The 60948-nt window shown below is 43.1% G+C and overlaps 4 protein-coding genes across 10 annotated transcripts in view; all 4 read right to left on the bottom strand.

The window, feature by feature from the left end:
* Positions 1 to 430: 430 nt before the first annotated feature.
* mtss1la (MTSS I-BAR domain containing 2a) lies at positions 431 to 28251 on the bottom strand. Of its 4 annotated transcripts, XM_061676754.1 has the most exons (15): positions 27586 to 28251; positions 23318 to 23379; positions 23168 to 23241; positions 9698 to 9782; positions 9434 to 9525; positions 9269 to 9343; positions 7576 to 7733; positions 7359 to 7466; positions 6119 to 6216; positions 4846 to 4978; positions 4323 to 4397; positions 3989 to 4144; positions 3480 to 3656; positions 2330 to 2495; positions 431 to 1803 (listed from the first exon to the last, which is right to left on the bottom strand). In XM_061676754.1, exons 1-15 carry the CDS (start codon positions 27652 to 27654, stop codon positions 1016 to 1018), a joined length of 2316 nt encoding a protein of 771 aa, XP_061532738.1. In that variant the 5' UTR covers positions 27655 to 28251; the 3' UTR covers positions 431 to 1015. The 4 variants fall into 4 exon arrangements, with proteins under 4 accessions (XP_061532738.1, XP_061532739.1, XP_061532740.1 ...); XM_061676755.1 differs by lacking the exon at positions 3989 to 4144; XM_061676756.1 differs by lacking the exons at positions 3989 to 4144; positions 4323 to 4397.
* A 7869-nt stretch (positions 28252 to 36120) lies between these two features.
* On the bottom strand, positions 36121 to 43980 carry mapk12a (mitogen-activated protein kinase 12a). 3 transcript variants are annotated; one of them, XM_061676749.1, is made up of 13 exons: positions 43898 to 43980; positions 41876 to 41995; positions 40274 to 40403; positions 40149 to 40207; positions 39945 to 40056; positions 39817 to 39846; positions 39616 to 39663; positions 38708 to 38822; positions 37892 to 37963; positions 37672 to 37751; positions 37411 to 37489; positions 37136 to 37309; positions 36879 to 37035 (listed from the first exon to the last, which is right to left on the bottom strand). In XM_061676749.1, exons 1-13 carry the CDS (start codon positions 43945 to 43947, stop codon positions 36968 to 36970), a joined length of 1137 nt encoding a protein of 378 aa, XP_061532733.1. In that variant the 5' UTR covers positions 43948 to 43980; the 3' UTR covers positions 36879 to 36967. The 3 variants fall into 3 exon arrangements, with proteins under 3 accessions (XP_061532732.1, XP_061532733.1, XP_061532735.1); XM_061676748.1 differs by lacking the exon at positions 43898 to 43980 and having other exon boundaries at positions 36121 to 37035; positions 37672 to 37731; positions 41876 to 42265; XM_061676751.1 differs by lacking the exon at positions 43898 to 43980 and having other exon boundaries at positions 41876 to 42022.
* On the bottom strand, positions 42513 to 54954 carry selenoo1 (selenoprotein O1). Of its 2 annotated transcripts, XM_061676747.1 has the most exons (10): positions 54276 to 54954; positions 52703 to 52906; positions 52443 to 52620; positions 50150 to 50280; positions 49717 to 49994; positions 47256 to 47424; positions 45861 to 46046; positions 45496 to 45652; positions 43898 to 44159; positions 42513 to 42808 (listed from the first exon to the last, which is right to left on the bottom strand). In XM_061676747.1, exons 1-9 carry the CDS (start codon positions 54833 to 54835, stop codon positions 43935 to 43937), a joined length of 2088 nt encoding a protein of 695 aa, XP_061532731.1. In that variant the 5' UTR covers positions 54836 to 54954; the 3' UTR covers positions 42513 to 42808; positions 43898 to 43934. The 2 variants fall into 2 exon arrangements, with proteins under 2 accessions (XP_061532731.1, XP_061532730.1); XM_061676746.1 differs by having other exon boundaries at positions 42513 to 44159; positions 54276 to 54953.
* A 3406-nt stretch (positions 54955 to 58360) lies between these two features.
* Positions 58361 to 60948, bottom strand: part of trabd (TraB domain containing) — a 10268-nt gene continuing 7680 nt past the window's right edge. The window contains exon 10 of the mRNA XM_061676632.1: positions 58361 to 59720. Coding sequence (XP_061532616.1) covers positions 59549 to 59720 — 172 coding nt within the window. The 3' untranslated portion in view covers positions 58361 to 59548. The remainder of the gene's footprint in view (positions 59721 to 60948) is intronic.

Raw genomic sequence — 60948 nt, 5'->3', positions numbered from 1 at the left:
ATTGCTGCACAGTATTATATCCTGCACATTCTATCATATTGTATAACAAATTCCTTCTCGTATAATAGTCACAATAGTATGACAACCTACAAAACAGTTTAATAAAGGGTTCCGTAGTGTTATTGTAGCACCATTGTTACTATTGTATTGGCAGAACTTTTAATTGAGCTTTTGTATGAGACACTCTGAATGTCTTTTACCTAAATCATAAAAAAAAAAGACAAGATACCGAGCTAATAAAATGTCATTACCAGTGCTATAGTTGGAAGTTTTAAATTAAGAACAAAAGAAAAAAACAATGCACAAATATTAGAATTAACCGGAGGCAATAGATTTGTTGTTGTTGTTATTAGAGGTTTTCTATGGATTTTGGATCTTGTGTTAAAGATAATCACGCAGTTAACAATACAAAGCTTGTTTAATTGCAGAATATATAGACAGTACATTACAGCAATAAGAACACTGCCATACTGCTTCTATTATAAATGAATCACCAAGCTGCTGCTGAACGTCTGATATATAACAGTAATAATGGTGTTGCACGGTAAAGATGGGAAACACGACACACGGAGAGGCTCACAGAGCTCTTCGACCATCACTTTCCAATGATAGGTGCATTGTTGACGAAGAAAATAATTGTACATTAAGAGCAAGAGGAAACAGAGACACACAGGATTCATTGCGTCACTAAAGATTTTGTGAGAACCGGAGCATGAGGATCAAAAGAGGGGGCAGAGATCAACACCCACAAGGCTAAACAAACAATATATATATATATATATATATATATATATATATATATAAAACAAATCAAACCAAAAACAAATAAAAAATTGGGGCTACATTATATGTACATAAAACATGCATGACATGAAATGATGAACGTTGTCGAAAAGTCTCTCATTGCACTGTCAAATGATCTTCATTCACATATTCCATCCTTTTTGTATTTTGTGCCTTAGTTAGCGTAGTACGTGAGCGCTGTCCTATTTCTTCTCAAAGACACTTTCGTCAGCTACCGCAGGATCCTTGGAGCCGACCTGTCATCGGTAACTGTCTTGCGGAGCTTCACGCCCCGACGTATAGTAACCAGCATGTCTATGCCTTTTTGGCCGTCAGAAGACGCACAAGGCGTAGAATCCCCGAATGAGGAGCTGGGGAAGGGGAATTGACCCTCACCGAGGGCACGGGCACTGGCCGCCAGCTCTCCTATTTTCTCCACCAGACTGTGGCGGTTGGCAGCCAGCATTGAGTCCTCCTCAGCACTGTGGGTGGCCATGCCTTGGCCCGGGCGGGTGTAAGAAGTCCTGTCTGTACGTCCACAAGCCCACGCTGTGTCGGGGAGGCTCCTTTGCGGAGGAGAAGCCTTCACGTATTCGCTAGCGTACGGATCGTCTGAGTCGAGGAAGTCTTCACTAGATGCGCGGTGCTGGGACGGGCTGGCGTACCCGGGCGAGTCAGGCACAGTGGGGGTTTTCACCGGCACAATGGGAGGTCGTATGGGAATGGGGCCGGATGTGGAAGGTGCGCGTCTCACCCCGGTCTTGGAGGACGGCGTCCGCCGAATAGTAGCCGTTCCGGAGACAACCGTTCCTCCGTTGCTGACCCCGGCACCGTTTGTAGCCCCCTGCGGGCTCTTACCTGCAGGAAGGCCCGCTGTGCTGGCAGGCCTTTTGGTTTGAATCATGCGGCGGTAGCTTTGGGCGATGTTGCTGTGGCGCGGGATGGTGGAAGACTTGTCAAACTCTGTTTGTGCTTCTGTGTCAGCGTCCCCATTAAGGGAGTAGCACTCATAATCAGAACCTAGAGATGAAAGTAACTCATGAGTTTGGAAGGGTTTTACACAATAGTGCATAATTACACGACTCTCCAAAAGATGGGGCTGTTTGGCTTTCGGGTGAAATTTCAGGATGAATCTGTCACCTTCACAGGTGAACTCAGTTTGACTTTCTCTTACCTTTTGAATGCGCATGTCCAACTGATCAATGTTTCACTTCATTTTGCACAACTCGGTTTTCCCGAACAAAGAGCCGAACGGCAAAATTCACAGCAGGTATTTAATGAAACAAATTTAAAAAATCCACCAGTGAACTTCCAAGGATGTCCGCTGATCACCGATGCCTTTCTGTGACTCCTCCAGTCTCTCGCTATCTCTATTGCAACCCGCCGATGACATTCTGACACATTTCAAACACCTGTTGTGAATTTTGTTTCCAGCCCCTTGTTAGAGAAGAGCAGGTTGTACAAAAAGGTTCACCCAAAGGCTGAGCGTCCCTAACATTTTTGCGAGTAGTGTATCTAGAGTAAGTGAGCGTAAGGGCAGTTGGACCTTGGGAGGGGATGGTGTCCTCAGAGCACGAAGGGGTGTTTGTCTGGGTGCTGTAGCCACTGGAATACTGCAGTGAGTCTCTGCTGCTTTTCTGCTGCTCCATGCTCAGGCCTCTCGTCAATACCATGGCGAGCGTACTGGCCGCCGGAGACAGAGGCTCCCCGAGCTGTCCGACAACAACACATGCCGATTGTATATCTTTATATTCGTCATCGGGGGGCCATTCACCTGTTTCTACTGACGACACGCGTTGGGCTTTTAGCGGCCATTGGACACATGGCGAAGTGAAAAGGCAGCGAGTTACTGTAAATTCTATCTTTCTTATTTCAGCACATTTATCCATTTTTAGAGATTAGCAAACATTGCTGCTTTGAGTGGAATTGCACAGAAAGAACATTTAACAGAGCTATAGGCGCAACAGTGAATCGATTAAGCCGCAACGAATCCATTATCAAATTAGTAGGCAACTATTTTGGTCGTCAATGAATTTTTTTTTTAGAGACCTCGAACTTTACTTTGGAAAACATGTTTGCCAATTTTCTGACATGTTACAGACCAAACAAGCAACTGAATCACAATCATTTTATGTTTGCGCATTTTCTGCACTGTCAATTTAAAATAATGTCCTGAAATAATGTTGAAAAAAGAATCGACAGAAATCATCAATTATTGAAATAATCGTGAGTTGCAGCCTTTAATATAACTTTATGAAACATTGGCAACAATCTATCATCTATAAACTACATTTAACATAAAACATGTGTTTTACAATTGGCTGGCGACCAGTTCAGGGCGTACACCACCTCTCGCCGGAGAATAGCTCGGATTGGCTCCAGCACGCCCGCGACCCGACTGAGGATAAGCGGCACGGAAAACGAAGGAATGAATTTGTTTTACATGTTCGGATAATCAAATATGAATACATCAACTTGTAATTTCTTACGGTCGTGTACGTAGGATTTCATCACCTTGAGTTGATTTGGATGCAGAAAATTCTGAACAAATTCGAGCTCGAGATCAAACTTGATCTCATCATCTATAAAGAGCCTAAATTCTAAGTGTTCACATCTTAATTTTTCGAGCGAACCATCGATCGTGGACGGCGCTCACGGAGTCCTCGCGTGCGTTGGTGTTCCGCAGGATTTCTTACCTTCGCTGCGATCGTTCCTGGGGCAATTCTTGCCCGGTGCGCGTCATCTCCTTGGATCCCAGAATACCCCTTCGGACTGGGCGGAGCGTCCGCGGCTCTCGTTTTATCCAGGGACTCTCTCCTGCGCTGCAAAGTGCTGGCCAATGACGCCTCACGCTGGCTTGATTTGGCCCACTCCTGGAGAAGCACATTCAACAATAAGTAAGACGCCCGCCGAGCACGTACCAGTCCGCAATCTCCGATTAAAGCTTCTGATTTGGCTCACGGTTCAGTTAGATGCCGATGTAAATATGGGCAGGCTCAAGCGAATACTTAGCCAGTGTTGTGAAACGATCGAGGCGCCTCAGTTTACCACACCTTCATGAGGCAAAAGATGGGGAAAACTGAACTTGATGAGCAACAGAAAGGTGACCGCAAGGTTCATCTAAACGTGTGCAACACAAGAAGCAAAGAAGCAACCGAGTCGAAAGAGACAGAACCCAAAAGTAAATCTGCAAATGAAAACAAACCTTCCAGCTAGGAACCTTTGATGTGGGTGAGGGGGTGTTGGATCCGGGGGAGTGGTTAAATGTGGGGGACGCAGGAAGTATGACAGACAGAGGCCTGGTGGTGCCAGTGTGAGAGAAAGCAGGGCGGAAGGTGCCGAAGGATGAGCATGAGCCAAACTGCAGAATGACACACAAGTCTGAGTCAGAGTGCTCGACATCATCCACGAACGGTCCAATTGCGCTCAGGCCACTTGTGGACCTCTTTAAGGTTAAGCTAACAATGACTCTACTGTAAATATTTGTGACTGGGTTATCAAGGAAATTGGCAGATTGGCGATTCGCATGCAGTACTGACCGCTGTGGGGGAGTTGCACCCGCTGACAGACTGGCAGGTTTCTGAAGCCTCGGAGGAGGCCGAGCTTGTTGATTTCTGGGAAGGGAGATGGAACGGAAACAGCGGGGCAGAGATGAAAATTGCGCGGGAGAGATGAAGGGAAAGGAGATGAGAGCACAATGAGGGCAAGTAGGAGGGGACTGCCCATGAGTTTCAGGAGAAGGGATGCATTGGCCTCTTTGAGAGCATCTACAGACCAAATACAGCAGCTGTAAAATCATTTATTCAAACAAGAAACCTGCATCACTTGCTATGCCGGCTCGCGACAATCTCGAGAGGGAATCGTTGAAGCCGTCCGCTGGGACACACATAACAACGTCAACATCTAAACAACAGTCTAAAAGCTCAGAGGGGTTTTGGTTCGTTTGTTTAAAATGCAAACATGATTCTTTCATCACAGATAGGCGAGACAAATTCAAAATGAGTTGTTGGAAAAACACGGAATTGCTGCTGTCCGGTTGGGTGACTACACTCGAGCTTCTACCTGGCTGGCGATGTCAGAGGGCATGGGAGAAGGAGGCTTGGAATGGGCGTTGGCATCCTGGGAGACGAATCCTGAGTCGTGAGAGGAGACGCTGCTGAGCCGATGGGCCCCTACAGAGGGCATCTGGAGAAGACTGCGGACGGGACAGCATTTAACATTCCACGGAGGTTGTGGCAACAGAGGAAATACTGTAATTTGCTGTGAAAATTAACCTTTTTTTGTTTTTCTTCTTTGCTACCTTCTCCTGAATCGCAATGTTCGACAAATGATTCTTATCTTACTTCTATAATGCGCTCGCATTGCGGCTCACATATAGGAACGGAAAATTGATGTTGACATTATGGAGTTGACCCCCCTGGCCCCTTTTTTTTGTCGCTTCATCCGAAAGGTCACAAATGTCAGTTCACAATTTCCGTTCCAGTTCACCACAAATGTGTTTGATGGGCTTGAGGTCAGAGAGCTCGTGTTCTTCGCCACCAAAACTCATCCAAGAATGCATTTAGAAACCTTGCTTTGTACACTGGTGACGGTCATGCGAGAACAGATGACCTTTTTCTTCCAAACTGTTCCCAACTATATTTTATATGCGGCAAAAAAAATAAAACAATTAACCACTGGGACGATGGAGGGGCGGATAGATTCAATAACCTTCAACGGAGCCACTCACATCCAAGTTAGCAGTATAAATGAGAAGCAGTTTTAATGGCACAAAATATCACAGTGACAATAAAACAGGGTGAGGCTGCGCGGCGATGTTGAGTCGTAGATGACGTACACTCCTCAATGGATGCTTGATTCGGTTTTATCAAGTTGAAAATCAGAGGTGGGTTACATTTCCTCAAGTAACATTTTCGATAAGCTGCACTTGTCAGAGTGCTGTAAATGCACTGTGCTTTTTTACTTCTACTTGAGCATTTATGTGAAGAAGACGATGATCGACATGCCGTTCGCTACTTTTATTTATCCATTCGTGCGTGCGCGCGTCTATTTTTAGACTCCGTCTTCGACTTCCGCATGTGACGCCCGTTGCGCCAAGCAAACGTGAACACCAATGTCATTTGACTCCAATTCACCGATCAGACGTCACAAGGCAGTCACATGACCACGCACGTAGCCTTTAACGGTACTCTTACTTGAGTGCAATATTTGGCTACTCGACCCACCTCTGTTGAAAATCAAATGTAACACAGTGAACATATTCCGCTTGCAATAACAGACTATTGGCTCAGGGGCTCTACAGTTGATTGGATCTGGGTGTGAGTTTAGATTTGACCTGCACATGCTGCTCTTTCTGGAGCTGATGCTGCTAGGAGAGGAGGGAGGTGTCTGATAGGACCAGGTGAAGTCTGAACCTTTCAGGTCCCGGATCACCTGTGGCAACACACAACAATTTGGTTATGACACTTTGAGAGAGAGAACAAAATACAGTAGCTGCATCGAAAATGCAGTCAATAAAGTACAGTGATGTAGTATTGACTGACAAAAGCAGATTATTTATTTGTTTTTTTTAATTAATTCATCAATTTTTTTACAATTTTTTGACGAGCCAAAGATTCAGGAGGAGCAGTGTGGTTTTCGTCCTGGCCGTGGAACAGTGGACCAGTTATACGCCCTCGGCGGGGTCCTCGAGGGTGCATGTGTCTTGCGGACTTGGAGAAGGCGTTCAAACGTGTCTCTCGGGGGGTCCTGTGGGTGTGCTTCGGGAGTATGGGGTACCGAACCCCCTGATACGGGCTGTCAGAGCTTGGTCCGCATTGCCGGCAGTAAATCGGACTCGTTCGCGGTGAGGGTTGGACTCCGCCAAGGCTGCCCTTTGTCACCGATTCTCTTCATAACTTTTACGGACAGAATTTCAGAATCTCGGGGTCTTGTTCATGAGTGAGGGAAGAATGGAACGGGAGATCGACAGGCGCATCGGTGCGGCGTCTGCGGTGATGCGGACTTTGTATCGGTCCGTTGTGGTAAAGAAGGAGCTGAACCGAAAGGCGAAGCTCTCCATTTACCCGATCGATCTACGTTCCTACCCTCCCCTATGAGTCATGAGCTGTGGGTCGTGACCGAAAGAACGAGATCCTGGATACAAACGGTCAAAATGAGTTTCCTCCGCAGGGTGTCCAGTCTCTCCCTTAGGGATAGGGTGAGAAGCTTGGCGATTAGGGAGGATCTCAGAGTAGCGCCGCTGCTCCTTCACATCGAGAGGAGCCAGATGAGGTGGCCGGGACATCTGATTCGGATGCCTCCCGGACGCCTCCCCGGTGAGGTGTCCCGGGCACGTCCCACCGGCTGGCCAGGGAACGCCTCGGGATCCCCCCCCGGAAGAGCTGGAGGAAGTGGCTGGGGAGAGGGAAGTCAGGGCGTCCGTGCTAAAGCTACTGCCCCTGCGATCCGACCTCGGATAAGCGGTAGAAAATGAATGGATGGATGGAGCCAAAGAACAAAGCTTCACTAGTCACCGCTATGATTTCAGATGAGCAGGCTCGGTATGGATATTTAAATGATTCAATTTCCGATACCTGCTCACTTGCTGGAGGAAGTTTGTGTGGGTCTTCAGTTAACAGCGTAAGGTCATCAACAATGGCCTGTAAGTGTGTTGTCTCTCCCAACATGGCAATCTCAACATTCTGCAACAGAAAAATAGAGCTTATTTTACACCATCCTCAAACACATCCAAACATGGCACATTCATTCTTGTTGTGCACACAAGCGAAGGGCTGCTCCATAGTTCCTCACCACAACAGGCTGCAGCAAGTTAATGAATGTACAATAGCGCCCTCTCTCTTCTAAGAGTGCTCTGCGCACGGCCTGCTTCTCCGTCTCCTCCATGAGCAGGTACAGGTCGCTGACGTCCTGCATGGCACTGTCCAGCTGCGGGCGCAGGTTGCCCCGCCCTGTGGCAGTAAGAGACGAGGCGATGAAGGATGGGGAGGTTGAGCGAAGAGGCAAGAGAGAAGGTGGAGCAGAACAAGATGGGAAGTTATGGAGAGGGAAGATAAGAGTGTCAGCAGTGCAGCAAAGACGGGGGGAGTCAAAAATGAAAGATGATTAGAAAACATCATGAGAAACTGTTGGTTTATCTAATGGGTTCACGTACATGGCAACGGGAGGACAATGAAGCATGTCAGAGATAATGACTTGATGCACAGCTACTGGTGATGACTCAAAAAGTCGTGAACGGATTCCAGTAGAAAAGTGTTAATCAAGGGCACAGTACGTTCTACTTCGACACTATGGTAGGTGAACAGAGGCAATGAAGAATGAAAGAAGGATACGACGCCGACGAGTGAGATGCCAATTGTTTTGTTTTACAACGGACATACGCGGCCAGCTTCATGCATCTGAACGCAAAGATTCCTTCCGAAATATATTCTATACCTTGATCAGTAATGATTACATTGTTATCCACAATCCTATATTTGCATGACCCAATAATTATTGATGGCCGTGTTTGACTGTATTATTTGTTAACCTCTCAGTTTGTTGTGAGGCAGATTCACCGGTGAGATTCAATTGTGCAGGTGTACGTAATGTTGTGTCCATTTAGTATACTATTGCTTAGATTGGCGGAGTCAAGTATTGTCATATAGTGGAACCTCTGAGGTCAGACACAATATGTTGCAGGGGCAACCTCCAATTTGTTGGGATTAAGAATTCATTTTTTTCCCCCATAGGAAATAATACAAAATGGCACTATCATTTATTTACCTTTATTGGCTGTACTGCGTGGGATGTGAGTCCTGCGTATGGTGTACATTCTATTCCTTGCCTTGTCATACTATTGTTGATTTAATGTCTACTTAGTCATATTGTACTGAGCAGCCTAGAGAGAAATGTTCAATTTCAGGTTCACATGAACCATGAACGTACAGGGAGGACAAATACTTTGAGTATGACATTTCGCAATGACCTTTCCCTGTGAGCATATACAAACTGGATGCAATGAGGTGAAGACGTGTGTCTTTAACCTGCAAGTTTTCTCTGACTGGCAGTGTTAAAATGAAGAACTAACACATGCATTTGTCATAAGCGAAACTGAGCAGACGTACCGAGAAGCTCTAAAGTCGGGGGGGGGGGGATATAGCCAGAAAGAAATCAAGGAAGTGGGGGGGGGGGGGGGGGGGGGGGGAGAAAAACAAGCAATGTTAGCGGCACCGAATCAGGACACAGTTTGAAAAAAGTTGTACGAATATGCAAGAAGACCTTTACAAATGACACTTTTATTACAACCATTAATTGAGAGAAGAAGAGCTTTTGTTTTGTGCTCATCAAGTAGTAGACGGCAAGGAGTCGCAAGCTTGAAAGAAGGCTGAAAGGTTTGTCCTATCCGCTCGCTCGCTTGTTGTTGCGACTCCTGTATCTCGCCCACGATGGCGCTAGTTCAACTCAATTCACTCACACGAACTGAATCAGCTCAAGGATTTCTCACCTTTTCTTGCCTTTTTCTGAAGTTTGATGGTATCTAATGACTTTCGTTTGATTTCTTGCCGAGACCGCTTGTATTCTGTTGAGCAGGAAAGTCACACTCAAAGATAACGCACGACTTTCTCGTACATTTTTTAACATTTTATTTTAGTCAAAAAAAGTCTTTCACCTTTGGCATGGTCCTTGTCCAGCTGATTGGCAGTCTTCTTCCATTCCTCTATTCTGTCCTGGAGTGGCGTGACCAGGCCTTCCATTAGAGCACTACAGCGAGAAGATGTCACACAGAAATTGAAGGACATTTTGTAAATTGCTTTATCTGTCTCGCAGCGAACACTCGTGGAAGAGACGAAGGTCAAATGAGATGGAATGGAACCTAGGAGCACGAATTCCCCACAAGGTGACAGAAGACAAACAACGTTCAGATGACACGTACTTGGTGAAGTGGCGTAGTTTTGCCTCAATGCTGCGGTGCCGCATGCACATCCTGGTCAGAGCGGAGCCAATATCCCTGGTGGCGCCTTCAAAGAAGAAGAGAGAAATCATATGGTTTAAAAAAAAAAAAAAACAAAGAAAAAGAAAAAGAAAGGCCAGCCTCGACAAGGGGTGATAAAAGTGGGGTGGGGGGGGGGGTGAATGAGAAGCAAAAGGGACTATAGAGCAAAGGTCACATACTTAGCTTCACCATACACAACGTTTAGTGTCGTTCTTCTTCTTTTCACCGTTATTTGAAAATCAATCAAACTTTCTTTGTATAGCACTTTTCATGCATAAAACGCAACCCAAAGTGCTTTATATGAATTATAATCAAAACGATCTGGTAATGACCTAAAACATACACGCTTCCACACATACTAGTTAGAAAAACATAACACCAAAATGATATAAGAGACCTGAGGCTGGGGACACAGCATCCAGGTGACAATGATGTGATGTTCATTCAAATGCTCCTCGTTAATCATGATTTCAGGACAGGGACAAACATGTTTGTTTTGATACAAACTAATTGGAGGATGACCAGCGGTCCCGCAACAGAATGTGTTTAGCCTTTGGGTTCTACTGAATGTTGTTACTTATAAAATCATGGCACTGACAAGTCGCAGATTCATCTTTATCTTTTGACAAATGTTGATGATATATAATAGTATGGCACATGAGGAATGCATTTCCAAAGATGTGATATATGACGTAAGTCGGGACTCTTTTCCCATCACAAGATGGCTTTCTCCTGCAGCCATAAGGTAGCAATTGTAAAACCAGAGACCATAAATGTCCCCTTTACAGTATGTGGTTCAAGCAAATATGGCACTGTCTGCAAAGTAAATCTACTGTATATCTCCTTCCTGATGAAACATACATTGTCCCCTGGTACACCACATTACGTTTGCAGATGTGGTCCCCACCACAGTGTAAATGACAGCTAGTGAGAATTTCTTACTGTACTTTTCCTCTCTGTTGAAGTGTAATTAAATGGAGTCTTAAGCTCCAAAGCTCAGACGGGCCAGTGTCTCACTAATGGTTCACAGGCTAGCGCAGTACGTGGCAGCATTAATCCTCTTGTAATCTGGGCCACACATTGCTAATCTTAGGGTCTCTCACTACACATACAGGCCGAGCCGAGACACGCTCGTTCTTAAATGTGTGCGCACAGGTCCTCCCCCCGTACAGATGTTCATGTTCTCTGTATGGACAAACGGTGCAATTAAACAACCCCCCCATTCATCGCAACCCGTTCAAGTTCTCAGCCCTTCCATCCCGGAGGAAAAAAGGAGGGAACCTGAAAGGGGATATCCCTCTATTCTTCCTTGATTGCTCTGCCTTTCCTGTTCTCTCTATTTCCTAAACGCCATTCGTGCAGGGCGGAGAGACTGAAACTGACTCGAAACATCCCCGCAAAAAAGTCCAAGAAGCACATTGCGCTGGAGATTGCCGTCCACTGAGGTCTGCGCTATTTCTGGTAGTTAGATCAAGAACGTGGGTTACTGGGAGACAGAGACCACCAAACTGTCAACCATTGGAGTGCAAAGATACTCTGGATTCCACTTGGTCATTATGCATCTCAGGAAGAGGGCATAAAAAGGGAAGCAAAATATGAGATAACAGAATTTGAGACATTCGATCGACTGTATATGACCTTATTGTATTGTGCTATTACTTCTATACATTTTCCCAATTGCTGACCTCTTCGTAAAAAGGAGATGAACTTCAAGGAGTGCAGACTGTGTCGTGGAGACACATCCAAGGCCTGCATCTTTCTCTTAACATTACAAGGCATGCGCAGCTGTTAAAACGCTCATCAAGGTCACACGGCACGGGAGAGCGAGACAAATGTGGACTCTTATCTCTTCACCAGACCTTCGCAAAGTCACTGCCAGGCAGCCGTGAGTCGCCAACCCCCACCTTAATGTCTCACCCACACCCGCGTATTCCCCTTCCTTTTTTCCCCCCACATTCTCCTCAACCCATCTCCTCTCTTCCTTTCCCTCCCTGAGGAGGATCAACTGACAGCTACATCCTGAGGAGGTCCAGAGGCTTCCTGTGGCCCTATCCAAGAGCTCTTCTGGCCTCTGGCCTCCACCGGATGGAACGGGACAGTATGACTCACGCCCACGGCTCCCTCGCATGTGACAAACACACACAAGCAAAGGGAGGACTGAATTTGAGAATTTTGGAAAGTCAAAATTCAAAGCCACTCAACCTCTATTTTATTTGACTTTCTTGGTCTTTAAAAGCTGTCGTGCAGAGGAGCTGGGAAAGATATTATTTAGTAGCCCTTGCCCCCAGTGGCTCAAGAGGGAGTCGGGCTAACCGCGTAGCAAACATGCACGTGTTGAATGGACAAAGTCAAAAACGGGCGAGAGTGGAGGGAAGATGTTGTGCAACGCCGCCATTTATCTTAGGGCAGCCTACATCCGGGAGTGTCTCAGCAGTTCATTAGAAGCAAACATTGGTCGATGGTTCTAAATCCAAAGGAAAGGTGATGCACCTTTCCTATGCCTCTTTAAAAATACTTGCTCTAGGGTGAAGCCCATGGTGGGAAAATTGCAAAGCTCCAGTTATGAGGTTCAGCTAAGTGTGGTCTAAACAGTCACTGAGCTCTGGCTCTGATTATCTTCCGTAATTCCTTTGGGAAAGGGGAGTCCTTTAATAGGCCTGCTATATCGCGGGCTCCCGTGCCAAGGAGCCAGGAGCTACAGCACCTTATTCCTGATGTCTTCAAGATGGGAGCTTTGCTGAACTCTCGCTCAGGTTTCATTGGACTCCTGATTTGGAGTGAGCATCAGACCAAGCATTGCAACCAGTACTACGAGCTCTGGATTGCAGTTTGGCCCAGCCCCTTGCTCCCTTGTTCTACTTCCTGTGTCATTAGAAAGTGTTTATACGGTCTAGAGTGCAAAGGCCCAAAACATGCTCCGTGGTTCACTTCGACGAAAATCCAACTGTCTTCTATTTGCACTTATACAGCTTCTGCTGATTTTAAGATATTACAACATCCACGAAAAACAGCGATTCCTCAAATTGACACCACGGTCGGCATGCTGACTGCGGCTGGAACAGACAGTTAATCCCGCTGCCTTTAGCCTCTCTCACCCTAATAAAGTGCTGCTGAACGTGAACTGGCAGACACACAGCAGAGGCCACTGAGGGATGAAAGGAGCTGGTGGGATGAGAGGGGAGCGAAGGGGAGGATGAAAGCGGGCACACGCTGACGCCGAGGTGCCGGCTGGCTCGGACTGCTTATCGGGCAGAAGAGATTTTGGTTAACTTGTGCAGGTGCAACAGACACAGCCAGGACTTCATACTTAAGGTCCTATAAATGTACATGCACCTGCCATTTTGTAAGGTCCACTACAACACAAAACAAAAACATCTTTCTTCACAAAGATAATAATGGCCTCTTTTGATTGGCATTGCGAGAGCAACACAAATCAAACAATATCTTGTTATTTTCGTTTGCAGTTGGCAAGAGGCAAAATGTGTCCTAGTATGAGTCACTGTAAACTGGGGACTCAACCGATTAGTCGACTTCACTCCTCCGCGTCGACGGTTAACACTTGAAGGCGACTAATTGCTAATGACGTGTTTTTCGTCTTCCAATCGAGCGATTTACAGAGGACTTTCGACTCACCCATCTTCTGCCATCGCTGGAAGTTGAGATGGAGTTACATTTGGCGCTCGCTGCCAGTCCCGAGATTACGCTGGTATATGATGGTGATGCACCGAAATGAAACTTCTCGAACGAAACCGAAAACCAATTTCATCGCATCGCTAGTATACAATATATCCTTTCACACTAGCAGCCATCGGAATATCGGAAGCTAGCAAGGCTAACCGCTATTTTCACCAACCGCCAGCTTAATTTCACACTCTTGGAACGTATAAAGACTGTGTCGCATTTGTAGCCAGACAGTTCGCTGCTTCGCAGATTATTAGGATTGACGAGGAGACCGCACGGTTTGTTGAGGAGAAACATGCGCAGGACTCTCACTAATTACGACAACTACGAATAGCGTAAGGGTGAGTTGTATTTTTGAATGATTTGTTCTTAATTGTTTCTATGCCTGTCCGCCGAAATATGACTTCATATGAAAGCGGTCCGCGGCACAAAAAAAATGGTTGGGCACCGCCGTAGTGCACGGAAAAAAATATCAGCAGCTGGAAGTCGTACTTTCAAATCATCCAAAACATCCTTCAAAGCACAGCTATATTATAAAGTCGTACGCTTGCTGGTTTGAGCAAGAGATCTGACTGATTTTGCGGCATAAATGAAAGATGATAGACACGGTATGAGACTTCAACAAAATAGCCTCAAATCTCTCTTATCCAAGATCTTAAGAGCTGAACTTGAAAAAATAAGATCAAATCTGTTTCACATCATTTTATACAGCATGTCAAATTGTCAAACGGGATGCTGTACATGATATTGGAAAAGCCAAGTGTGCCATCGTGTATGGTATGGAAGATCAGTCCAGCATCAAATGATCAACAGCTTTTTTGACTTATTATTATTATTATTATTATTATTATTATTATTATTTGCGTTTGTGTGACACCGAAAAGACACGTTCCCAAAGGAAATGACTCAACAGGATTTGTTAACAGAAGAACATAAGAAGCTAAAGAGCGTTACGTACACCTTAACCATACACAACCCCAATTCCAATGAAGTGGGGACGTTGTGTTGAAAATAAGAAATAAAAGAAATGAATATAGAATGCCATGATTTGCAAAGCATGTTCCACCTATATTTAATGGAATACACTACAAAGACAAGATATTTCATGTTCGAACTGATCAACTTTATTGTTTTTAGCAAATCATTTTATGGCTGCAACACGTTCTGAATGCTAAAAAAAAAAAAAAAAAAAAAAACGGCAAGTGAGATGCATCCACACAACCAGTGAACTGCAGATTATCTTCATGGCTGCATTGCAATTTAACACAGTAGCTTCTTGGGTTTTGAATGTGCAAGTATGTCAGTTATTATGTTACAATGATGTGCTATGTTTACTGTGTCTGCAGCCTGTGCGTCACTTCCTTTCATGTCTTCTCTTACAAGCGGCAACATTATTGAAAGGCATAGGAAACCACCACCGCAGCGATTGTTTTAGTCCACACGAGGAGTCGAACACACTCATCCTATTGTTGTCTGGGCCAGAGAGCACGCACAGCAATTTCCACCTCCCAAGTCACGACCTGAGGCACTCCGAGAAGCAGACAGACTTCGGCGGGCTGTTATGTGGTGTAACCATGTTCTGGAGAGTATTATGTGGAGAGGGGGGCAACGAGGGGGGAGCCATATTTTGGAGGTGGAACCTCCTGTGACGGAACAGAAACGTTTCTAAAAATAAACTCACCTCCTCGTCTAAATGTGTTTTTCATTGAGGTTGAAAAGGGGGCTACTATGCTGTGCAATAAATCTAAGGAGCCAGCCGCGTATCCACACGCAATTGTCCACACTTCATCCGCAGACATTTACACGTACACACTGGATGACCTTTTATGTTATAGAATGAACCCAGATGTACCACTATTTGGACAAAAGTATTGGGACTATGGAAAATGCCAGAGACTTTACAGATATCCAGATCCAAATAATACCGCATATCATTTAAATGCATCCATTATTCATTGAAGAGTTATGTAATACTGTAATAGTAGTCATGGTTGCGCAACAAAAACTTTGAGCGAGAGGCGTGGTATGTCCAGTCAGTCGCAAGGGTAGAAATGTGTCGTTGTTGTTGTTGTTTCCAAATACTGCTCATTAACAAACAGGTAAAAATACGGTAAAAAATGTTTCCCCTGTTTGCAGCTCCCACACTCAAGAGGCAATGCAATAGTTTGAAGTGTGTCTGTAGGAATGTTTGGCCATATCCAGAAGAATATATGTGAGGTCAGTTTGTCACTGATGTGGGACATATAGTAAGAGAGGGGCCCCTGCTCGCTCAGGATTACTCGTTTTAGTTCATTCTAAAGGTGTTTGATGAGTTTTAGGTTCGGCCTCGCCAGTTCTTCCGCACCAAACTCATCTAAGCAAGCCTATGTAGACCCGACTTTTTACCAGTGAGTTCCAGCGAGGGTGCTGTGGCACCCTAGTGTGCCGTGAGAGATCATCAGGGGCGCCGCGGGAACATTTTGTTTCCCACCGTTGCTGACCGAGTTCCTCTAACTCTGTTTACGCTTCACAGTTTCCGCTGAGCTGCTCATTTGCCAACAACGCTGAAAACAATACTAACAGGCAACCGCTGCCTCTGCTATTCATACAGCAGTAGCGCATGCCACACGTCCTGCACCTGTGGCCTCCGAGGCCACCGTTCCATTTGCAACTTTTTCAGGTCATGTGTGCAAACAAGAAGAGGCCATGTTCATACAGTTCAACTGTATAATCCAAGTAAGGAGGTCAAATTGAGATTTTTAACTGAATCGTTTTACTGCCCTAAAACCACTCCAATTCACTCCTGTTAGTGATTAAATCACAATATAAAAAAAGTACATTTACCCGTAACAGAAGAGAACTCATGGTTATAGGTAACAGTCTTTATTATCTTCAATACATTGGGCCTGGTGTTAATTATACTGATGATGGCAAATAGCTTTGAAGAGTAGGCTTTCACATTATAAAATACCACATCACATGAGACAATGAATGTTTTTTGGTTTGAATCGAATTTGAAAACACACTGTAATTCTAATGCTGGGCTTTTCAACCCAGCATTAAATGATTTTGATCTTGGTGTCTGTCCTTGTGCTTTTTATTTGATGTGTTTTTGTTGACTTTGTTCCTTACCGAATGTCATCTCTTTTCGTCTTTCTGTACAGCTGATTGATTCAAAATACCTCTCGAGTAGTGGCATAAAAGAATTAAAATGTCAATTTTTGCACACATATAGAAATGTGTACAATGGACCCCTGCTATTCACGGGGTATCGGGACCAGGCCCTACCGCAAATAGCAAATATCGGCGAATAATTGAGCCCATTCGCTATAATTGCTTTAAAAAAGAATAACAATAATTTTAACACCAGAAATGCTTCAATACATGAGGAAATTCAGCATTTTTTAAGCAACTGATTTAGAACTGATTTTGCATCTCTGAAGCCGAAAATGATATCCGTTTCACTTGTTCAGGTCAGGTTTTTATGCTAAATTGACCTTTCAACTATTTCATTTCTTACAAGGACTCATATCTCCTAGAAACACATGTAGCCGTAGGTTTAAAAAAAAAAGTTTCAAAATCAATATGATATTAGGATTCAGTACATCACAATGGTCCTAAATCAGCGAAAATAAGCTTTGACAATAAATTTGCCGTTGACCAGTATGATTCGCAGTTTTTCAATATTAGTGCTCAGGCTAAGCCCCTATCCCCAGTGAATAGCAGGGGTCCGCTGTATAGCACAGGCTGATGTCTGATTAGTGTTCATCAAGTAAGTACAGTATTACATTGATCTAAAACCTGCTGATGACAGATTAAAACTGGGGGTCACCACAATTGCTGCAATTTATCCGTAAATGTGTGGACTAGATCACCGTGGATAAGGGAGGGACCCCACTTTCATTGAGATAGAAAGGGGCTCAACCAACAATCAGCTGAACACGCAAAATGCGGTCGCAAAACAGTAAAAGAAATCATAATGATCACCATCTTAAAAAAGCAGAGCCATTTTTTACATAATCAGTGGAAGTATGCAGAATATTGTTGTCTTTTCTCGTGAAGTGTTCTCTCTTCCAGCACTCCCACACTCTTTCCACCCAGAGTTCATGTGCAAATCTTTTCTGAACAAAGTGTTCTCCTAAAGTCTCATGTTTGTCTTCTTAGCTTGGTATTCAGCCTCAGAATGAAAGCTATGCTGAGCCCAAATATGTGTTTTCTCTTCAACTATTATTATTTCCTTTAGCCTGCTCCACGCACAACTATTGCAGCCTTTTTGTATTTACTTTGCTCTCTGCGTGTAGTAATACCAGTGGACCAAGCAAGCCTCGAAGAGAGGGCAAGCGAGAAATGCAGTATTATGCTGGAAAGCTTTCCCGCATTGGCTCAGTTTGGTCCATGTTTTGTGGCCTTTCTAGTGTAAAAGCTCCCAAAATATCGGACGCCTCCATAACACTTTTCCGTACTCTTTGATTGGGATATGGGCCACAGTAGTATTGCACAGCACCCTAGTGTCGGATGGAACTGAAGGTGACCGATACCTCAGACAGAGCATTGTCACATCCGATTTCATAGTACAGACAAGTACAACGTGCATCATTACATCACGCCTATTGTCTGGTTAATTCATTGACATTCTGTCGTGCTTTTATGATGTCACACTTTAGCTGACAGCGCTATCGCCATCCTGCCAACACCACTACATGATTAGCGTTAACACATCCAAACCATACCACCACAAACCGCACTGGACTCGACCTCTTGGAAATGAATCTTAACCGTGCATTAGATTGGCAGACACGGTACAGCAGAGAAGGTTCTTTCATGTAAGCGACTGGTCTTTCAAAATCCCTCCAAATTATTGCAGTAAGTCAAAGCGACATAGGATGTAGCTATAGCTATCCAGCTGTGGCGCTTACATGGCATTACTCATCCTCATCGAGGGCTTCAACATGACATGCCGAGCTTGATGGATGTCAATCTTGGTCACATGCACACACTTTCATTATTTGACATGCACATGAAAAATAGCTACAGTGTTTAGATAGTGTGGAGAACAGTAATCCGCTGATCTCGCTCTACACTACGCCAGGGTCATAACTCGTCCATGCCAGCTTGTCCAGATGGCGGGTAGGGATATCCGTCCCATCTGCCAGCCAAGAGAGGCGCAGCGCACGAGGAGATTATTACTTCACTGACACACTGATCTACTAACATGCCTCCGCTCGATATGGACCGGGAATGGATAAAGAGTAAAAGCACCGGATTGCAGTGAACCAATGGGACATTTTGCATCCATTAGCACTCCACCATCACTGCCTGGCACACAGATGTCAAAATGAAGGCAGAACACAGACTTGCAAAGCAATCTGCCTCGAGATCCCAGTTTGTGAATTTTGGAAAAACAGGGGGGTGGCCGCTCAGGAGGGACAAGAGGCCAGTCTGAGTCTGTGTGTTATAGAGTCGGGCTAAGAGGATTAGCGAAACGCCTATGGCGAGCCTGGATACGAAGAGCTGTGGAAATCCCACTGCAACCACAACCCCCACCCTAACAAGACTCACCCCACTAACTGAAAAGATGAACCACGTATCGCCATACCCTGACGGAACGTTAGTCTTCCACGAGCTGCCCCTTGACCCCTTTCTAATTGAGCCTTGACCAAAAATGGAGGTCCAGCCCACAAAAACATCTTATCAAACTTAGCAACAGTAAAACACCAAACACAGGCAGCAGGCAGAAGTCTTACATGCACCACGCATTAGTTTAATATGGAGGGATACAAATGGTCCCCACAGAAACCAACAGTGACTAACCTAAAAATATAAGCTCCCCAAGATTGGGCCTCAGACTTAAAACCAAGGGATGATGGCTGTTGAAACACAAACCAAATTTTAGCTGTAAAAACGGCTAAATTCTCCTACGGCAACTTTCGGATGTGGTTGACGGACTTTTATCGAACGCAGCTGCGATCTGTCTTCGGATGGGGGTCTTAAGGCACAGATCCGTCGACGCGACAGCACCGAAAAGCCTGTCATCCGACTTCCTCCTGAGTCTTCGTAAAATACACATGCTGACGCCACAGCTACGACCATAAACCCTAAATGGACTCCACAGCCAAGAGGAAGCGGTGAACATGGGACACGGAGCGTGGCGTTTTGACACATCAACACGCACACACACACACACACAGACACACACATACACACGAACACATGCATGCACGCACAGTACAATGTCTATGAGGCGCTCTAAATAAGGTTATTACTGGTAGGAAAAGCTGCACAAGTCAATTGGGGGAAATCATAAAATCCTTCTTTATACACTGTCACTCCTTGGACTGCAGTAGGGAAATTCTTATTGGAGGGGAATGTTGCTTTATTTGGCAACCGTGTGTTCATTTTGCAGGGTCTGTGTGTGTGCGCGCGCACGTGCGCGTGTCTTCCTTTGTTTTTGAATGTAGGCGAGTATGTCAAAGGTGCTGTTGATGAAAGGATTCCTAAAGTCTGCAAATTGAAGCCAAAGATGTGCCTGTAAACCTGCTACGGTTCGGATATCCAACAAGGAGACACTTGTAGCTTCAAAACATCGAATTATACAGACATCCGAAAGAAAACAACTATTTCTCTCTTGGGTTTTCAAACATGTATCGTCTCGATCGCTGTGTTTAAGTCTCCTTCCATACAGCGCTGCTTGTTGTTACTCGTTAAACAAAAATATTTGATCAGAAAACATAGAAGTTAAAGTTTACATGAAGTTTAGGTTTTCTGATTTGTCGTCTGTACATTGATTTAAAGAAGCTAAAGAATCCAACTAGACAATAAAAATATTCAGATACTGTTTAATCCTTAACCTCAGCTACCATGTTGTATCGAATGTTATCCAAAACTGACAAGGTTGTAGATCTGATGAACACAGATGACCTGTCGAAGTCACAAGACGATCATCTGGGAGTTGTGACTTGTGCTGACACTGACAACAAACATAATTACAATAACAATTCATAAATGCATCCGATACAACAGAAAATGACGAGACGTACGCTTGGGCGTGGCAGCTTCCAGAATAGACTCGACTGGGATGCAAGCGTAACGGTGGTGGTGACGTTCTTGTGGCCTTGTACGTTTCTATAAAATAATGAGTGCTACAACAAGGCGCAACAAGATTTAATACTACCATTTTGACTACGCAACACAGTCAAATGTACAGTATCACAGCGCACAAAGCGGCTGCTCTCGTAACTATCGACAAACAAATTGATGGAACTAACAGAATCTCCAGGGGACCTGAACTCAAAGACTCAGCTCTTTGCTTAACTCAGTCACTAGTTAAAAGTGGATATTAGACTTCTATGGCCGTCAATGGCACTGAACGAAGAAAGAAAATATAAAAGGCACACTGTATTTGTTAACTAATGTCAATGAACTCATTCATTGCCATTGACAGACAGCTATTGTATACTGTATACCAATAGTACCAAACTGGTAGCGTTTGCAGTAGATGACTAATATGCTTATCAATTAATTTCACGCAATTAAAACAGAATAAAATTGCAATGGATTTGGAATCACTTTCATGGTTTCACAAAACAACTTCAGATCCGCTGGATGCATTTTAGTTACTAACACAACAAAATCGACTTCGGTGATTTGTACGTAGCTTGAATCGACATCAACAAATCATCATCACCGGCGCTTGTTTCATTTTTACATAGTCTCATTATACAGCATACCATTTTCTCACATTCCTCATGCGGTTTATAGTTTGGGAATAAAAGTACTAATCCTAAAGTTAATGTCCCTGAGAGGGGAGCAGCGGAGTGAGTGGGCGTTTGAGTCACACACTTAAGGGATTTTCTACGTCTATTCATTCACTCGGCTCCATCTATCATTTTGATGTGTTCTCCGATTACTGGAACTACAGTACGTTTACTCCGAAGTCTCGCCTTGCCACGGTCTAAGCCCAAAGAACCTCGTTCCATTTTGCAAAAATAATGCACTGCTGGGCTCGCTAAAGGTAATTTAATGTCTCCACAATCAACTCAGCTGTTCGTGGAGCCACAGAAAGTAAATGAGACAATACGTAAACACACAGCAGCAAGTGGACACTGTGGGACTACTAATACAGGCTGTTTAAAAGCATGTGGGCGTGTGACCTGCAAAGGTCAGGTACCCACTGACCAGCTGTTCGACTTATATACAGTATCAGCGTGTGTGCATTGATGTTACTACGGTTTCATGAATGCATGTGTGCTCATGCAAGGAGCCTTCACACGCTCATCTGTGCTCACGCAGGGGGTTTCGACCTACATATTGCTCTCAACGATCAACTCCAACGAAATCTGTGTTCATCGGCTGCGTCTGCGGCTAGTCTGCCTGCCGCTGCTGATGCTAGCTGGGTGACAAAGCAGCTCGTGTTGGAGTCTATCGCAGCTGGGTCTGGGCGAGAGGCGGGGTACACCCTGAACTGCTCGCCAGCCAATCACAGGGCGCACAGATAAACAAGCATTCGCACTCACATTCTTAACCTACCGTGCACGTTTTTGGGGCGGCGAGGTGGCCGACCGGTTAGCACATTCGCCTCACAGGAGCCGGGAGTTCAAATCCGGCCTCGCCTGTATGGAGTACCCACGTTCTCCCCGAGTTCTCCGGTTTCCTCCCACGTCCCAAAAACATGCACGGTAGGGTCATTGAAAACTCTAAATTGCCCGTAGGTGTGAATGTGAGTGCGAATGCTTGTTTGTTTCTGCGCGTGCCCTGCAATTGGCTGGCTCCTAATTACAAAACACAACTGCAACTTACTGGTATTTTCTTGTATTAAACTTTAGTTATGTCTATCAGGGTGTCTGCCGATGTAACCTTTCTCTGAGAAAGCTCATAAACGTTTCCAGTGAAAATCAGAGTGTGCATGCTATTTTGAAGATTGATAGCTCGGGCCATAAATAGTTGTGCCCCTGGTCTCGAACGTTAGTGCAGTTTTGTCTAACACTGAAACAAAAGCTTTCAGGATCATGCAATCCCACGGTCAGAGGCTCGCAGACCTCCGATCGTTTTTCTAAAAGAACATTTTTCTTGACTTCAAAGCTTAGCCTGTCACTGACTGTTTATCCCAGTCAGCAGTGTGGCAGCGAAGCACGGGTTTAGCATTGAGAGACAAGTCCAAATAGCCAAGAAAGGTTGAAAGAGCTGACACAATTTGCCGCCTCTGTGGCCTCTACTTCATGTGGTATGAATGAAACGTGACCAATAAGGGATGGGCATTGGACCACATTTCTATGATCAACTACGGTGAAAATTAACAATCAGTGAATCCATTCATTGTTGTTGTTTTTCGAATGACTATTTTTAAGGAGATGGGAGAATCCCTCGATGTATATGCGGGTGTAGGCCTTCTTCAGACTGCAAGCTGCAACTGCCTGTTGCAGCCAAGTCGTGCACTCAAATTCTTCAGGATACGATGAATCCAAAATCAGTCCTACACAACTGACAACAAATCTTAACAATCATTTCATCCAAATTACATAAAAATATAAATGATATAAATTACGAGTGCGATCATATCCCCCCCCCCCCCCCCCTTGCAGATTTTAGAGAAAAGAAATGAATCTGAAAGAAAATGATGTTGCTGATATGAATTTCAAAGTACAATTTGAAACAGCAAACTGAGATCCTTATATAGAGTATACAGTATAACTCACATTTCCATTGAGTTGATTTTAAAAATAAAACCACACACACACACACAGCCTTACTTACCCCTTGAGTTGGTTGCCATGTCCGCCACTTTCTGAAAAGCATCTAAAAACGCCACAGCTGCCAGAATTGTGGTCCTGGAAATATGTTGATATTATATGATCAAATACAGTATGAATTCACGATAAGAATTCTGATAAAAGTGCTCTTCACCTTAGTTGAGAATGCAGTTTCGTAGCCTTGGCGCTGAAGTCTTCCCACACAGGGTAAGAGCTCTGATAAGGATCCCAAAAAAAAAAAAATGAGATGAGTCAGACATAATATTCTTCAACATCATCTTATCTAGGCGGCACGGCGCGCGACTGGTTAGAGCATCTGCCTCACAGTTCTGAGGACCGGGGTTCAATCCCCAGCCCCGCCTGTGTGGCGTTTGCGTCTTCTCCCCGTCCGTGCCTGCCTGGGATTTCTCCTCCCACATCCCAAAAACATGCACGGTAGGTCAATTGAAGACTCTAAATTGACCGTAGGTGTGAATGTGAGTGCGAATGGTCGTTTGTTTCTATGTGCCCTGCGATTGGCTGGCGACCAGTTCAGGGTGTACCCAGCCTGCTGCCCGAAGATAGCCGCGACCCTTGTGGAGAAGCGGCTCAGATAACGGATGGATGGATGGATGGATGGATGGATGGATGGATCATCTTAATCTGGTTCAACTTGAAACTTGACCGTGGCTGCTCAGCTTCACGCGAGTTGAAATAGATTCGAGTAGGCTCGGAACAGTGCAAACAGTCATCGACTTCCAACCCTGAGGCAGGAAACAGGTCAGCGAAGGAACCTAAACATCATCTTCTGGCATTTGAACGGCTGTTATATACTGGAAGATCCACATGGGCGCTCCTATCGTGGTGTGCCCCCGTGCATGTCTTTAAAGAAATCTGGATTGGATTTAGCCCAGGTTAAGCAGTCACTGCCTTGAGCTAGGAGAACAGAAGCCAAACATGAAACAGATTCAAGGCCGGATCCCCCAGAGGGGAGGGGGAAGCCAAGACCGAAAGATTCCCTTTTTACTGACAGGCCACAACATCGAATGAGAGCCAAAGCATTTAATATTCTGCCTTTAAACAGGACCGGAATGACATCAGAGCAACTCCAGACCTCTTCCAAAGCTGAACTGTAAAAAGCCAACACATTTGTGGAGCGCCATGTTTGTGTTTGTTTGTCCATCGCTCTGAAGGGTTAACATGCTACTTCTCGTTTTACGGAGGATGGCGTTTTCGATTCTAGGGTGGATGAAACTTGGATCTCGATACAGAACGGAAATGTTCTTGGGTCAAATATATTGGAACATAATTCTGACGAAAATAACCAGCTCTTATGCAAGTCAAATGCCGTAAGTAATTTTAGGAGTGCCCCAATTTTTGAAGTTAAGTGCCGTTGGTGGGATCCAAAATTTGAGGTGTGACCAAGCTCGGGATGCGTCACCACTTGAGTGAAGTGAAAAAAATGAAAGTACTGTGCTGTTATTTCCTCACATATGGGCAAGAAGAAAGAAAATCCACAGTGTGACTATGATACATTTGCATGACATTACACTTCATTCTGGGTTCATTTCCATGTTTCCCATGGAAATTTCAAAAATTCCACATCTTAAATTACCATGGAAAGTTAAGGGAAACTTTATGGAAATTTACCAGAGATTTTCCACCCCTATGCAAGCCTATGAATTACTAGTGGAAAAACTCAACATTTGGACCACAATAAGAATACCTAAAGTTGTGTCCGGTGCGTGTATACTGTACATTGTCAGCATATAATCGAGAATTATTTTTTGCTTTTAATCATTCTACCGCGAGTATTCATTTTAGGGCCTGCTTTGGGTTTTTGCCCATTGGTCAGATTGCATCCTTTTGCCTTCCAAAATGATTTATGGGCTATTAAGCTAAATTGTTTGCAAGTAACCATCCTGCCGTGCACTCTGCACTTGACTCGCTAACAGGTGTCTTATTAGCTTGCAGGACCCGCGGCTGCCTTGTGAGAGAGGGATGTGCTGCCAAGGCAGCCGAAGGAGGCGACAAAAGAGGTGGGGGATGTCACATCCACAACCACCGGCTGATGAGGATACAGACGTCATCCTTCGAGGATGGTTACCGCCGGTTACCGCTCCAGGGTGTATCCCAGCTCGCCTGCAAGCTTAATAAGATCAAGCGCAATAGGATATGGATGGATGGATGGATGGATGGAAGTCTCGAAGTGTGGTGATGAGAAAAGTGGTACAAAGGTCTCTATCCTGGCTGCTCAGGACAATATGGCAATAGCGACGATATGTTACAACAACTCCAAGAACTGAATGAGAAATAATCAGTGAATAAAAACTGTATTCCTTCTTTTTCAGCTATCTTCGGGCGAGAGACGGGGTACACCCTGAGCTGGTCGCCAGCCAATCGGAGGGCACATATAAAGAAGCAACCATTCGCAATTGAGAGTCCTCAATCAACCTAAAATGCATGTTTTGGGGATGTGGGAGGAAACCAGAGTCCCCACGGGGGAGAACACGGAAACTCCACACAGGCAGGGCCGGGATTTGAACCCCGGGCCTCAGAACTGTGAGGCAGACGTTCGAACCAGTCGTCCGCCGTGTCGCCCAGTTGAAACATTACCTATGTAATTAAGGATTTGCTGATAATGACAGTTTGGAAGAAAATATTCCTAATTTATATTATTTCCTAAGGTAAAATTGTCTCCAAATTGGAAGAAATAGCAGACGTTCCATTGGATAGTTGAGTCGTCGGTGGGTTGTTTTTGGTCTCATGTAAACTTCACATGAAATCCTTTTTTCTGGTGCTTCAAATCGTCGTCGTCGTCTCTTCGCCCACGACATCTTCTCGCGCTCCTACGCTTCCACTCCTCTTAACGCTACAGTTACCCGAGTTACATACTAGAATCAGTACAATTTGCCCGCGCAGTCAGCGAATGATATTGCGTTCCAGCATTTCGCGTCCGAGCACGACACAGTCACTTGAATCGGTCGCAGGAAACCGAGGGTCCCCGCGGCCCCCGGGGGAACAAAGCTGTTCTGGCAGGCTTGTGTTGACCAGTCAGGCGGCAGGAATGAGGTCAGATCTCTGTCTCGGACAGTGGGCACGGACAGCGCTGACTCAGGGCTTCGGCCTCATTCGTCAGCTTTTCAATACAACACTTTTTTTTTTTTTTTTTTTTTACTGAGCCTCTGTCTCTCTGCTCACCCAACACAAAAGGAAATGCGTGAAACTAAAGCAACGCCTGCCAATAGCTGAGAGCTAATTTGGTTGGCGCTTGACAGAGGGTCCATAAATAGTTGGTCACAAGGCCCCCTGCCAGCCAGCGATCAATAACAATTCCGCTAGATGCTCGACATACTTGCAAACATCAAGTACAACAAGCCGCGGCGACACTTTTTGGAGAGCCGTCTCTCAGGCCTGATGAATGTGTTCGCACTTTCCATCTGTTGTCGTGAGCAACCGTGGACCACCCGGGTTCAACTTCCTTCACTTGAACCCTCCTCCCCCAGCACACAACAAACACACGCTTGAATCTGGCTCGTACAAACATTTGCTGCTGTACAAACTATTTTACTGAAGGGTTGTTGTTTTTTTTTGGGGGGGGGGGGGGGGGGGCGGGGGTTTAAAGGGCACATGTCAAATCAATTACATCAGAGAGCACATTATATAATATTCAGAGCTGCTTTTTTATGTAGAGAGTTGTTATTTGGTTAAAAGCATTTCTCCGTGCCTGAGATTTAATCCAGTAAAAATGTACAAGCTGGGATAAAAAAAAGGACCGAGGTCAACAACAAGAACATTTTCATAAGGCCATCAAATGATCTTACCAGTAATAATTGCAGGTGACGTTTTTGTTTTTGTTTTGTTTTTTTACAGAATGTATGCTAGCATTCTTATTGAACCGTGTTGTAAATGAATGGGTTCCAATCGCGAATAAGGTACCCGTGAAATAAACACACAAACGTGTTCTGTGGAGGACAATAGTGTATTTCTTCATATTCATATTCATATTCATAAGGTGCATTTGTTTACCGCAGACAGTACCAGGCATCTATTAGCTTAAGGTGCTTATGAGTTGAGTTGAGTTTTTCAATAATATTATCAAATATGATATTATTCTTTGTCATTTATAATATACAATAAACCCCCATACAAATAATGTATTCATTGTATTCATCAATATGTAACCTATCGGACATCAGTTTGAAAGTAGTTGCAGATTTGTATTTATTTTTATTTTTTTTTAAAGGTGAAACCTGCTGCACATTATGCAAATGACACAAAGGGAAACATGTTTCATTTCCAGTTCGTCCTGCAGGCTGTTTGCAGTGGCGAAGTGGAGGAGGGGGGCGAGGAAAGACACAAAGGCAGTCAAATTATTCCCGAACGGAAACTGTGCGGCAACTACTCGGTCATAAAATGGGACTACTTCATTTCGTCTCTTACCTTCATGTCGTTGACGATAGCCTGGAACAATCCACCCAGCGCCCCGCACTCCTTCTCCACGGACTCCATGCTCTCTCAAATTGAAATGGAGAAAAAAAAAAAAAGGACTAAAAACGAGGCCAAAGAGCATCAGACACTTCGGCTGCGCGCATCCGTCCTCAGTTGTCCTCTGCCGGGGCAAAGAGAGGACGCCAACCCGCAAAAAAAAAAAAAAAAAACAGCTGCCTGAGGCGCGCACAGGCAAAAACACAAGTGTTCGGTTCGATGAGAGTTCGATGGAACCCGGCTCGTGTGGAGTCGGGCAGCAGGCGCACGCACGGCACTGAACGGAGACCGAGCGGTGGAGGATGCGCGTCCTCGGCGAGGTGGGCTACAGCCGGGGAACGTGGAGGGCACATGCACGGTGGCTCCACGTGAGCTCTCTCGCGCGCGCGCGCACACAAAAAGGAGGAGAAGAAGAAGAGAGCTCGGTGGTCCTGGGAAGAGGGCAGGAGGAGCCGCAGGCGCGGGTTCGAGACGCGGGAGCGCGCACTGTTGTTCGCCGGAGCAGCAGATGTCGAGGAGCCTCCAGTAACACGATCCATGGGAATGGAAAGGGGGCGGGTCGAGGCTGGCTGTTTTGTTTTGTTTGCTCCTTCATGGACAGGAGAAGCACCCCCCAGCCCCTCTCCCCTCGCTTCCTTTCAACAAAAGTGAAGCTGCGTGTTCCTATTGGATGGCAAAGCAGGATTTACTCTGCGCGTGTGTGCACGTGTGAGAGTGCGCGCGCGTCCATTGCACGTTTGTCTTATCTTATCTATCTCTATCCTATCTATCTATCAGTCTATCGATCTATCTATAGTCGGGTCGATAACTATTGGGGCATGGACACGGCTCTCGTGTATTTGGCTGCAAAAAGCACACAATGGATTGAAATAAAACGAAGAAGATGCCGCAGACTTTCCGCTTTCGTTTGTGTGCAAGGTGTAGGAATGACCGAAGTTTGGATGCAAACCGCCCACTTTTAAGGGACCGAAAGTAACGGGACAAATTAACAAGCACAAGCTTTCCTATTTTTTAATGTTTGTTTGCAAATCGGCGGCACGGGCAGTATCGCGTGCTCGTCTTGGATGCTGAATGATGGATGATGCTGCATACTGCAAAAAGACACCGAAGAGTTGTTTCAGCACTTCCAACATATTGAATGTATTTGGAAACAGAACACCAAGATGACTTGCTTCGGTGCGACTTTAAGCCTCATTCTTTTTTTCTTTTTTTTCCCCCATTGCTAAGCAAATCAAATATCCGTGAGTTATCTGTGTTTTGCCATCTGTCTCTGTCTAATTTGGCCACACGGAGCGCTCCTCACAACAAGCACCGAGTGTATAGGGCCATATGGCGGCATGTACTATATTGTCGGGGAACAGTTGACCCGAGGAAGTCACTGATTTCGTCCAGGAAACAGTCACACCCCTCATAACATGACTACATTTCCTTTCGACAAATTGTGGTTTTCCTTTTTTGTTGTTGTTTTTGTTTTGTTTTTTTAATCAATCAAACATATACTGACAGCATGTAGTCCCTGTGACATTATCACAGAGCAGCAGTCACAAATATGAAAAATGATCATAGCAACTTTGAGTGATGTTTGAGGCAAGAGCAACCCCCCCATCCCCCCCCCCCCCCTCTCCTTTCTTTGAGGAAATTTCAACATTTTTTTTTGTGTGTGTGTTGCGGGATCTGGTAAACAGATTTTGTGTTGTCTATTCGTGATCCTGCCAAGTTAATTCGATGTTACACGTGCCTCTCCGTGACAACTTTTTCTTTCCTTTGGACATTTCGGTGAATTTTTGCTTAAAATGGATAATTATATCCTCACATCTGTTCGTAGGTCATTCATCCCTTGCGGAGAAAAACACGACTTCTGTTCAGGGTATTTATGCCAGAATCCAATCCCCAGCTAGGTGCAATTAGAGCAGGTGAAGAAACACGTGACTTCAACTGTAGCATACATAAGAAACAGCAATTTTCTCCGCTTTTTATTATCGACATGTAGGGATGAGATTTCGATCAGCAGTTTGTCTTCTTGCACTTCTTGAATCAAAGTATTGAGTCATCTGGTCTCCATACTTCAAGTAGAACCTCCGAGGTTGAACACAATCTGTTTGCTCGTTGAATTTATTCATATATAGAATATTTTTTTGGGAAACGGAACTCCATCGTCAAATGAAGATTCCCGAGCGCAGTTTGTGTACTACGACTTCAAATTCAGAGTTGACGGTGTACAGAATCTGAAACGGAAGAAACAACGACAACCGCCCCTCCCCATTATCTTCCAATCTTATCGTAGTGTCTCCAGAAGTTCTCGAGTTAATATCATTGCTCTAACGTTCATGCAAACCAAGCGTCTCGCCTGCTCCCCGAACTGAGGGACAGCTACAATCCCCTCCAAAAGTATTGGAACAGCAAGGACGATGCCTTTGTTTTTGTTGTCTCCTGAAGACATTTGGGTTCCAGATCAAAAGATGAATAGGAGACAAAAGTTCAGAATTGCAGCTTTCATTTCACGGTATTGACATCTAGATGTGTGAAACAACGCAGGACGGAGCACCTTTTTGTTTGAACCCACCCACTTTTCAAGGAAGCGTTGGAGCCATTAACTTCAAGTGAATAAGATTGAATATTTGGTGGCACAACCCTTACTTACGAGCAGCAAATGCAGTTCTCACAGGGGAAACCCAAAGCCAAAAACAAGCACGAATGGTGAAGCGATCCATCTGAAAGGCAATAGCCGAGCAACTCGAAACACCCATCGGTCACATGTTCCAATACTTTTGCTCACTTGAAAGGTGGGTGGCTTCAGCCAAAAGGTGCTCCGTCCTGCGTTGTTTCACACATCTAGATGCAAATACCATGAAATATAAGCTGCAATTCTGAACTTTTGTCTCCTATTCATCTTTTGATCTGGAACCCAAATGTCTTCAGGAGACAACAAAAACAAAGGCATCGACCTTGCCGTTCCAATACTTTGGGAGGGGACTGCTGCAGCTTAATAAAGCATAGAATTGCATGAATTGTAGTTTAGCTTCAAGGAGAACTCAGAGGCCTATCGCAACCTTCTGATTGATTCATTTTTGTAATGAAGACATTTGCGCCGATACTCGTTCATGCGATTTTGCCGTCCACGTGGAAGGACACATTACAAGTGTGGCCCACGTGCTGGCATCCGAGGGAAAAAGAGCCACGGAACGGAAAAAAGAAAATCCCCAACACAGATGCTGACATTCCTCACCACTACCATCATCACCACCCCCCCCCCCCCCCCCCTGGAAAAACAGCATGTTCGTTTCTTTGCCATACAACTAATACATGTGCCCATTTGCAAGCTTCCATAATTCAGCAAGGATGGTTTCTGTTCCGTCTCACTCTGGCAGTGCGACTGGCCAGCTGAAAGCAAGCGTGTGCCTCAAACACATCAGGCTGGTGGAAACCACAAGGTTTGCAGGGGCTTACGTAAGCGACTTTGCAGACTCTGACGTCTCGGAGCGTCATTGCGATAAGAGTTCACGTTTCACCCGATTCGAAGAAAAGCAATCTGTTCCTTCACGAGCACGTGAAGCACAAGAAGGGAAGTGCGGTGTCATCTGGGATTTGCTCCTGCTGTAGATTGTTTTTGCAAAGTTCATCGCACGGGCTGCTATATTCTACCCGAATGTTACATAAGGTTACGAGGTGGTGGTATTAAAGCCGACGCCTGTTTAGTTTTCTTGTCTCGCCAGCTGTTGCGCAATGAAAAACTTTGGAGCTCCCTCTGGATGGCATTTAAGGGTATTAAATGTTCCCAGTAACCTTGGGCCTGCCTGCAAGTGTGCGCCTTAGATGCAAGAAGAGAAACACAGACCTCCTGATATACGGTAACCTCTCCTTCTACCCACGATTCAGCGGGAGCCCTTGTCCCGTTTGGTTTCTCATCCCAAGTGAAGGATCAAATCCAACAAGCTCTGACCTCCGCCAAAGTAACTGCTGAGGTCACCAGGTCTTGCTGGCACTTGACCCTGATATCAATCAAGATTTATCCTCCTCATAGTTCACCGAGGAGCCACTAAGTGTGCTTGTGTGTGCGTGTGACCTGCAACACGAGGGCGAGCTGTTTGTTTAATGATCGAAGCTTTCTCACTGATCATCGGACAGGCATACTGCATGTTGCCTTGGCAAAGAGCTTTTGAAAATGAAATTATTGTCTGGTAGGTTTTTCATCGTTTCATTATCATTTGCCCATAGAATGGTCATACGTGACGAAATGTATTCGGTTCGCGGGGGAGGAATTACACATCGATTTGGGTCTTGAGGAAAAACATTTTTGGGGAACAGCCTGATTTACAACAAAAAGGCTAACTGGAGAGCTCTTTGAGGGTAAACGTTTGTGGAGGTTCAATCGATTCTTTCCGGATAGAAAAATGTAAAACATCAAAGTAGGTGAAAGGACACACAGCAGTCAGTGTAAAATGGATTTCACGCTTCTGAAAACCTCCACACATAATTCCCCTGCCAGTGTTGTTTGTTTGCATGTTTGTTGGGAGGAATTCAAAATGTAAATAAAATACAAAATGTAACTTTGCAGAGGTGTCAGGGTGTGAGCCAAGGAGGTGCTCATTTTTTTGCTCAAAAATTCTTCTTAGCATTTCGAGATTTGCACTTTGCGGTAATTGTGATCCAAGTTAAGATTTAAGGCAGAAACATTCAATCAAAACACATCTTGCTCTTTTGTTCTATAGGGCATCATTAGCCGAATGAATACGCCGTATATAATGATTGGTTGTACCCGTCTGATGGCTTGTCAAGGCTTTGCATTCGATTTAAAACAGAAAAGGTGTTTTTAATGAATCAGACTCTCATCCCTGTCCCATTCAGTATAGAAAATGGTGAAAATGAACAAACCACTGCGACACTCTTCCAGCACATCCAGACCAGCTGAGCGGATGCTCAAGCGTGTTTACTTAACACTCCACCGACACTTGTGCCGTCGAATTTCCATTTCGTGTACACACATTGTTCAATACAGCCCGATGATGGAGGCTCCGCTCTCACAAGTGCGTCCTGATATTTGTGCCCGTGCTCAAAAACAAAAACAAAAACAAACTTCTCTTGTGAAATGAAGACTCTAAATTGCCTATAGGCGTGAGGTGTGAATGGTTGTTTGTCTCTATGCGCCCAAATGGAGCGGTGACCAGTCCAGGGTGTCCGTTAGGATAGGCTCCAGTTACCCGCAACCCTAATGAGGAAGTGGTACGGAAAATGGATGGATAATTCTTTTGTAAATAGGCAGATATATTCCATTCTCGATTTCCCCATTGTCATCATGAATATTTGCTGACTGGTCCCAATGATCCTTCTGTGGTACAGCTACCAAATATGGCTCTCTGCCATATGGTGTACGTTATGTGTGAGGAATGCGAGTTATAAGACAGAAATTGGATCATTACAGCTCATGCGAATGAAAATCCCAGTCTCACATGAAGAATCCGGAGGAAAAGTCAAAACAAAACTGATGATTGAGGACAAAAATAGAGTAATACTTCAGACTGTCGCGTTTATCAGAGCGATGGGCATGCGCTGCTTCATCCACAAAGACAGTTAGTTAGTTCGGATCAATCTAAACTCCAGTCGAGCAATTCGCTGGGCAGATGGCATTCCTGAGTGCCCGTTCTCCTCCAAAGTTTAAAAGCTCTACATGTCAACATGTCACAGACGGAAAAATGGATCTTAATCATTTGCATGTACTATTTGTACTGCATATTTTTCAGACATCTTCATATAAGGTTGGATGGCGAATGAATGAGCTCATGTCACCAGTATGCCTCGTCTCCATTTGGCCCCCGTGCATCTCTGTCCATTTCCTCTTCATGTCTCGTCTCTCCTGTACACTCTTCTTTCAACCCTCCTATAATTACGAACGTTTTCGATCGCCCGCATTGCTCGTCCTTTTCCTACCCGCACAAGTGTCGATGCCCCTGAGAGCTTCAAAATGTTTCCCCCCCCCCCCCCCCCCGCTTTTCTTTCCTGGTTTCTGCAGTAGTATTTACACCATTACTTTGCCCATTCCCACTTTCCTCCTGAAGGATCCCACGTGTGCTTCCGTATACATTCCGCAAGGATCAGGGCACTGATACAGGCACGGCCACGTGCGCTGACGAGAGGAAGGTTGAGTACACAAGCGTGGAGAGGAAGTGACAGCAATAAGATGAAGAACAGCTCAGTCACAGTGTCCAGGGCACATGAGTCACTTTGTTAGATCTTCTGCTTGACCTCCGAACACTCCACTAAAGCATGCTTGCACACAACACACCAACATTCATAACAAACCATTTGAAGACATCAAATGACATTACATTTATCCATCGGAATCTGGAAAGATTATGGATCCTCATTTCGTGATTTTGCTTTATTATCCGGTATACCGACGACACGGTGGAGGGAGCCCGTGTCATATTGCTTGCAATATGTCTACAACATATTGCAAGCAACCCCACTAACACAACTCATTCATAGGTGAAGTAGCACCTCTACGTCAACATTAACAGTATGCATTTTCTCCCTCAGGTAAACCAGCCCCCTATAGTGAGTACTAAAAATACTAAAAACGTATTCAACTTATTGTTGGGACTTTTATTGGAAATGCAATGCACAAGATGTAAAACACAGAGACTGTCTATTGTGAATACTTTGAATACTAAAACATAAAATCTTCTCTCTTTGGTCCTTTCGCTCGCTCTCTCTGTGTCCTCGTTGGAGTTACAATGTTAACGGGCATCAAATCAGTTCGCTCGTCAGTAGCACCTTGGCTTTAATATTAACACATGCACATGACACACCACCTAGCTTCTCTGATTGAATTCAAATAAGAGGATAGTGGTGGTGTCTCTGACCACCTGAAACATGTCCTACTCAGGTGGTGAAAAAGGAATTCAGAACCCCTTTGAGAGAACTTGTAGGATATTTAACACATTCACTGCCATTGACGGCTTTAGAAGTCAAATATCCAGGTTAACGGGGAAGGCTGGCAGTGAATGAGTCAATTACAGTTTTGTGTGAGTGTTAGTTGTTTCGGCTGATCACATTTTTCCCCCCTTGATGACCTTTGAATCTGTTGAGCAATGGTGTTATTTTAGCTGGTTAAAAGAGACATTTTCATTATTTGTAAAATAAGTCTCGTCGAAACAAAACAGCATCAGTCCAAGCATTCACACAACTATGCCCATGTCACATGCCCAACACTATGAGCAAAGGAAGACATCTCTACACTCTCCACACAGAGCAGCCGGAACAGCTCACACGCAAAGTGACATCTGGAACCAAGCAAACGTAATGTACACAAATACTCAGTGGTGTCAAAACATAAATCAGTGTAAGCCCGTGATATAAACAAGGACAGAGCGTTTTTTATGTATGTCTAAAGCAACTCTGCAAGAGTTCTTGATTCTTATTCTAATTCAAACTCATGAGCAAAGTGTGGAAACAATGCGCTCATTCTGTCAGCCACTCTTTCCTACAGGCAACTGAGACGAAGTGCGGTCGCATGAAGTTGAGCCTCTGCTTAACACAAGGGATGAAGCATCACAGCAAAGATGGGCTTGATCCTCTTAGCAGGCTGATGCCTGCCTCCCCCAGAAACGTAATGTACAGTTAGATTCATCTTTACGCCGACCTGGCTCATATCACTTGTTTTAGCATTGCTGCAATTCCACATCTACTCCCTGCTGAGGTCAGCGTACGGATGGGCCACGATCTATCCAAATGTGAATGCCATACATATCTGCATCTATTTGGATACGCATGAACTCCGGGAGGGGAAGAAAATGCTACTTGACACGTTCTGAAAATAAACCACAGGTTCATGACAGAATGAGGGAGGCTGTCCATGTGCTGCTGCTGTGTTTTTGGAAGGGAGGACTCGCGCGGAATGTTTTTCTGTCTGCAGCGGGAACGGCAGAACTCCTTGACTTTTGAGTGAACTGTTAACTGTGTGCGCAAACGGGAAGACACAACAAGCAACACAGAGCTTGGCTTGGAGGAACTCGGGCCCGGGAAGGAAGCGCCCCCTTGAGAGTCGTGGACCTGAAGGTCACTCGAGAGAAGCTTGTTAAATTCCGCACCCACCAGAGGAGAACGCGAGTCAAGCAAGAAGCAGAGCCCGAAACAGCAAAGCAGCGTTTGGGAAAGAAATGTAGAAAGGATTGTTACGCAAGTCATCAGTCATGTTCAATACAAAAACTAAATTGTCACTTTTAAAGTTAGTACATACAAATCAATAGAGCAGTGCAGTGAAAGCACATCTTTGACTCATTGAGTCAGCTGACGTTTAAATGCGCTCATGGGAAGTATTGGGCCATTTTTAATTGAGACCGAGGAATTCTTAACAAATGATTTTTGTTGTCTGTAAGCTCGCTATTGATTAATGGGGGTTAAAGACAAAATGAAATAGAAGATACACAGATTATTATCCGTGTTAAATAAACGATTTATGTTATGTTTAAAAAAAAAAAATGCAGTCTGGCCGACAACTGGTGTATTACTTTTATTAACAAACCCACGCAGCCCTGCATGCACATTGCACGCCTTTGTTAGCATTTACTGTATTTCTCTTTGTATTTCTGTGAAGTGTGCTTCAGTGTGTCTGTTCTGCTGATCCTAAAGCATAGGTTTATGTGTTTGTATAAAAACAATACACAAGTTTGGCGAACTTTGCTTCGGATTCTCTGAGAGACCATTAAAAATGCATGACTCGTTTTGCAAATGCATTTGTAGATGAGTGTAAACAACATCTAAATGAGTTAATGAAAGCGAGATAACGTTGGCTGGCAATACGGAGGACAACGGAATGAACAAGTTCACACCCAAAACGCGGCCAAATGAATCTTCCACGAACATAAAATAAAATACTGTATTATTATCACAACAAGGCAACACATCACCTTTAGGGAATGCAAGATAATGCAGATGGTTACATTAAATATCTCGTAAAGCTCATCACAAGGAAAACAGACTTTTTAACCCAACTATGACTCTAATAGGGATAAGGTTACAAAAATCTATCCTCATAACTAATGACTATTTTCTTCCACGTACAGTACTTTGTGTCGATCTGGTCTCATACGTACCACTCTAACCGATCGTTTCCTGGCATTTGAGAAACAAAAGCGCAAAATGCAGTCATTTGACTTTCTGAAGTTAAAATATCTACACATTTTGTATGAAATTCAAGTACCAGAGGTCCTGCACAACTTCAAGCAAACAATGGCTAGTAAGTCAAAAGGACAAGTTTGAACCCCTGATAACATCGTGAAGACTTTCCTTATTTCTTGAGGGGGGGGGGGGAAACGATCAAATGTGGGCAACTTGTGTCTTACAGAGATGTTTCCTTGGATTCTGGCACAACAGGATTGAAGGTTAAGATCTCTGTGAAGGTGTGACCTATAGACAAAGATAGAAAACGACACATCGCACAGCACCAGAGTCAATATTTGCAGTTGTACTGGCTCATGTTTGATTTCACTTCCCCGTTCAGCCTTACGTTTCCACTGCTCCAGGGGCAGCTCCGTGTTGTCCAGCGAGTGGTCGTACGGCTGAGCTTCCGTCTCCTCCTCGGGTTCCCGAAACTCCGTGAAGTACGGCAGCAAGAGGGCATCCGCCGCTGTGGCCCTGCTTTCCGGCTCCAGTAATAACATATGCTCCAACACTGACACCGCTGAGGAATGAGGTCAGACGGGAGATCAATTCAGCAGGAAAAAAAATATCAATCAATTGAATGGTGAAGAAAATATCTGATTCGAAAGTAAACAGTAATACCTTGTGGATTGGCATCGGAGAACACTTTGTGAAGGTCTTTCTTTTCCACTTTTTTGAGACTTTGGATGTAGCTTTTGGCCTGGAAATATAACGCTTACATTATTAATTCAAAGAAAAGTCAAAATGGACTGGAGAATGTGAACCTGCAAAAAGAGGCAGCAAGTCATTCAATTCATTAATCATCCTTGGGTCACTTGTAAGGTGTTATATAGATACAATTAATCACGTCTATTCAGTTGCTGTTGTGTGATTTAAACTCACGTCGTCTGATTGTAGTTCTGCTATGAATTCCTGAGTTGGTGTTCCTGTGATCTTCATGATCTCAGTCAGCTGATTAAGGTCTTATAAGGTGGGGGTCAAGGGATCAAAGGTGATGCCTAGCAAATAATAGCACCATTTTTTAAAACAACAAAACTTTTTGTACAAAAAATGTTGTGGAACGGTGGAAACGAGTGCACAAACCGAAAACGGAAAAGGATACGGTCGCTGCCTTTGAAAAGAGGTTTCCCTTGTAGCATCTCTGCCATGATGCAGCCTACTGACCAAATATCCACTGACGAAGAAGCACAAGACAGGCCATTCATGAACATTACAAACCTATTCGACCCCAATGTTGAGCGAGCGCCCTCTTGCGGAATATATGGGGTGGCACATGGGATCGACACAGACAAGCAGTTTGTGTGCCTGCACCATTGCAGGGTCACAAAACGGATTTGAATTTGTTGTTCCTGGATTTTATGGCCATCCATGTGCATATCGTTATCATATCAGTAATGTCACATATTATTTTCACGAACACTAAAATGAGATCTAGGAGACCACATCCAAGATTTTGCCTATGCTGATACAATAACGTTCAGTGTTCATGCCTAATTTTGTGATTGGCGTTTGCAGCGCATCATATTTTACATTCACGCTCATTAAAACCGGTCTTGAAAAGGCAAAAAAAAAAAAAAATGTCTGCAAAAGGTTTTGCCATGCAGACACTAAAGCAAACGAGGTGTTTGTGAACTTCCTGGACATCATCTTCAATATGCTACAGATAAATAAGCGCTGTTCTCATTAGTGACTTCAGTAGGCTTTATATTGAAAGCATGAAAAGAAGATGTCTGACTGAGTTCACTAAATACTTTTCAAAGATCCATGTCACAGACAGCTAAACAAGTTCTAGCCTGTTCAGCGGAGGGTGCGAACATCTGGTGGTAAATCACATTCTCTCTTCGCAGCCTTGAGTTGAAAAGCATTTCAAGTCCATTTGTACGGAAAAAGCACACAGTATATCATTCAAATGGATTACCGGTCTGGCTGTAGTGCATCCAGCTCAAGATGACCTCTGGGGCTCGGTACCACCGAGTCACCACGTAGCCTGTCATCTCACTGTCAGCCTGACGTGCCAAACCAAAGTCCAAGATCTGAAACGTCAGGCGAAGTCACAACGAAGCCGTCATGAACGTGTGATTGTGATACTGAGGCACCCCAGAGTGAAGCAGATTCAAATTCTGCTACCGCCCCTTCGTCTTATCAGGTGTGACATAGCAACATTCCCATCTGGACAAATACCGTTTCAAATCTTATGGGTGGTGGGCACCAAAACCATACCGCTATAATTAAGACTTAACTTGATATAAGGTGCAAAATTAAAAGATTTGGAAATCTAACGTTTCCGAGGTGGGGTACACCTCGGAACGGTCGCCAGCCCATGAAAGGGCAACGTACGTCTGAACAAACAAGCACTCGCATTCACACCTGCGGGCAATTTAGTCTTCAGTCATGTTTTGGGGATGTGTGAGGAAGCCAGAGTAAATCCAAGCAAGCATGGGGACAACAAGCAAACTCCACACAGAGATGTTCCGACAGAGATTCGAACCTGGATCTTCTGACAGTGAAGCCACCATAAAAGCAACACTTTTTTTTCCCCCAACATACAGTATTACATTTCATCGTTCCCTTTCAGTGGCGATCGGCTGGTTGGTTGGCTTGTTCTACTGTTTTATTATGACGCATGTGGTGTCCATTCTTATTCAACCAAATGTGGCTCTTTGCCTTGTAAATTAAGCCTAATTTTCCTTTTCATTTGATATCTTTTGATAGAAGAATGTGAAATATTGGAACACGTATTTCCTGTTTTTTTTGTTGTTGTTTGTTTGTTCTTAAGATTTTGACGTGACATGAGTTTAGGTTATCGGGATGCGTGCGTGAAGGTACCTTGAGCTCACAATCTTGGTTGACAGCAAGATTTCCTGGTTTGAGGTCCTGAAAAGTTCGCAGGAGCAAACAGTGTCAAAGGCAAAGAATCAAACAAGCACGAGAGAGGTCAAATAACTTAAGCTAGCTCACAAAAAGCCACCTTGTTTTGTTGATTAGATAACACTCATGGTGGAAAGCCAAACAATATAAGCAACCTACCCTGTGAATGATACCAGCAGAGTGAATATACTGTAATACAAGAGGATATCTGGAGCTTAATCAATCGAACAATGGGGCCCACGGGTCGAGAATGGCATACAACAGCAGGTCAAATGAGAGTTCTCCACCTTGAGCCCTTTGAGGATCTGATAGACCAAATACTGGATTTTTTCTTCAGACAGCCTCTGCAGCTTCATCAGTTTGCCCAGGTCCGTCCCCATGAACGGCATCACAAGGTAACTTGAGGGTCGAGGATCATTGCGAGCGTGAGGAGGGATGTGCTTCAAAGGTCAAGCATACGGTATGTCAGCCGCACCGCAATAGTTACTTACAAATCATTCAATTTATCCAACGAGAGGTCCGCCGTGAACACATCTGAGAGACCGATCACCTGAAAACAGACAGCATCATTTAAATATCGGATGGGCACAGTATAAAAAGAAATAGTCCGTCTTACATTTTCATGCTTCATGTGTTTGAGGAGCCTCAGCTCCCTGTAGGCTCGTTTGGCGAACAGCTCGGACTGGAATGGCCGATACAGCTTCTTGATGGCCACTCTGGTTCGGGTTCTGACGTCCATTGCTGAACTACAAGTTTGGGGGCGTGGGGAGTATCAGAGGATGAGCTGTACAATGGCGTAGCACTTTTCTACGTATACACTGTGTATAGAAAGAAAGGCTCATATGTACTGGCACAGTCCATTTGAGCAGCAACCATCTGTCATTCATCAATACAATTCTCCCAATCCACTGGTTTGAAGATACTCTGCAAGGCCACAACTTTATCTATCTTTCCATCCATCTATGAACAGGCTAGAAGGCAATTGAGAACAGATTCTCATTGGCAATGCCAACGTGGCTGTAGACCGCAAAGTCAAATGAAGCAAAATGAAAGAAAATACAAATATGCGGGGGTGTCAAACTCATTTTTTGTCACGGGCTACGTTGTAGTTTTGGTTTCTCTAGGAGGGTTGTTATGACTATGACCCCACATACATCTATCCTCAATAGACAACACGACAAATTCATGGATAACTAATTTTGAAATCGGAAGCCAGTTAAAAAAAAAAAAAGTGTTTCGAATGTATTGAACGCTTGCAATATCTCAACGTTATTAAAAGTGAAGACCATTTCAAGACAAATTTGGTATATTAGCAAGAAACATGAAGTTGATGCACATGAATTGCTTTCAAGAGCCACATAAAACCATTCGGCTGGCCAGATCTGGCCCCCGGGCCTTGAGTTTGACAGCAGTGACATATAGCATCTCTGATAGGGGAGAACAAAATGATGCGACAGATGTCCCCAAAAGAGATGTGGTGAAGAAGGCCAAGATCGCCTCATCATATTATTACATAAACACAACAAAAATGATGGATAATTAGTTTTGAAATCAGAATTCAAGGATAAAAGTTAGTTCAGTTGTGTAAAAAAAAAAAGGAATTTGGTAACAAAAATGCATGCAATAGTTTAAGTTGATGTATTTATTACATAGGACAATGAGATATTCTGGTACAGATTTTAGCAAGAATCATGGAAGTTGCCGCACGTGATTTGCTTTCGCCGGCCACATAAAATGACGCGGCGGGCCGGATCTGGTCCCCGGGCCTCGCGTTTGACAGCCGTGTCATCGAGGGACTATATTCATTGTTCAGTGTTGTGGTTTATGGTCTGTGGTGCATCAAACCGAGAGATGTTTCAGAAGCAGCATTTTGCGTTGCTCTGCCAGCGAGGGCGATGGTGACAATATGACGATATTCTTGGTGTCTGCATGTTTATGATTGACAGTAAATGCATATGGTAGTGCAAAGGTTGTTGTTGTTGTTTTGCATTTGCAGTATATGTCCTGACCAGTGGATATTCATTTTCGTCATTAACATCACAAAACAATAATAATAAAAAAAAAAAAAAAAGTCAACGTAAAAAAAAATCTTGCCGGGTGGTCGGCGTGGTTTTTGTTTTCCGATTTAACCGTAATACGGAAATTGGAATCGCTCTCCTTTGCCGCATGATGGATGCGTCCCTACGACTTTGACGTCAATTTGTCACGTTTCACTCACCACACGGTCCCGTACGCTCCGGTCCCCACTTGCTTCAGATCACGGTACCTATCCGGTACCTCCCACGAGGTTTTGTTGATTTCCTGCCGATGGTACCCCGGTCTGACGCGTCGAGACATTCTTGCCGTGCGAAGTTGGAGAAAATGTTCACAATTAAAGACGGCTTATTCTTCTCATTCGTTGTTCAGTTTCTTCGAGAGCTACTCGTCCATTGTTCGATCATTGCGCCCGTGAGTGAGCGGAGTGTGCAGGCGCGCCCTAAAAGGTCGCACAAAGCCACTCCCGCCTCCACATTTGGACGTCTGCCACTAAAAAGGTGACACACCTGGAATGTGTGTAACACGACACTACGCGCAAAATAACGCACGCACTCAACCGGAACACGAGGCGCAAAAAAAAAAAAAAAATAGCGGCCGCAAATCCCCAGAAATGAGACAACTGTCTGATTGGATGTCAGTGCAGCTTCATGTGAGCAAGGACTGCGGAAGGTTTATTAGGACTTGCTGCGACATGATCACTCGTCTGCAGAGCATGCGAAAAAGATGTCAGGTTGCAGAAGTTCAGTCTACGTGGCCTCACCACACACAGAGACGTCTTTATGTTGCTAAGAATAAAAGAGTTGGACGCGCTTCCGAAATGAGACATTAGCAGAAAGTTTATTAGGATTTCATGTAAAGCGCGAAAGAAAATGTGCTGCTTGGTTTATTAATAGATTTCAAAAGACTCGCTACAACCTTTTTTTTTTTAAACAAGCTCGGCAAAACATTTTAAACAAATTATGGGATAATGAGGGACAAACCATGATGATAATCCTCGAGGTGCACATACTGTATGATGTAAATAAATGCGCTAACAATGGCAAAATTGGAATCCTAGCCCAACTTTCGCTCAATGAAAACACTGAAACACCAAGCGGCCACAACATTAGACACACTTGCACAATGTAATATGATCCAATACAAGAAATGTGGAAGAGAGAGAGAGAGAGAGGAAAGGGGGGAAAACACACAGACAAAAACACAAACAGTAGTTATTATGATTGACACTGTCAGAGGTAGCCTCAGTGCCCCGTGTTAACGGATATTTAATTCATTAATCATAATATAATAATAAATGTATTTAAAATATACACACACACTATATATATATATATATATATATATATAAAATTCATATACATACAGATGTACATACCTACACATTTTCTATCCTCTGCGAAGAACAACTAATATTACTACGGTTTACAGAGGAGATAAGGAGTGTCTGGATTACACTTCCCCCAGGTGGCCAGGGCGTGACTTTTTTTTTTTTTTTAATTAAAAACACATTACCACATTTTTTTGGGGGGGTGGGGTTGGAGGCTGGAACAGATTAATTGTAATTCCATTCATTTCAACGGGTAGATTTGGGTTATGAGCACGGTCATGGGACAAATTAAGCTCGTACCTCAAGGCACCCTTCAGTTCATGGTTCTCACACAATGCTAAGTGTGTATTGGATCTCACTTATAAAGTGATCATGATGTTGTGGCTGGTTAATGTTAATGCAATCATTTGCTATTACTAATATTTATATCTATAAAAACAAAAGGCCTAATGCAAACTAGTTGGTATTTCAGGCATTACCCCCACAGTTTATCAGACTCAGACAGGTCCTTGTAAAACTTGCCGTCTGAGCCGTCATTAACAGCCACCAGGCACCAAACAGAGAGGGAACAAGATGGGGTGATGCTTTACAACATGCAGGATTGTAAAGAAGAATCAATATAGCTTTTTCAATGTGTACAAGAACACGTCATAAATGTAAGGTCCTTAAATTGTGATAACAGTCATAATACATTTGTGACACCACACCCAACTTAGTCCCTGACTGCCTTGCGTCGTTGATGTTCTCTATGGAGTGATGAATCTCAGACCCACTTCCCTGACACCGGCCCACCACGCAGTGATAAGAGTTGTGCAAATGATCAGGAGGTACATTCAAATGTGAAAAAAGGAAGTCAAATGCTAAAACTTCCCTCACATTTTGGCAGGCCAGATGATGAAGTGCAGGGAAGTTATTACGAAGATCATGTGACACAGATTGCCTGAGACCAAGCTGGAGGTTTGCTGTCATACGGTACAGGATTTCGGACTGTCGAGGCAGATGTCACCTCCTCCTGTTGCTCATCGCCATCATCTCTCTCCCCCTGTTGGGCGGCACCACCTTGGCCTACCCACGCAGGGACCTCCAGACCAGGCTGGGAGGAGAACGGCTTCTCCAGAACTTTGAGGACCCGCCGGACCTGAAATACGGGACAGCCAGACATTACACATCACGGAAGTGTACACTGCACCTGGAGGGGAAGTGAATGTGATAGTTTTCCACACGATATGGGCAAACGTCAGCTTCCTCCCACATTCCAAAAACATGCATGTTAGGGTAATTGAAGACTCTTAAGTTGTCCATAGGTGTGAATCTGAGTGTGAACGGCTGTACTTTCGGGTTCGCTGCGATGTTGGTGTACTGCAATATACAGTGAATCAACTGTAAAATTAAGTGACCAGAAGAGAGACCCGTTTCATCCATCCATTTTCCATACCGCTTATCCTCCCGTTACAGTAAATTATAACGCTTCAAACGACACACGGAGCAGCCTAGAGTGTTGTATACGTATCTCCTTGTATGATAACTATGAAAGAGGACACAGAACACAATGTACACCTGCTGCATTTGCTATTTCGCGCTTCAGAATGAAACTACTGTGGGCAGACACGACGCAGCTGCGTGAGTGCGCGAGGTGCTTTTATTTATTTATGAAGAAAAGAAAAAAAAAATTATTCTATACTATTCAAAGGTACCTGGCCCTATCCCGCCCGAGACGATGAAACTCCCACCATCTTCCTTGCCTGTACAGACGCTTGAAACCATCTGAACCAAATAAATGTATCTTGTTCTGATTAGACCACAGGACACTGTTCCATTAATCCATATCTTTAAGTCTTGTTTTTTGGGCTTTGTTGAACATCATCTTTGGAATAAGGCTTCCTTCTGACATGACAGCCTGGGCCTTCCCCCCTTCCAACCTCTGCAGGAATGCTGACAGCACTCATACAGCACTATTTTCCAAAGACAAACTCTGGATATGATGCTGAGCATGTGCACAAACCTTTGGTGGACCATGTCGAGGACTGTTCTAAGTGAAACCTGTCCTGATTAACCACTGTACAGTCTTGGCCAGAGTGCAGCAGCTCATTTTCAGGCTGTTGGCAATCTTCTGAATCATTAAAATCATCGAATGATGTATTTATTTATTTAATTTGACACTCTTGGACCGCCATTGAAAATGGCTAATTGAGCCCAAATTGGAAATGTTCACTTTGGGGTGCAATCACTTTTGTTGCCAGCATATGAGACAGGAAGTGTTGAGTTATTTTAAGAGGGAGTAAATTTCTGTTCTACAAGTTATACACGGACTACGTTACAGCTACGTTAGCAAAGTGTCATTTCTTTCATGTCGTCGCATGAAAAGATCAAATAAAATGTATACATCATATTTAACATCATCATCACTAACACCAATTACTTTTGTTATCATTTCTTTTGCGAGTCACAAAACCACGAGGATCAGTTGACCATACCTCAGAGAAGTCTCCACTCTCAGCAGCTTCTATAGCATTCTGGGCAATGTAATTCCGGAGAACCACACGCGGGTTGATGCTGTTCATCACCCTCACCCGCTCTTCCTGCACAGCCTGCACGTCACTGTAGCCCTCCAGTTCCTGAGCCAGACGCTTCCTGCAGTGATACCAAAGAACACTCAAAAGAACAGTCATGGAACACCCAACGGCACATTTCCTGTTGTTCTTTTTACTCTCTGCCCACTTTATCAGCGACACTTTTTCAGTGACACTTCCACCTAAATCATCTTCTCATCCAGGCCATGTTAATTTTGCCCCCAGACATGAGTCCAATCCCTGTGTGCATTTTCCTCCCCGCATCCCACCGATAGCGTGTGATCCAGCCGGTCCACTCCTCAGTTTGTTTGGTTTTGAGTTCTTCCTCGTTGGTCTCCATCAGTTCCTTCAGTTTGCTGAGTTGGCTGAGCTGCCTCGCTATTGTCATCCTGTCTGAGACCAACTGGAACAGCGCTGGGTTGCTCTGAGCCATAGAAAGCAGCATTGCCAACTCCCTGTTGACAGTAGGCAGAACATAAGAAAAGCCACTCTTTAACTGTTAGATACACAGAATGAACAAAAGTATCAGAACACCTGACTCTTCTACCCGCACAAGGTAAAAATGGCAGTAAAAAAGTACTATCATTGAGTCGTTTCCACTCTTCTGGGGAGATTATCTACAAGATCCTAGAGTAGGCCTGTAGGAATTTAGACTATTCATTAAGGAGACCGTTTGTGAGGGTTAGGCTCTTCCGCACTAAATTCTTCCAACCATGCCTTCACTATTAAAAGGAACCATCACCCCACTGTGATATGTAGTGAAGCGTGGAACTTTATCAGTGTGTGCAGTTTGTATATTTTATACACTTTTAGACATTGCTGTCACATTCTTACTCAGGTTGTGCTTAATGCAGAGAGCTAAGTAACAATTTTGATCATGAATTTTCCTTCGGAAAAAAAATGAAAAGTTTGAATTGTTTCTCAAAACTACATTACAAATGGAAATTCAGTCTTCAGCCCTTTTCGCACCATACTTGCTCAATGTGAAAGGACCACGCGTCACAGCGACAACGATCACAGCGCCCCTGTGCAGTGTGCCCAAATTTGGAAGTGCTGATGTAGATGCCGACCAGGAAGTAACGGGAAGGCTTCCTGCTAGAGAAGTAGACCGCACCTCGGCAACTTCAGCAAAATGTATCTGTCTTTTGCGCAAAAGAAAGCCCTGGCGTTGCTCATTTTAAGGAGGAGAAGGAGACGAGCTGCAGAAAAAAAAGGTACTGGGTGCACCCCATAGTAATGGCTCGTCCGAACCTCGGAGAGTTGAGGCCTGTTTGTTTCCCTCGTACAAGTCTGCCCAAAGAAAGGACACGGAAATCACTCCGCCAGCCCCTCTCCAATCGGAGGACAATTATGACATCGCTGCGATATCGCTCTCAAAATAGAACTTCTTTCTATTAGAGATCGCTCCACAGTTTCAGTCTTCCTCTAAATTTTCCCCCCGCTCCGCGAGACGGCAAACCATGCTGTCGCCCCCCCTCAGCACATACACAATGAATGGGAAAGTCGTGGGCATCAATCTCATCGCCAAGTGCGGTCTGAAAAGGCCTTTAGCCAGCCATTAGTCAGTTTCTAGAGCCAAACAAATATCAGAAGCTTAATTTATATCACAAATCTGTAAACACTACTGGTGAGTGTTCAGGCTTTCAGTGGCTTAAGCAGCTCACCGTGGGTCCATAGTGGGTTTGTTGGCAGCTTTGAGCTCCTCCAAAGAAGCACACTGCTCCAACATGAGGTTTGCAGCTTGTTTGACAAGCTCCTCTTCTGGCTCACTTTGTTCCTCCGAGGGACATGAGATCTGACTAAGACTGCGGAAGGTGTTAGTGAAGTCAGCACCTGCACAATAATAGACCAGAAGTGAAAAAGAGGAAATATTATTATCACTTACAGTAGAATGGTCGTTGCTTGCAACATACATGCATGGATCATTTTACACTTGAGACTGTGTGAGCCCCAGGATGTACATGTCTGGAAACAATGAGTTATCATTTTATCATCACGCAGTACAGATACAGTAATCCTCTGCTATATGACAATTGTTGCTTCGCGGTCCCGCTATATTGCAGATTTATATTTATATATATAGAATAGAATATTTTTGTGTTATACATAGCTCTTGCTCTCTCATTATATTATGTTTCAGGCTGCCACGATAGAAATTTGTTTAGAACGATATATTCTCCCATAGATAAGATAAATGATAGTCTCAATGTTTCTTTATGCCACTGATATAATGATATTATAGTGCATAATAAATCAAGTACGTCCTTTTTAAGAACAATTAACTTTGAACACTAAAGAACATTGGCATTGTAATGTAAAACAATTAATAAAATAAAAAATATTTAAAATAATATAAATAAATCAAGACTCTGTTTGCAAAAAACGCACTTAAACTTAAAATATTAAACATTTGGCACATAGGTACAGAGTCATTAACCCACTAAAGAGACCCCACAAATTTGTAAATCTGCCAAATTTCAATGAATTAAAAAAAAATAATTAAAAAAACACCATGTATGTACTGGAATGCATTTGGGTATCGTCACTGTTTTTAAATCAGATGCCATACATTTTGTTGTTTTTTTAGTCTTTATTTTTATTTATTGTATGAATGTTGTTGAATTATGAACTGGATAATTTCTGCTGCCTCTCTTTTCAAAAAGAGATTTTCTCTCTCAATAAGCTTTTAGCTGGTTAAATAAAGGATGCAAGAGAAAATAAGGCCTGCCCTGGAGCTGCTGGACTGAGACGAGACCACCTGTCAATCCAATGACGCTGAAAATGGGTTCGTTGAAGTCAACTACTTCCTGAATATTGATAACGTGTGCCGCTGTGCTTACGGTTTATCAATAGTTACCGTAATTTATCATGTATAAGGCGCATTTTAAACCCCAAAAATTGGTAAAAGTCAATAGTGCGCATTATACATGGGTAAAGGAGAAAATTAAAAAGACTCACATTTTATAAACGTATGCCGCTATCTAGAGGTTATACAAAAGCTGTACAGTTTCATTCCACTATGCCACCGTCCCCTTGAGGTTATGAAAAAAAAAAAAGCATTATACATAGGTTGAAGGGTTTTCCAGAATTTTGAGGTCAACTTTGGGGGTGCGCATTATACACAAGGAATTACGGTAACTATCTCATATGTGTGTGTGCTTGTTATGTGGGTAACACACACACACACACCTCCGAGCATTGACGTTTTAACGATGTCGCCGCAGTCGAGCGAGATTTTTAGCTCCAGCCCTTACCTTGCAGGCTACCGAATGAAATAAAACAGTTAATTCCCCAAGTTCTGCAGCTGTTTGCATCTACGGAGCAAATACAGTTTGGCCAGCAGCTAGCTGTATCGTGAGCAGCGCGGCAGGTGTTACCACAACAATGAAAATGTATTGAGTCCAGAAAAAAATCCTGTGTCCATTGTATTGAATGATAACCCGTCCCGCTCTGCCTCTGATTGGCTAGGGCCAAGGATCAAAAGGATGAATCCTTTTGATGAACTGTGTATAGCTCTTCACCAACACACGCGCACATACATACGTAGAGCGGGTCTTAAACCATGAATCTATGGACGCGGAATCAATATGCTTCATGCGTCACTGCTAATCTTTGTGCCTCACAGAGGCAGGACAATTTTACAATCGCATATTAAACGTGATCCCTGTAGACACATATAGACATGGGAACAAACTAAAAGTGAGTAAAATTTTGGTCCAGGCCTATTTCATTAGTTGTTGTTTTTTTAAATAATTCTGTTGAACCACAGTTCAAAAGCAATGTCTGATTTTCATTAACTTTTTATTTATGATTACCTTTGTCAGATTCAAGTTATTTCTGTGACCACTGTGGGTCTTTCTTTCATTAACAGAGGGGTACCAACAATTTTGTCGGTGTGTAGTGGTGAATCACAGAAAAGCAGTTTGAGGATTTTTTTTTTTGTTATCACATATTAATGTGAAACCACTAATCTAGAGAAGAAAGTAGACTATGCATTAAAAAGACAAATACATTGAGCCTTGGTGAAGGTCTGTTTTTCAAATGAGTCTTGTCGTTGTTTTGTAAAGGCAGATTTTTTTTCAATAACTGAGAACGTAAACCAAAGACTTGAACACTCTGTCTGACCTGTATTGTGCATGGTTTGCAGAAGCTCTGTGATCAGGATCTCGTCCTCAGGTTCCTCTTTTTTCAATAAACCTAGCTTCTTCCTCATATTGTCAAGGTAGTAGCCGTTATACAAATCCAAATATTCCTCCATAACAGCCTTTGCCTCGTCAGGTGGAAGCTCTGGATCGAGGGCCTCTGCTAACTTGACCAGATTCCACCGGCAGATCGCGGGCTGAGCCTGGTAAGAGTAGCGTCCAGAGTTGTCTGAAGCATTGCAAATGAAATCTGGATTGAACCTGAGGGGAATAAAAAAATAGATGGAGAAAATACAGATCGTCGTTGTTGTCATTTCAGCCGCTGTATCAGTGTAATGGATGGATAGACAATTTATTTTTCACCACCGCTCAAGACCGTTTTTAAAAAAAACAGATCAATTTCATACTAATCTCACCTATCCATGAAACCATATGGACCGTAGTCCAGAGTGAGTCCCAGAATGCTCATGTTGTCTGTGTTCAGGACACCATGACAAAATCCTACACATTGCCACTGAGCCACCAGTCGAGCCGTCCGATGCATCACCTTCAAACAAGAAGTCATGAAAAGTGACACTGGAATAAATGCTCTTTTTCCGACATGAACAAATAAAAAGTTACAAAGATATAACCCAGTATTAGTATCTTTGTCTAAGACCACGTTGTGATCGTTTTGAAAAGCATATTTCTAAAATAGTTTTTGGCCTTTTATTTAGGCACAAACTGCATTTTAGGGCAATTAACATCCTTTTCATGATTAACTCAATTGTAGGTGAAATGTGCGTCTTTATTGCTTATTTCTCCATTAACGTCACATTTAAGTATGAAATTCAGAAGTACGATTCCCCTTTTCCTGGATTTTCCGTTGTTGACACCATTTTCAGGAAATTACTCTTTGTGGTGGCTCTCGATGGGACTTGAGAATGGAGCCATTCTTTCTCTATGAGCGTATGCGTGTTACTGGCCAAAAGACACTACAGTTGCTCGTCTACTTTAAACTTAGCTTGTAGCAACATGAGTGACATCATGCACGCTGTGCTCGTGTGTCATCTCTGATCCACTGATGAAGGGAGACTTCAAACCTGGTTGATCAGCAGAGGAACCTGGTTGGGCATGCTAGTAAGATTAGCACCAATGTTACTGTGAATTATAGTGCATCAAACAACACACAGGGAGCAGCCCAGAGTATTATATACTTATTTTTTTGTCTGATAACTTCTAATGAGGACAATGGAAACAATTTCACATCTGCCTTTTCTGTTTTTCTCTTCATAGTGTGATGAACGAATGCATGCTGCAACGGATTACACTTGGGGAGATGCCATGGCATTATTAAAGGCACAAACTTCAGGTGTACACAACAATGTGTTTTGAGTAAACTATTGCGCTCAAATATAGAAATTCTAATGCATATGTTAAAATATGGGTGTAAAATAACGGCTTGATTAAAAACAAATGAGAATCTGCTAATGACTCTACAGTATAACTGGGACTTGTGTATAACTTTTCATATCACGATGAAAAGAAAATTATTTTAACTACTTGTCTGGCTGGTGCTCAATACCCACAGTGCATTTAAATACAGGTAGACCAGACAAATACATACTTTTGTACTCCACTGAGCAGTTTTTCTAGAAAGGGAAAAGGAGAAACGTGTGCTGATTTTCATGTTACGCGTGTTATCCTGTATTTTCTAACATTACAATATATAATCGCAGGGTGACAGAAAATTGTAATGTCATTTGTTCCCCCCACTATCGTGCAGCCATTGCCAGAATACTTTGTAATATGGGAATTCCACACAAAGGTTGGTGACAACAGGGCTATGCTGGGATATGACGTGTAGTTATGAGACAAGTATTACTTTAAAACACATTAAGTCATATTTCTCTGAATTGGGACTATTAAATTACAAACCCCAATTCCAATATAGTTGAGACGTGTAAAACGTAAATGAAAACATACAGTACAGTACAGTACAATACAGTAGTTGCCTTGAGATACGATTTTCATTTGTTCCGTGACCATGGAGATAATCAGGCTTTGTTGTGATCAGTGAAAATTAACCCAAAAATGTGATTAGCCACAATTAATTCAGGATTTAACAAGCGGGGGACGGGGGGTTTACAACTCTTTCACACAGGGCCATGTAACTCTGAATAGTTTTCTTTTCCATAATAAATGAAATCATTTAAGACAACCTTTTATGTTCACTTGGGTTATATTTGTCTGATATTTACATTTGTTTGATGATCTTAAACATCCAAGTGGGGAAACTAAGCAAAAATATAAGAATTTGAGAAAGGGGCCGATACTTTTTCACGGCACTGTATGTTCCCAAAAGAATGGGCAAAAATTCCCATAAACCGACTCCTAAACCTCGTGGAAAGCCTTTCCAGCCGAGAGCTTGCAGAAGATCTACTGAAGAGGAGCGACGGGCCGCTGTCTTCGCGGTTCTTTTTCGGTGAGTGAGCTGGGGCATGTCTTGGTGCAGACATGCAAGGCAAAACTGAAATGAGGCTCCATTCAATTCTTGCTATCATTTTGAAAACTTGCATACTCTCCCTTTAACACTGTAAGAGGATTGAAAGAGTCTTGGCCTCAGTCTGTGACGTCAGGTCTTAAATCGACTAATTGTCACATGCCTGCTCACGTTGCGCGGACATCTAAGAGTCACTTTTCAGGTACGTGTAAAAAAAGTACTCCAACCTCTCGGAAGAAAGACACGTTCCTCTCCATTCTGTCCGAGTACTGCTGCTGGATCTCTGGGTAGAACATCTCAATGACATAATCCAGCATCTTTACTCGAAGCTCATCATGTCCATAGCTAGGACCCTGACGATTTGAAAACTCGTCTGCCTGCTTGAAAATCTCAAAAGAACCAAACCTGTACAGGTAATGGACCATGTCAACAATCAAAGGAACGTGTACAGGAACATGTGATGGGTTCAAGGATATAAACTACCCACCTTAGAAAGGTCGGCGCGATCCTGAGGACCACCGAGCATCTCTCATGTCGAGGGTGTCCACTGTAGTAGATATCCCTGATGACTTTGCTGTCTGAAGTTACAACAGAACCTGCTCTTGTGGTGGGCACACGCAGGAAGTACATAGCCTCACTACAAAGGAACTCTCTAATGCTGGAACGAAGGACCTTACGGCCATCAGCTTGTCTATGGAGAGAGACCCACGGTACTTCAGGCAGCTGTATTTGTTGTCAAATTTCCACAGTTCCATTTTTGGCCATTTACACAATTTCAACAAAAGTCTGAAGTTAGCAGTGACAGCATGCAGTGACACCAGGGGCTGTCACTATCCAATATTTCCAGAATAGATTATTCCATTGATTAACTTAATTGGATACAAATTTATTTTGCATTAAGTTTATTGCAAATCATTGTTTTATTTCACTGTGTGTGCCTCTTAATATTGAATTCTTTGCAAACATCCACAGTCTCTTGGCAAATTAGGCAGACAGTTGTTTCGTATGTCAGCGGAAAAAAACCCCTCCGATTTCCACTTGTCCTGGAAACGGCGGCCCTCGTTGTCAACTTTGCTCTTTTTAGTTTCAGTTGCCATTTTAGAAATGGTTTAAAAATATACCATGGGGGTAAAAGTTCACACTGGTGTCATGCGACGAGAATGCGGCCACGGGTCTACTGCCACCCTCTGGTGAAATATAAAATTGCTTTTTCTGTATGTGTGTATTATTTACTGTGGGAAACTGTGCTGGCGGGCCACACATTATTAATTTTATGACAGGATGCTTCGGGCCGGAGTGAATTCTGGCACGGGACGGATTTGGCCCGGGGGCCGGACTTTGTGCACGCCTGAGTTATGCAGTATCACACGAGAGCCGGTGATGTTGTACTCGCCAACCTTTTTGAAAACGGAGCTACTTCTTGAGTACTGATTAATAGGAAGAGCTACTGACTGACTGCCTTCTGACTCTGCTTCAGGTTCAAATACATATCAAATTTCTGGTTATTCATACCACGGCTGCAAATAAAAAATATTTTCTGAAATGGATTAAACTGATTATTGTTTTTTTCCCCCCCATGCATTAAATATGATTCAGTTATGTCAGAAAATATTGAAAAATGTTGATCATTGTGAAAGCACATTTTTGCAAATGCCTTATTTTGATTCAATACAATCACTCTGCTTTCATGGAGGACAACAGAAATCAGATATTTACTGTCGAGGGCCTGAAATCAGTTTTTACAATTTACCAGTTATCAAAACGGTTGTCAATTCATTTGCTGATCAATGAGTCGTCGTCACGAATTAACTGTGCCACCTCTAAGACGCCGGCTCAAACTGTCAACGTCGATTAAAATGTTCAAATTTAAACGGATACTGAAAGCGCCACCCCCGACAGGATGCCGCCCTGTGCGGACGCCCATATGGCCCACATCAGAAACCACCACTGGGTATAGGAGCTTAAATACTGTTCTGGTATGGTCAGAGTATTATAAGAGATATTGTGCAAGTGTTTAAAAAATAAAAATACAAACAACCAAACGAAAAAAGAGGTTGTACCTCGAATAGGGGGTGAGTCCAGCTCCTTTCACCTGAATCTCCCATCGGCCACTGGGGTTTTCGCGCAAGAGGTTCGTGTCCTGATTGGGTGGCACTCTTACCTCTCCCAGGTAGCAGGCCGCCCCATCACCCAGCTGGCCGGCGAAATGGCCGAACTGGTGGCCACAGTAGCAATGAGCAGCAGGCTCGGATCCAGGCATTACTTTGGAGCCGCTTAGATATTCAGGCCCGTGTGGGTCGTCCGTGACTTCATCCCCGTTGAGCCCGAGCAGAGCCAGAGCTTCGTGAGACACCGCCACGAAGCGAGGCTTGGTCAGTGGCTGCGGCTTGACCCTGGAGAAACACGCGCCTTTCACCTGTCGCACGCCGGGCTCCTCGGACGAGTCCAGGGGAAGTTTCTTCAGGACGACATTGTCGAAGTCGAGCCGCTCCAGCGCGGAACGACTCACGGCCAGACCCATTTCGTCCATCCCGACCGAGGTTAGGAATCGTAACAAGAACACACCTGGGCGAAAAACACGGGACGTTCTTGATCTCAGTCGATGTAGCGCAAGAGCCATTAAACTCTTGTCACGCCCATCTGCCTGCTTCTCGGCTGGCGCAGTTAGTAGAAGAGTTTCTGCGTCATGCTTGCATCTTCAGGAAGTATCAGCGGATGTTTGTGTAGAGGTGGTGTTACATTAGTATTCGTCCTGCCGGAAAAAGTAACGAACGATGGAACAAAATGGCATACCGTCCTGTTGTTCCGTATCTGAAGCAACTATCGTTAAATGTCCTTTTTTGTTTGTTTGGTATCAGATTATTTATTTTTCTTAGATGCAATCCTGGGTGTACAGTTTGAGACGCGTTGTCTTTGAAATAACACTGAACGTCATAGTATTTGCTTGTAATGTAACGAGAGTAGCACACGTGGTTTTACTTAAACAGTTGAATAACAATGACGTCCTTAGTGACTAGACACATTTCAAGGTCTCATGACGTTTTACGAAGTGCTGACATCGTTATCGCTTAATGGACATAATACGGCAGTGTCTGCGTCATTGCGGTTAACCTTATCACACCAAACTATAGATTTATTTTTTTTCAGTGAGGTAAAGATTTAAAAAAAAATAAAAATGAGAAAAAAAACTGTTGATCACTACATGGTCTTGTCAGAGTACTTATATGCATTGCATTGCAATCTGATGGTCATGGCAAGTGTTGCTGACTGCTTTATATATATATATATATATATATATATATATATATATATATATATATATATATATATATATATATATATATATATATATATATATATATATATATATATATACATACATACATACACACACACACACACACACACACACACACACACACACACACACACACACACACACACACACACACACACACACACACACACACACATGGCCCAACATTTCGCATTTCCATTACAATATACAAGAATCCATTCTCCACTCTGAGAAATTGCATTTGCAGCAAGTGCGGGCATTTTACTATATATGCAACAGTGTCCTTCTACTCATTTGTGCATTTTTTTGGTTACGTCTCGCAAACGCCAGATGAACCAACTGGGCCTTTTATTTTATGGAGAATTGTGCGCCTGTGGTCAGAAAATGCATTTCTCAGACTGGAGAATGGAGACTCGCATGTTGCTGTGAAGGTGCCAAATATTGGGCCAAGTTTGAAAAGCAGTCAGCAATACTTGGCATGGTCATCTAAATGTGCACTATGGCCATATAAAAGCCCAAAAAGCAGTCCAATGTCCACTTTTGGTAAACCAGCACATCTACATACACATTAGCAATATAATATTTTTTTTTCTCTATTGTGACCAGTATTTCGCACTGTCCCAATTTCCATCGTTTCAGCTGCGGTTGTTTTTAAAGTGCCAGACAAGTCGACGGTCAGTGTCCTGTCCTTATTAAATAAAATTGAGTTGAGTATACAGTCCATTGTTCTAATGTTTGAAAGGATCTCATTGTTCAAAAGTATCAGTCAGGAGAAGGCTACAAAAGAATTTCAAAGGCATCAACCATGGAACTAAGTGAAGACGGACATCATCAAGTGGCGGAAATATGGCACAACAAAATTGATGACTGCAAGAAAACAGGTCAGGGTGGCTGCCAAAAGCAGCACTTAAAGAACTGGAGGAATTTCTGTCAAGTACGGGCTGTTTAGTACAAGTGACAATAATCTTCCATCTTCTTAATATGGCTGGGCAATGGAGTAGGATAGCAAGAGACATTAGCTTACAACGAAAAACATCCAAGCCTGACTACAATTTGCAAAAACACTTGAAATCTTCCAAGGCATATGAGAAAATGTGTTCGGGTGAAACCAAGGTTGAACTTTATTGGGGTTAATCATAGGCACTTTAAATGTTGGCAGCTGTCTGCTGGTCCCAATTAACGTGGCGTTTGACTGCAATTGGTTAATTCTGCACACAGCCAAAATTCTAGTGAAACAGTCCCCTCCAAAAGTATTGGAACGGCAATGTCAATTCCTTAGTTTTTGTTGTATACTGAAGACAGGGTTTCAGATCAAAGGATGAATATGAGCCAAGGTTTCAGAATTCCAGCATTTATTTCATGGTATTTCCATCGAGATGTGTTCCACAACTCAGGACGGAGCACCTTTTGTTTGAGCCCGCCCACTTTTCAAGTGAGCAAAAGTATTGGAACACTGGACTGATGGGTGTTTCTCGGTGCTCAGGTGTTACCTTTTAGCCTAATTGCTTAAACATTAGTGCTTGTTTTTGGCATTGGGTTTTCACCTGTGAAAACTGCATTTGTTGTTAAGCAAACATGAAGACCAGAGAGCTGTCTACAGGAGAAAAGCAAACCATTTTGAAGCTGAGAGAAGAGGGAAACTCGATTAGAGCTATTGCACAAACACTGGGCATAGCCAATATGACAATTTGCCATTCCAATACTTTGGGAGGGGACTGTAAGTGCACACTTATGAAACCACATCATAATTGTTTTTTTCCCCCCTTTAAAAAAAAAAAAAAAATCTATTTTATTTTTGAATTCTACAGGTTATTGGTGTCACAAATAGACGTTTTGAAATGATTCACCTTCATCAAATATGTCACAAAAACCTGGCATTTGAATAAGGGTATATAGACCTTTTAGATCCACTGTAAATGTAACATTTTTGGTTTTTGATTGAGCAAAGTATATGAGCAAGACCTCCTTTTTTATGCACTTGGCTCTTAAAGTATTTTATTAATAATGTAGGCCTTTTAGAATTTGATTGTTATTATGTCTCTTTTTGAATCAACTTACCTGTTGAAATGGAAATTGCGGCTGCCGTTCATTCTACCTTCAAACTTCACCTGACACTCTACATTCAAATTACGGTGGTAGATAACGCTAAAAATCATTATTCTATCTCAATCGCAGAGGTGCGGTTGGAAATGATCCAACTTCACTGAATTTTTCCAAAAAATACAAAATAATTACAAATACATCTTTGTTCATCTGTCGATGCCAACAAAGTACAGTATAGTGATGACAGAATAAGTCATTGCGTCCTACAAGTATATCAGCTTTTTGTTCCATCAAACAGGCACAGATGTAACACAGAGTAAGACGATTTGTGAGAAAAATTGAGATGAGATTAGAATTTATACATTTTGTTCGGTGGTGTGCCATGACATTTTTCTAATGTACAGTGACATGGGTGCCTCGGTTCAGTAAAGGTTGGGAAACACAGTATGCAACTTTTACCTTGTCTTTTTAACAAACTTGATTTGGTCAGGGCATTACTTTCATTCCATATCTAAAGAAAATTTATTTTAGATTTAATATTGGATTTGCTATGACAGTAGACTAAAAATACTTGTTTAACGGGGGAATAAAAGCAAGCTGTTTTTGAAATAACTAAATTATAGCATTTGCTTGTAATGTAACAATAAGATAGACGATTTCGTGTTGAGAAAATCAGTTAAAAGACGACGTCTGACATTTGACAAAGGACATTATCGCTCAATCAATATAGAAAGTGTCACTTACAAATTAACAAGGGAAGTGCATTTTGTTTATAGCTGTGAGACCATGAAAATATCTTGAGACTTTTAGTTCAATGTGACATCACCTGTATTATGGGTACAATTCATTGAAATGATCAAAAGCTGCACAGACAGAGTAGCTAAGTTTGCATTCTACTGAGAGGCGATTATACAGTATTGGTTGACATTCACATATATGCATTGCAGAACAAAGCTGGTGAATTGATTGTTACTGTAGATGCTGTATTGTGCAGGCTTTAAAGATGACTACATGCACACACAAAATCAGTAAATGAACTTCAAACAATCAATGCCAGAATCTGGGCACTTTATATTAATAGTCCTGTTGGTTTGTGCTGGCGACAATGATGGGGATTATTATTAATACCTTACTAACCCTGAGGAACACAAGCCTTACCTGCAATGAGTCTCAATTGAATGTAGGGGCCATGGCACTGGTTCTATTGAAATCTATGTATCAGATGTTGAAAGTCTACATTTAAAATAACTATTTACAAAATATGCCTTTAGAAATATGTAAAAAAAAAAAACAATAATAATAATCATATACTTGCTGATGCATTGAGAGGCACTTGTAAGCATAAGCAGGTTTGTGAACATGAAAAACTTTTTGAGGATGCCAATCTAAGTCTACAAATATATGCCAAGTAAATCAATTTGGTAGGAATTTATCACACAACTCACTGTACCCATGATGTAAAAGCAAGTTGCAAAAAAAAAAAAAAAAAGTATGGTCAGTATATTATTTTTCTATTTGGTATTATAGTTGTTTCCATACCTCAGCCACTTATATATAAAAAATTATCGCCAACTGGCAGGAGAATTGACTAAGAAAAGAGAAGGAGAAAATCATATGGAAATATTGCCAGCGCATTTGGCTGAGGATGATTCCTTATGGAATTTGACTAACCATAAAATTAAATTCCCTTCATCTTTAAAAGTAGTAAACTTTGAATCATTCAGAACACAGTATTGGTATTTTTTAAACCTTACACAATAAAGCCTTTTCACAAAATGACAGAACAATCCTGTGTAGGTTTCTTTGGGAGTAAGGCCCTTCAATGTCCATTGGCGTGTCATATCAAAATGTCGTGCCACCCTGAGGTCCTTGTTCGCTGAGCAACCATTCCTTTCAGTCACAACTCCTTTTTTTAAGGCCATTGGTAAAAGATGAACTGTTTTCATGAAACTAATGTGCCGGTCAGTGATGGCTTTCAGCTGACCTGTGAGGTCAAACAGGAGATGGTCGTAGATTGTCCACAACTGATCGGACAGCAGATGAAGACCACAGGGCTTGAACCAAACTCCCTCCAGCACGGTAGCAGACATATCCCAGCATTCCCATCATGACACCTTTAACGACCGCGTGCAAAACCCAGCCAAACTGAGACGGGGGCGCAACACTGCAGGAGAGAGAGAAATAAAGTAATTCATTTTATAAGGACTTTCTATTACTCAGTGGTGGGTAGAGAAGCCAATAGTTGTACTATAGTAAGAGTACTGTTACTTTAAAATATGATTCAACGAAAAAGTAGTCCTCCAAATAAGTATTCAGTGAAAAAACTACCCAGTAATTGGCAATCAACTTCAGTTTTTTTTTTTTTCGCTGTCTAATTTGTAAAAGCATATTGAGGTAAGAGGAAAGTTTATCATCAAGACTTGATATTCAACTTTAGCCATGTTATCTGAATTTACATTGCTATATGCAATATTTGTAAACTAATTGTGAAAAATTATGGTTTTCATTATGATCAGTTGATTATTCACAAAAATTTGTAGTGACCTAGTAATAGCTAATAGTAAAGTAAATGTTTGCTATGGCTGGGTACATACCAAGACATGCCATGGCTAGCAATAGACTATAATTCAAAGTTGTTCGGATGCATACTCACCTTCCAATAAACGTCCCTGTTAACATGCCACGGAAGTGACTGTTTGCACTATTAGAATACCTTAGCTAACTAGTCATATCTTCCACTCCATAAAACGCACGTTCATGCTCAGTAGTACAGTTATGTGCCAATAAATTAGAATGTCAAGGGAAAGTCCATTTATTGTGAACTTTCTATGTTATATTAGTTCACCACACACAAAGTATAATATTTCAAGCCTTTGTTTCAATTTTGACGATTATGGCAGAAAGACAAAAAATAAAACAAATCCAGTATTTCACAAACTTAGCATAGTTCATGTGACCAACAAAAAAGGATCTTAAAGAAATGTTGGCCTACTGAAAAGTGTATTAAATTAATATACTTTGTTGGGTCTCCTTCTGCATTAATTACACAGACATGCAAACATCAAAGGCATGAAAAAGGTGACCTTTTACCGGGATCCCCCGAGCCCCCACAGTGAATGTTTTTGATTTAACATAAATTAAGCAGTCTCGAAGACTCTAAAAAGAATACAAGGCAAAAAATAAAAAAGCACTCTCTCCTTCTGGAAAAGAATTGACTCAAATCATTGTCTGTTTCACTTCATTTTTCACTATTACCAGCTTCAAAATACTCAAGTAAAGGGTTTGTTGCCATAAAACTGCTACTACAATTGATCAAAAAAGTAAATATAAGAAAGTAAGTGTAGCCCATTGCTACCCACCTCTGCTATTACTAAATGAAAAGATAAACATAC

The sequence above is a fragment of the Phycodurus eques genome, chromosome 5 (assembly GCF_024500275.1).
Source record: "Phycodurus eques isolate BA_2022a chromosome 5, UOR_Pequ_1.1, whole genome shotgun sequence".
In the NCBI taxonomy this organism is placed as follows: domain Eukaryota; kingdom Metazoa; phylum Chordata; class Actinopteri; order Syngnathiformes; family Syngnathidae; genus Phycodurus; species Phycodurus eques.
The sequence above is the reverse complement of the archived record's forward strand: the minus strand, read 5'-3'. Positions and strand labels throughout refer to the sequence as shown.

Bases quoted from the DNA above. Each gene is read 5' to 3' on its own strand.
- mapk12a (XM_061676748.1), bottom strand. From the start codon at position 41,994: ATGTCTCGACGCGTCAGACCGGGGTACCATCGGCAGGAAATCAACAAA. The intron at 39,847-39,944 runs GTGGAGAACTCT...CTTGTATTACAG, and splicing joins AGATCCTCAAAGGGCTCAAG to TATATTCACTCTGCTGGTAT. The intron at 37,310-37,410 runs GTATTACTGTTT...CTCATTCCTCAG, and splicing joins CTCCGATGCCAATCCACAAG to CGGTGTCAGTGTTGGAGCAT.
- mtss1la (XM_061676754.1), bottom strand. From the start codon at position 27,654: ATGGAGTCCGTGGAGAAGGAGTGCGGGGCGCTGGGTGGATTGTTCCAG. The intron at 9,526-9,697 runs GTACGTGTCATC...TTCTCGCTGTAG, and splicing joins AAACTACGCCACTTCACCAA to TGCTCTAATGGAAGGCCTGG. The intron at 4,398-4,845 runs GTAGAAGCTCGA...CTCCCTTCCCAG, and splicing joins CCTCTGACATCGCCAGCCAG to AAATCAACAAGCTCGGCCTC.